Raw genomic sequence first — 61,686 nt, forward strand, 5'->3', positions numbered from 1 at the left:
CATACAAGCCAATGTAAAATTTGATATAAACTAAAGCAACCAGCAGACTGACCTGTTTGTTTGAGTCGCTGTAACTGTAGAGATCTACACTACACCCTACTGGTGACTTCTGTGTATCACAAGCGCTGGCAGGCTTGATTTGGGTTATAAACCCTGTTTAAATGGGTTGACTTGTATTTTTAGACTTTTTTGTTGTTGTTGTTGTTGTTAAGAATTCACTTGATTCATTCATGTGTGTTAACATTATACATTAACAAATGCATACGACTAAATCTAGATGGACAAATAATTATAGAGAATGTGCTGATGTTCTACTGTTGATGTCGAATGAGTGTATAGTAAAAAAGGAAAATGTAAGATTCTGCACTATTTCTAGGTCACTAATCAAATAAGCAATTTAATGATGCTGATTATATCACTTTTTCCATCAAAGCACAATATATGCCTACTCTTTGAAACATTATCAAATGTGACCCTGGCAGTGAAATCCCAGCTAAAGTCGTTTAAATGTTTTCTACATAAAATCGTCCTAAGGTAAAAAACATTCTGTGAAAATGTAGCCTTGATATCTTTAATATTGACTGAGTAAGGCCATGTCAAATATTTAAATCATAGTGGAATTAATGGTTGAAATCAAACTTTGATGCTTGTTATCTCATAATTAGATTTTGAGACTTTAGCCCGTATTTCACAGAGAGGGTCACAAATTTATTATTAGATATTATAAACCCTCTTTAAAAAAAAAAAAAGAAAAAAAAAAAAAAAGAGAATGAAATTGCATACCTTCATCGTCACTGTACATCAACAAAATGAAAAGGCTAAATCTTACTTAACAAATAACTTTTTATTTTTTACTGAATGTAGTAAAAAGAAAAAGTTAGGACGTAAAATTAGGAATATCCTAGATATTTAACACTCTCCGCTGTTGCACAAATGTATTTATTTATTTATTGCTATTATAATTATTTATTTTGACACAATTTTCACTTCTTTTTAATTTTAATTATTGATTCAAACTTTTCTTATCTGTTTTATCTTATTTTTATGCAATGACTTTCTTGATGTTTTGATGTACTCTTCCTGACATGTGAATCACTTTTAGCTCACAATTTAACACAATTTAAAAAAAAATAAAAAATCCACTATTATTATGAACAAAAACAGAAATAAAAGATGGAAACGAGTGTTACAGATGATCATTACAAATAATGTGCGCGCTTCAGAATGCGGCTGCATCGTCGGAAGGATGAATCATACGCGCGATTAGACAGTCTGAGATCGAGTAAACATCATCTTCTGTTGTTGCCGTTTTTATTAATCTCGCAAGCTTCCATTTCGAATTCTGCAAGCTGTCTAGCGCCTCCTGGCAACGGTTGCTATGGTGACTAACTACGTCACGCACGACTTTGGTTACCATGGTCCTTGTGACGTGAGGGAGCGTGTAAAACGGTGTAGGAAACCCCGGACAGCGGTTACCATGGATACTGGCAGGGGGGAGGGGTGGAGTTTAGAGGAAGCGGAAGTGTCAGCGCAAGCGGAAGTGGTACTGCCCTGAATACCCCGAGCAGCGAAACGGAGGACAGCTTGATACTCCCATCGTTAACAGACACAAATCAGGACTCGAAATATATTTAAATGTGAGTTAAGTTGCCCGTTAAGGCCGCTCGTTTGATATTATGATTATTACAGATGCATATTGCTGTATTGTTGCTCATGTAAGCCCCCCTCATCATTGTCAATGGCGGAAGGTGTCTATTGTGGTTTGGGGCTGGGTACAAGGACTTAGGCCGAGGCGGGCGATGAATAACGATTATTGCCGATTTATTTCCGATTACGTCCAATTTATATTAGAAGTGCACCGTTCCAGCACTTTCATTATGTAAGAGCGCAATCAAAGTAACGTCGCGCCGAACAACCCTCATCCGAACTGGAGCAATGGCCAGCGGCTCCCGCGTCTATTCAACGCCCGGCCGTCGTGAAAGCTAACCGGCTAACCAGTTAATAGCATTACAAACCAGAGGAGTAAAGCAAGTGCTTATGAACTGCAGTTAGTAACGGTTAAATTTAATTTGGCGCGAATAATCGGCGCGTCCGATTAAATTCCACAAGGGAATGTGAGTGAGAGGGCGTTGCATTGGTGGCTAACGCTGCTAGCTTGAGCGAAGAGCCTCGAATATGCTGCAGTGCAGTATTAGCGAGGTTAGGCGCTTTGAACGACTCAAATTGATAGTTTTAGTATTTCTAAATGCGTTCGAGTTAATTTATTGTTATAATATTGTGGGTGGGGATCGTTTCAATCGCGAAACAATCGCCTCGAAGGATGGCGGACTTGTCGTCAGGACGCGTTGTGAGGGCCTATGTAAATAAATCTAGTTCGACACCAGATTATGTCATCTACTAACCGTTCAAACTATGCCTTTTAAGTAGTACTCCAGCCTTCGTCGGTCACATTAGGCAACCGATTATCAAGCTCACACATGTGTGTTGGACTCCAGGAGCTGGAAGGGCCGTGTTTACTCGCCTGACACCGTTACCTGTGGTTCGGGTTCAGGCGGAGACATCAACGCCCTGGGCGTTGGCACTTACACACGTATTGATAGCTGACAGGGTTGAAATTCCCACTGTGGCCTGCTAGAATCCCGATTCCATGTCGGATTCCATGACCTTGCACAAAGGTAGACAGAACAATTGGATAAATGGAATATTAAGCAGCAGCCAGAGACCTGGGGTTATATGTGATTTAGAATAGGTGATCTGGTGAGTTTGGTTTAGACTTTGACCAGTTAGGTGGATAAGCAGTTGTGTGTTTCGGAAATAATGATTTTGACCTGCTTTTTAATTGGGTTATATATTTCAGAAATCCTGAAACCACTGCGTAAGTGCAGTGTGAGCTAAAAATACAACTTGATTATTTGTCATTTGGTCAGCAAAGAACAATTGTTAGACTCTAAATGTAAAATCAAAGTAAAACAAGTGTTATGGTGGTCATTTGTTATTGATCTAAAATAGTCTTTTAGGTTAACCACTGATTATGACAGTAGCTATGGGTAAACCTGGTTAATTATGCATAAAATGCATGGTAATTTTAGTAAATAAAAAAAAAAACAAGGCACTATAGAACTATTTCCCTATTTACAGTGTTTATGCATTTCTCAGAAATGGTTAATGGCAAGGTAAAACAAATGTTATGATGCTCGTATATTTCTTATTGGACAAAATAAAAAAAAGTCTTTTAGATTAAGCACTTCTTATATCATTATCTATACATAAACCTGGTTTATTATGCAGAAATGCATGGTAATATTTTATAAACGGTTATATGGCAAAATAAACCCCCTAAACCTCATTTTTTTTTAAAACGTTTATATATTTTTTCATAAGTTTTAAATTCTTACTTTTTTCTTTTTTTTTTTTTAGAGATGTGATCATGCGCTTTCTTATACTAGAACATTTATTTAACCGCATTATACCAAAGTTTAAGTTTGGTGAATTTTAGTTGTAGCAAAAAGATGGTTGATCAGCAGAGAATCTTAATTTAATTGAGTTCACACATGCTGCAATGTTTTGGAGTCTGAAGTAAATTTGCTTACTTGAAGACTAGTGTGAATGTTGTTTTAGTGTGCAAAACTGCCTATTTTCAAAGCCGACTAGTCAATTAATCAGTCTTAAGGAAGCTCTGTATAACTAGACTTGTTTCAGGTAATCCTCTTGTATTGTCATAACATCAGTCAGTGTTATAACATCAGATGGGACCTTAATTAATTTTTTGACTCTGATATGATGAATGCATTGAGATAAAGTCTTTGAATGTCTGCCGCTTCATAGCTGTGTCTTTGCATTGGTCATCTTACGTAATCATTCATGGGTAGCCTTCAGTTTGACTTAAATCTTCGTAAGTCCCAAATTTAATAATAGTATCTGGTGCAGGTCAAAATAAGCCCCAACTTGAAAGTTGACCTCTTTACAACAAAAGGAGGTCAGCCAAACTCACTAAGCAACTCTATAAACTTGACTTAATTTTATTATATGCGTACAGACTATAGTAAAAGGAAAATTAGCTCACCAACATGAATTTTGTACCTTTGTCTCATACTTTTGTAGTTGCATCATGGACAAGAGCGACCTAGTGCAGAAGGCAAAGCTCGCTGAGCAGGCCGAGCGCTATGATGACATGGCTGCTTCCATGAAGGCTGTCACGGAGGGCGGCGTTGAGCTCTCCAACGAAGAGCGCAACCTGCTCTCTGTGGCTTACAAGAACGTGGTGGGCGCCCGCCGCTCGTCCTGGCGCGTGATCTCCAGCATCGAGCAGAAAACGGAGGGCAACGAGAAGAAACAGCAGATGGCGCGTGAATACCGTGAGAAGATCGAGGCTGAGCTTCAGGACATCTGCAACGACGTGCTGGTGAGAGACGTGACGTGTGAAGAAAACATTTGACAGTTTTATTGACAGTTCTAGAAGTTCCACCTGATTTAATTTGCAATTAAGTTTAGAATTACAGCTGGATTAAAAACTTAAAAATATTATTCTGATGTCTATCATGCAATATTAGATGTTCCGTTTCAAAATCTGCAGCATTTTAAGGCATTATAGTGTTATTTTAAGGCATTATCAAGTATCACATGAATTAAAAGAAGGGCTCTTTTTAGCCAAAATTCTAAATTCCAAAAATGTGCAATATATATTTATCGTCTCTTTCATTGTCTCTGTTTTGTCAAAATCATTGTTTAAAGCTTTATATGAAATGATGCACAGCATTGCAATCAACCATTTAATGTTTTCACTTAGGATGCTGCCTATGTAGGCAGCAAGGCAGGCCACTATATGATTAGAGCCAAAGGAATCAATTTTATTTGTAACATGAATCTGCTCGTATGAAAAATGCAATTAGGATGGATCCAAAAATGCACACTTTACCTTTCAGAAAATTGTTTTTCCTCTTTCTGATGGTCAGTGCTTTTCATTTATTAATGTAGTATTAATGTTCGTAGCTTAATGTCAGTCTTTCCTCTGTTCTCTCAGGGTCTCCTGGAGAAGTACCTCATTCCCAACGCTAGCCAGGCGGAGAGCAAAGTCTTCTACCTGAAAATGAAAGGAGACTACTACAGATACCTGTCCGAGGTGGCATCCGGAGAATCAAAGAAAAGTGAGTTCATTTTCTTTATAAAGCAAGAAGGATGTTGCCTAAATATTAATTTATCTGTTAAATCTATTTATTAGGGTGAAGATGGATTAATAGAAAGTGATTAGAACTGATAATGCTGAAGTTTAAGGTCCAGTCCTAAGAATGATTAATTAGATGCTATGATGCTATGATAGAGGCTGTAATGTGATGGTCATGAATTTGATTTTGTTTCCTCTCAAATTACAGCCACAGTGGACAACTCTCAGAAGGCTTACCAGGATGCATTTGAGATCAGCAAAAGGGAAATGCAGCCAACACACCCCATCAGGCTGGGACTAGCACTGAACTTCTCCGTGTTTTACTATGAAATCCTCAACACCCCAGAGCAGGCCTGCAGTTTGGCAAAGACGGTTAGACAATTATCTGTTCATCTACAGCTTGTTTGACTTTTTCTGTTTTGGGTGCACGAAATGTACTCTCTTCTCTTTCATCCCATCTTATTTATGCAACATTCAGTGGATATCTTCAAAAAGCGATTTGGAATGTAGAACTGACCCTCATGTTTACCTTTACCTTAGGCTTTCGATGAGGCAATTGCTGAGCTGGACACCTTGAACGAGGACTCCTACAAAGACAGCACCCTGATCATGCAGTTACTAAGGGACAACCTCACTGTAAGTGCCAACTTTGGCTTTTCTAGGTGTAGACAGAGTCCAAAATTGAACACTCCTTTAAAATGAACAATGCAGAATTAATAGACTATATAGATTACTGATCATATATTAAATCAAAAACGATAATCTCAGCCATGCTAATCTTTTGATTAAAATCAAAAACATTTAGATGACAATTTTCGTGTATGATGATTTATCTTGTATAGTTCTTTTATTTTTTATAAAATTCAGTCTGGCGAAACATACGTACAATAATCCACCAGAATGAATATTTAACAAATTTAGCACAGTTTTTTAATGTACAAGTTGTTATTAGCATAAAATGTTTTAAATGAATTTCTTAGTGGGGTTACTGCAGATCTTAAAAAGTCTTAATGCGCCCTTCCACAAAGCAAGGTTTTAAGTCGTATGCACTGCAGAAAAATGAACATGTTTCTTAGTATAGTTTTGTCTATCAAGATACATTTAATATGCAAAGTGAAGATATAAAATTGACTGTTTATGCTTAAAATAACCGCATATTGGTCAGTGTGGAATTAAAACTTGTTTTCCCATTGAATTAAGTCGATTTTTTTTTTCTAAGCCCATCGGCAGATTTTCATCCTTGTTGACAGCTCGGTTCAAATTCTTATAAAATAATCATTTAGCTGTCATCTTGATTTAAGAATCAGAGATATTTTTTGCAGTGTGATCGGAAGGTACTGTAAAAGTTATTTCCATATTGGAAGCAGAAATATTCAAGCCATATGGTTTGTCGGAAGTTGAATTTAACTTTTGACATCTTAAATTTACCTCCAGAAACCTGTCTTAGAGTCAGTATAGTTTTAATATAAATGGCACAAAATTTTGCAGATAAAAAATACTTAATATTACACCATTGATCAGTCTGGTTAAAAAGTTCATTTTGGGGCCTGATCTTTTTTTCTTTCGTTCTGCAGCTGTGGACATCAGAAAACCAGGGTGATGAGGGGGATGCTGGCGAGGGCGAGAACTAAAGGCGTTGCACTTCACTGTTAAATCCACCTACACTCTTTATCTTACACATATACAGCCCATAATTCCCTGCTCCATCCAGTCCACCTCACCTTTATCCACCTTTCTGTATGACGAGCAGCATGAATTGTACCTGACCTACAAGTTTGTACCCCTGAAGCCACGAGCGGCAGGGTGAAGTTTGGTTTTTCCAAGGCTGACTTGTCTCTCAAACATGTCTGTTTGTGTGTTTTCCCCCAGACAAGGGAAAATGGTTGAATAGTGGAAACGATTTCCATCTTTTTTTTCCCTTCCCAAAATCCCTCCTAACATTTTTAAAAGGTATATGTCCTCTGGTCTAGCAGGATATAATGCATTATAGTGTCCCTCCCCACCCGTTTTTCCCTCCTCTGTCTTTTCTCTCCAATAGTGTACTGGCAATTGCTGGTTTTATTCAAAAGGTTATTAAACTGTCCATTAATTTAACAAACACTGTGACGTTTAGTTTTTCCTCCTGGATAACTTGTGCTTAATGGAAATCGGAACGGTTTCGTTACGAGTAGCAGTACAATTCTGTTGCGATCTCATACAGAAGGGATGAAAACAGGCTGTATTGTGACACTGACTAACATGCATTACTATTATTGCTGTCATGTGTGTGATTTTTGCATACATGGCTAACGATGACAAAAGGGACCCGAGGTTTGCCATTCCATGTCTATATTAAGTTTTAAGTTAAAGACATTCCATCAGTATGTGACCCTTCACGATTACAGACCTTATTGTGAACAAACTGGAGAGTTTCCTAATGTGCTGTCAAGGAGGCAGTCAACATAAAGGTGCTGTTTGACATCAGTAAACGATTTTCCTGGTTTGTTCTGTACATTTATTCCCCCCCCCCCTTTTTCGTAATATTGCCCACACTTCCATTTAATAAAGATGTAAAATTGTAAACATTTCAGAGGTAAATATAAATTTGTCTTAAAACTAAATGCTTGCATAAACACTTATATATATTTTTTTAAGTTATTCAACCCTCTTACAAACAGACGTCGATGCTTGACATTTCCCTCTTCATGTAAATCAGAAGGTGTTTTGGGGCCTTAGACTGACTTTGAGCTTCTCTACTCCTCATTCCTGCTAAGAGAAGAGTTTCTGTAAGCAGTTCAGAGAAATTCTGGATTTAACTTGAATTTTGTGCAGGAAAGTGCTGCAGACCAGTGGAGGCTTTGAAGTCCTGGCCCAAAGTCTGTGAAACACAAGCCGAGATCGAATAGTTGAAGGACCTGAAGCATTTTTCGAGGGGTAGCCACTCAAATCAGTGTCACAATACCTTGTCACATCACCATAACATTCCACTTAGGTGTAGAACTCATCCGTCTCGAGCTGAAGACAATGTTCATGCACTGAAGACGAAATCTCTCTCTCTCTCTCTCCCCTTAGCTGAACAAATGGCAGTTATTCTACGCTTGATTACAAAAAATACAGTAGTGAATGTGGAGCCGAGCCTGTCTGTATATCTGGTATCTCCAATTGCTTTGTTTTTACTGACCAGTATTCTGCCTAAAGTTAGCTTCTGTGACGGTTTCATTGCTTAGCGCGCACGTGGTTGTGAAAATTTAGACTAGCTTAAAGAAAAAAAAAATATACAAAATGACAAAAAAAAATACAACCTGGTTATTGACGTAATACTAGATTTGTGTATGTCTTTTAAAACAGTTCTAGTTTCACCTTACATGTTATAATCAGGAAAGTGTAAAAGACAATTTAAAGTGAAATAAAAGTTTTATCAGTTCCAAATTGCGCTGTATTGTTTTTCGTAGTGGTGTACGTTCAATTGAGCACGTTCTAGGTCTTCTCACTCTTCTGTAAAGAATTAAATGGCTTGTAAATGTTTATGCCTAATAAATAAGCATTTAAGGGAATGTTCCTGGTTCCATGCAAGTTAAAGGAATAGTTATAATCAAATTTGCTGAAAATGTACTCATCCTCAGGAATGTGTCTTCATCAGAACAGATTCTGAGAAAATTAGCATTACATCACTTGCTCAGCAATGAATCCTCTGCAGTGAATGGGTGCCGTCAGAATGAGAGTCCAAACAGCTGATGATAACACGGTAATCCACACCACTCCAGTCCATCAGTTTACGTCTTGTGAAGCGAAAAGCTGTGTGTTTGTAACAAGCAAATCCATCAAGGTGTTTTGAACCATTGCTTCTGGTCCCAATAGGAGTCTAAACCCAATGACATTGGTTTAGAACTCTTTTGGTCTGTTTTTGCTTGTAAACGGTGCTTGATCTGTAAATATTTCTCTCCTGATTCAGACGAGATAACGTTTTAACTGGAGAAAGCAATATTATGAATGGAAGACTCTAAACAGAACTAATGGTTTGAGCTTAAAATTGTCTTGATGGATTTATTACAAAGATGCAGCTTTTCACTTCACAAAATGTTAATTGATGGACTGTAATGGTGTGAATTACTTGTGGATTATTGTGATGTTTTTATCAGCTGTTTGGACTCTCATTCTGACGGCACCCATTCACTGCAGATGATTCATTGATGAGCATGCTACATTTCTCAGATTCTGTTCTGAAAAAGAAACAAACTCATCTACATCTTGGATGTTTCACCTCTTTCAGCATATTTTTATTTTTTGGTGAACTAAAAGCGGGTTTTTGAGTAAAGTTCAACCGTCTGTAGCATGCTGTTGATTACTTCAGAAAAGGATTGTTTGTTTTGTACAAACAAACAAAAACCGTTGACTACTGTGATAAAATTACTTGTTTGCAAAAGGTATATTCAATTTAAGGCATATTTACAGTTCAGATAACTAAACTTTTGAGGAACAATTTCCGTAACAAACTGAGGAACAATTTGAAATTGGTCATTGACAGCATCTGTCTTGATAGAGCTTTTTTTTTGTTTGTTTTTTGCTATCATTCAGTTATACTACCTGTTTACATAGCATTTACTGTTTTAGGTCATTTTAATATTGCTATTTCCTACAAAAAAAAAAAAAAAAGTCATCATAGATCATAGCATTACATCTGCCAGTTTACAGGATGAAAAAATACAATATTCCTGAACATTCTCCTTTATTACCACATACATACTGCACATTATTTAAATAAAATAAAGACCCGTTTATGTTGTCTTGATGCAAAATGCCACATGAAACATCAATAAAATACAGGTGTCAAGTCTTTACAAATGTATATAAACATTAATTGGTTGTGACAGTAAGTAACACAATATCTTCGCACAAAAAAAAGTAAGTAAAGTAAGCAAAAAAACAAAACAAAAACATTTTGTAGAAAATGCAGCCCTAATTCTATCTGCCTTTTTGAGTGAATCTAAAGTGAAGTAGGAATTAAAATTGTCTGAAAAAGAGCCAGTCAATTATATGTGCAATGAAAAAGACATTAAAATCACATGCTAAATCAACATAGCCTTCGATCAAAGACTAATTAAATGGATAAGTGTAATTACCAGAACAAGTTTGATCTCAGACACACAGGTGGAGTTTCAGAAAGAAACTTGATTGCCTTATTAATGACAACAATACACCCGGTCAAATGTGCTTATGTGAACATGAACACTCAAATTATTTCCTAGATTTAAAATAGCATTATGATGTGCATATCTAAAGTCTGTAGCAAACGTTGCAACTTTGAGAGGCAAATCAGCTCGAGGCACTTTGGGAAAGTTTCCTCACTGTACAATCATGGTTATTTCATCATCTGCACTTCCTGCATTAGTTTCTGCGCCACCGTGTTGTTTGGCTCGATTTTGAGCACACTGTTAAGATCTTCAATAGCAGATTTCTTGTTCTAGGGAAAAAATTGATGTTTTATGCAATTCATAAAACAATTCACCAAACTTAGCTAAGACAATGAACTGCAATTTATTCAGAATTAAACTTACTTTGAGTTCCTTGTTTGCCTGGGCACGTCGGTAAAAAGCTTTAATGTTGGCAGAATCCAATCGAAGAGCCTCCTCGCAGTCGCGAACAGCTTCTTTGTACATCTTCAATGACAGGTAGCAGAGAGCCCTACGAGCAATATTGATTTACATGCATTATTAAACCTAAAGTCCATGACTTTTCCAGTTTTGAAATGAATTTTCCATAACCATAGGAACCCTGACATTTGGCAGCATAATGACTGGTACCATTTCTTACCGGTTTGTGTAGGTTGTAACCTCTGTGGGGTCCTGACTGAGTGACTGCGTGTATTTGTCCATGGCTTTCTTGTGTTCGCCCTTCTTCACAAACGCATTGCCTTCTTCCTTCAGAGCCTTGGCCTTTTTAGCAGCTTCAGGTCCTGGTGTTTAGAATAATACAATTGAAAATCAAGTGCTGAAGCCAAGTATGTTGGCTCCGTTCAGTACGGTACAAGTAAATACCTTTTTTCTTGTTGTCAATCACGCTGTTTTGTTGTGGGTTGGGGGCCGAGCTGGCAGCTTGTGCCAGGCTTTCTTTCACAGACATCGGAACGGTGGGAATTGGAGGCAGTTTCTCTCTCCAAGATGGTCCGTCTATATCCGTCAAAGCCTTGGTCATTCTGGAGGGAAGGAGCGATGTGTTGCACGGTACATTTTTTGTATCCTTATGCTTATATGTTGTGTATTACCTCTTTATTATACGGTTGATCAGAGCATTCTCTATTAATACTTCTGAATCTTGATCATGCACAGTTACCTGTTGACGCCGTCGTGAGCAGCCGGTATGTTCCAGTCTATCTGTAAAACAGTTTTGTAGTCCACATACGCCTGTCTGTATCTCTCCAAGGCTTCATAAGCTGATGCCCGGCGAAGCAGAGCTTTAAATCCAAACGGAACCAGTTCAAGAGACCTAAAAGATAAAAAAATAAGATTATTAACACTGAACATATTCACTTTAACCATATTTGCACCTGCTGTTTGTTGCACGTACGTTGTGCAGTCTTTAATGCATTCACTGCAGTTTCCATCTTTCAGGTAACTGGCAGCCCTGTTGGAGTACAAAATACCCAGATCTTCCTTGTTCTTCTGACCTGCGAACAGAACATTGATGTGTCTTTATTTACGTTAGTACCACTGCTTTCCTTACATCTATTATAGTCTGAGGAACCATTTCTCTCATATCTTCCTGTTTGGTATGATGACTCTATTGTTACTGTCATTGTCACTCAAAAACATATGCTAAGAATACCATGAAGATTCCATATTAATATGACATTACCATGATGTTGCAATCAGATTCTAACATGATTCTGTGAGATGATAAAGGAGGAGATAATAAAGGATATGTAATCATAATTCATAACCATGCAAGGGACCCCCTAGGTAGTTATATATTTGTGTTTATAAACACCAAATTTATAATATGAAAATAAATAATATAAATGTGTGTAAACTCTGATTTGGAAAATATTTTCTATTATATGCCCTTTTTACTACTCGCTACAGTGCTGTACTATTAAATGTATAATTTCAATAAATGAATATATATATATATATATATATATATATATATATATATATATATATATATATATATATATATATATATATATATATATTTATTTATGTTTTATCTTTATTCATGTTAACCACTGTACATTTTTCATGTATTTTTCTAATTTTATTATTAGTATTACTATGAATTTAATATGTCATAGTTATATAGCTAAGCAGTCAGAATACATTTCAAATAATATTTGGGAAATATTCTCTATTTAATACAACTTTTTTTTCCTACTCACTACAGTGAGTACTATTATATATTTAAAGATATGCATGTATGTTTTTTAAATTTATTTTCAAATTTTTTAACGGTTTTTCTCTGAACTTTTCCACTGACCCCCTAGTACTCCTTTGGGGTCCTCTTTTGAAAAACCCTGAAAAAGTACACACGTTACGGAAATACTAATTGTATTTCTAACAATACAAGGAAAAAGAATACCATGGAGCATTTCGTGTAAGTGCAAGGATACCTTGGTACATGTACAAAAACATGGTAATTAGCTAAGTGGTAATACTGTTACTATGGTGTTTACCATGGTAATATTTGAAATATGACTATATTTGACTGCCCTTACCAGACTTCTCCAGCAGCTGGATGGACTGGCTGTACAGGTTCACGGCTTCTCCATACTGACCGGTTCGGAAACGCTCGTTACCGGCTTGTTTGAGCTCCGTCCACGACTGCGAGCGCCGCTTCTGAGGCATGTTGATACTGTAACGATCAAAGGCAGTGCTGTTAACTTAATTTAGCAAAATATTACATTAAGTACGAGATCAATATTACACACTGCCGGTGTTCTTACAAATAATGCTACCTATCAGATTATGCTACTAACTTTCAACGATTAATATCATGCTGGAAGCAACATCTGATAGGTAGCACTTTTTGCTATCGGATTATGCTACCATCTGTTTTAATGTGAGCTAGCAAAATCTGACAGGGTAGCACAAATCGTCAGAACACCGGTAACATTGTTGTGATACGTATAAACTGTGTAAAACAAAGTTACCGCGGTAGAATCACGTCTGAAGTTGAAAAACCGGAAAGTAAACGTTGAAGGAAGGGCTTTGGTGATAGCTCAGCTCCGCTTGTTTAAAGTTACCAGTTGTTGTATTTAAAAACCAGCCTGTGAACTACATGAGATAACTAGTCAATCCTCGTTCTAGAACAAGCTAGAAGACGCGCGAGTCGGGATGAGTAGCACGTTTTACCGGCTGAGGCTCTGCAGAAACGGGCGGTGTTGAATTTCAGTTTCAATTCTCCAGACTCGAGAGGCTGACTGTCGATCTCCGCTGCTGCTATTTGAAGATCAGGATGGGTGATTGTAACCCAATCCAGTGTTGCCAGATCCAACAAGAAAAGCAAGCAACCTGGTCTGACGAATAAACAAGTGAAAAGTCACGTATAATTATAGGGATATGGCAACACCGACCCAGTACCAAACGACTGTCCCTCTATGGCCCTGTGGCAAAGCCAAGCCGTTGGTTGCCAGATGTTCGTGAAACCCGAAACATTCATAATTTTAAAACGCATGAATCTTTAAATATTTTTCGCTTTTAAGTAATGTTTTAATACAGTCAGTAAAATAATTAGAAATAAAAAGTACAAGACAAAAAAGGCAATGGTATATAATCCACCTGATTATTTAAAAAATCTAATTTTTGTCTATTAATGTTTAAACCACGGTATTCTTTCTTTCTTTCTTTCTTTCTTAAAATAATAAAAGTACAATGTATGGCCGTTGTAAGCTAAGCAGTGTGAGATGTTTTATAGAAATCAAATTTAATTCATGATTATATTAAATAAATAAATAAATAAATACTCTGTTTGTATGAGACAATAAAATGTGTTTTTTCCTTTGTCATTACAATGCCATCCCTTGTTGGTCTGAATCGGCCCCACTGTGTTTGTCCTTCGTCAGTTTCCGTAGTTTGGCCGCTTCACATAAACGACTTCCTGTCTGAATAACCGGACGTGCGTGCTGAAGGTCGTGAATTCAACGGTAAATATCGAGCTTGCTATACGCTTATAACAAAACTTCTATGGTGAAATCTGTATAAATTTTAGTAATAGCAAGTTGTTATGTTTTTCATAACACTAAATAAGTATCTTCATTTAGCAAAACGTGCCTCGTTTTTGAACTACGTCTTGTCGCTGGTTGTCATTGCTAGCTAGTGTTAGCTATACAGATCGTTCCTTGTCTTAAAAGGCACCAACTCCCTGATATGGATCAGAATTGTCTTATTTAAAATAAAAGACAAATCGGCTTTGCGTCTGCATGCGCTTTATAACGTCTAGAGGAATAATATGCAACTTAGCTAAACCACTAAAATCTAGAAATGCACAGAAGAGCACATCTATATATAAAACGTGCATGTTAACAATATCTAAGAATGATTAGATAATGTAATAGTGGCTCTTTGTATGGTTGTCTTGAAAGTCGGTCAGACATCCATTTGTGATGGTCAGAAAAGCACGTAGCTGTGCTGAAGGGTTGCCATTTGACTATAAGTGTTGAGAAGTTTCTTTTATTAATGTCCATTATTGTCTTCTGTTTCCAGAAGTCAACCATGTCACTTCCAAAGCCAGTAATGAGAGGCCTCCTTGCCAAGCGTTTGAGGTTTCATTTGCCCATCGCTTTTGCTTTCTCCCTCCTCACAGCAGCCGCCTTCAAGGTCAGTGTTTTTGTATTAATTCATTTTTGCTATTTTTTTAATGATCATATACACTATATTAGACCTTTGTGGTCTTCGGCGCTGTTCAAAATTGTGATTCACACTTCCATCTCTTGCTTGGGTCAAAATGTTTCTTTAAAATTCCGACATCAACAACAATTTTTAAGAGCAACTTATTTTGTCATGATTTATCCTTAATAGTCATTCAATTTAAATTGAAATTAGATTAGATTATCCCTAATTTGTAGTCTTGTATATTTAGTTGTATCCTTTTAATTTTTTGGGTGTTGTACAGTTGAACCATGTACAGTTTTTCTTGAATCTGAGAAATAGTTTGTGTCTCTCTGCAGTTCGCAGTAACAGAGCCCAGGAAACAGGCTTATGCTGACTTCTACAAACATTACGATGCAACGAAGGAGTTCGAAGCCATGAGGGAAGCTGGTATTTTTGAAAGTGTCAGACCCATTGGAAAATAAACCACTGTCTTGTGAGTGGCCCTTCAAATGCATACATCATTATTATTTGTAATACTTTTTGTTCATCACTTTGGCCCTTTTAATGCAGCGCTGTTTCAGGTCACATAATAATAATAATAAATATCAACCAGTTCTGGCTAAAACTCAAGCTTTGAATGCTCCAAAAACAAGAGATGTGTTCATGGAACACTGATCCAAAAATACTAGAGTTTTGTCCCTGACTATAATTTAAAAAAATGCATTTAATACCATAATTGTCTTTCTGACTAGTGTATGTTTTTTTTTTTTTTTTTTTTTAAATACACGTTATTGATTTGCATTTGTAGATTTCAATTTAATCTGCAAAGGCCATTTTCTCAGTCTCATTTTCAGCCAAGTCTCCAATTCACCAGTACTTATTACTTCAAACTTAATAGTTTTATTTCTATTGTGAAGGTTTTTGCAGTCAGGTTTGTTCGTAGATTATTCACCAGATTTATAACATTTTATTCTTAAAACATGGTGAATTGCTTGTTTGATGATAGTATTTTTTGATTTATGGAGTGATAAACCTTATCACGCCGTTAAAAACCCTTAACTTCAATCTGTCAACAAATGAAACATTACCTTTGAACCTGGCTTTATCCAAAATTCAGATTTCTGTTCTGGAAATGTTTGCATATTAGTGCATACATAATTAGATAATGTGTTATTTGCTTGTTTAAAAATAACATTTCAGAAAATTTGCAATTACAAAATGGATATCTTAATGTACGGTGATTAATCAAGTGGTGAAAGCATGGTGATATTAAAACTTTTTGCTGTGTTTACCTGTGGTGTCACTTTGACTTACACTTTCTTCTTTCTTTACAGGCTATGTTCCCCCTGCATTCCTGCTCTACAACTGAATCTTTTATAAGATGATCAGATACGAACATTGATGTCTGATGTTCTTATTAATATACAAATAAACTATTGACAACCATCGTGCTGTACTGACTTATTGGTACACTGGTAAATAAATGTAGAAACCTGACATATCTTGTCAACATGTGTTTCCTATGTTGTGTTTTAACATGAAAATATAAACTTTGAGTTAAAAAGACCAACCGGTCAACAATGTGGGATGTTTAACTATCATTTATGTAATTAACATATCAATTATAAACTTAAATCCAAATTCTGAGTTTAACCCCAATATAGTGGTCATGTTTCCATAGTCATGTGTAGAATATTCTCAAAGGTGCAAGCAATTTTTTTTCAACTCTGTTTAAAAAAAAAAAGTGAAAATTTTTGTTCAACTTTAAAAAACAAAAAAACAAAACAAAGTCTGTGATGTTGCTTCACGTTTTGTTTGTCCTTTTGACCTTTTTAGAAAACGAAAATACACACGCTCACGTTTGGTGTTTAATGTAATTTATTAATGGAATAATACCACTATAATGGTGCATACAAAAAGTACAATATTTTTGAAACTACATCGGTGTACCATATGAATACCATGACATTGCGACATTATTTTTCTTGAGTAGAGGTCTTTTATTTTGACGTGCATTTTCCCAGTGTACAACCGCACAGGAAGTGCTTCGAACAAGAAAAGCGGAAGTTATTGAAGAAATAATTTGTGTTCTAATGTAAGCATTCTCACGGCCAATTTTTACTTAATGCGTATGATTAGTAATGTCGTATGACTACAGTTTCATTAATCTCGCCGATACGTCTGCTTGTGTACACTGGGTGAGTTGTTTATTAGTAGTGATGGTTTAGGTTGTTGTCTTTGCGTTCTGTACCTGCGCCTTATCCGGGCCTTTGTGCCTGAGAGTGGACAGCATGTTATGTGTGTTGTGGATTAAACATTGATTATTGGATATTTAGGCTAGATAATGTACAAACGAACCAGTCAATAATGTCCGTTTTCTTCTGTAACACTCAGTAGGTAACACATGCTGTAATGTGTTGGTAAAGTGTTTGGCGCCCCACAGATTTGACATGACAGCACTTTGCTATTATTAGAACAGAAATTATTACAGTTATTGCATATAACGTTAACTATAATCTTCTAAAATATAACATGCGAAGCTAAAAATTGCATTTGCATTGATGTGTTTTATTTACAAAAAAATAAAAAAATAAGTTTTAAGTTTTGCGTTGTTTACGATATTTCACGTTGTGTTCCATGTCAATTCCAATGTACATGCATTTAAGTCCCATGTTATTGCCATATAATGCTATCATTTTAATATGTTGCTATTACAGTACTTTTTATGTATTATTATGTACTCATATACCATGTGTTACTTAAATAGTACTTCATGGTATTTCAGAGAGAATACTGTTACTACAAACATGGTGTTTGACATAAAAACATAACAATATATCATCGTATTTTTAGTTAAATTGCTTTAACAAACTGCTTTTTGTTAAATGTTGAATCAAAATTTGCATTTGCAGGAAGAATTATAAATGCTTTGAAGAAATGGAAATATTAGCAAGTTTTATTTTTGGTGTTGAATGACATATAGTTATCATGATGGGTGATCATCATTTTCAAGCTTTATTTTTAAAATGTGTAAAGTTTCAAAAGCTAAATATGTATGGCATGCCTAAGTCTGAAATGTTAGACCTACTCAACAGAAGTTGTGTTCTTATGTGATGCAACTAGGGCTGAATTAAATGCAGAAAAGTTGAATAGACATAAAACTGCTTCTTTTTTTATGCAGGGTGGCATAAAAAAAGTCTTAAAAAGGTCCTTAAAAAGTCTTAAAATGTATTAAAGTTTTGTTTAAAAAAGGCCTTAAAATGTCTTAAATTCAGATTCAGTGGGTCTTAAATATCTTCGGTCTCATTACCGCAAAAGTTTCACCAGTCTGACGGACCCAGGGACTGTTTACAATCATTGGACAGACGGAAGATTCCCCGCGCGCTGTAGTTACTGCGAATACCACCAGCTCGCTGACAAGCCTCCGAGCTGCTTTAAATGGGTTAATACAAGTTTACTGAAAAATTGCTCGAGTTGCGCTGTTTTGGCTCATGCTGCCTGTCTCTGTGAGAGACTTATATGGAGAAAACAAATCAAATGAGCATAACGGCAAACATAAAGAAACTCACAGAACAAACATACTGAGGTAAAAATTCAAAATGTTTAGTTTATTTATAACATGATGATGATGATAACGTTCCATGACAAGGGGACAATTTTGCTAAATATGTTACATTGATTTTGGCTCAAGAAACAAGTAGTTAAGTAGTTACTTACATTTTAGACAGAATATTGACTGTTTTGTTCTTTTTCACCAACGAAAATAGTTTCAAACAAAGATCTAAGTATTGCACATTCTCCAAGCAGCACTCGCATTTTTGTTCCTGAATGATTCAGTGTTTTGAATGAATCGGTTGAATGAATAAGTGATTACCGCCACCTACTGGTGCTTTAGTTAGTTTAAAAGTATGCATTTTTCCACCAACATTTCTTATTTGTATATTCAAAAAAAATTATTTAAAACTATTAATCTCATAACATTATTTATTGCTGTTGTAAATTTGTAGTGCAAATTATTTAATTTGATTGTTAACAGCCCTGTTGTGTATATTAAATTTCTTCATCAGCTGTAAGAATTTGACATGAAAGATGACGCATACATTTAATAAGGTTAAAAAATATTGGACTTTATGGAGGTAAATAACAACCTGGGGTAAATATTAAAAACATGCAGATTTAAATATGTAAATGCTGAATAGAAAACTGATGAAAATATTGCTTCATTTACACCACCAAAAATATTGCTGATGTGGAGCTTTTGAGGGATATTTTGTATGGGATATTGTCTTCAGATATGAAAAGTTCTCTGTATATCGTAATAATAAATATCATTTTTGACAGCGATGATATTTTGTTTTCTTTTTAAATTTAAAAACACATTAAATATTACATTTACCTATGTAATATAATGTGTATTTCCTTCACAGGTTTGGTCTTAAATTTTACATATAGTGGTATTAAAAAGGTCTTAAAAAGTCTTAAATCTAACTTGTTCATATCTGTAGACACCCTGTTATGGTTTAGGGTTTCATAAGTTGATGAAAAGATAAAAATATATTAAATAACAAAATGTAAAAGTAAAATAAATATTTTTTAATAAAAAAAAAACACAAAAATTGGTGATATATTTTATTTCAAATATGTATTTAATTATCTGCATGTCTATTTAAATATATTATAAATGGAAATTTATAATAACATATATTTGTATTATATTCACAGGTGCCCGGGTGGATCTGTGATCTGCATCCGTCTACAGTCTGAGCTCTTCTTCTTCTTGCACTCTACCTCTGAACACTCATACGATCTCCATCTCTCTGTCTCCCACATGAGCGCAGCGTTTTATTCCCGCTGGGCCGAGCGCCATGCCTGACCGGGATAGCGCCTACCTAGCAGGTGGTGGTGGGGGTGGCAGTGGGACGGGGGTGGGCACTGGGGTTGGGGACGAGGGAGGGTCCGGGACGGGTGGAGAAGGTAGAGTGACAGGGGTTGGTGGCTCAGCGGGCTGTGCAGGGGGTAACGGAGGTCCCGGGGCAATGGGAGGCGGCGGGGCATTAGGAAACGGTGCTTTTGGATCCGGTCTGGGACTGGACGGCGTTTGCCGGGATTTTTTGCGGAACGTGTGCAAGCGTGGAAAGCGCTGCCGCTTCCGTCATCCGGACTTCAATGAGGTTCCCGATTTGGGCGTGCAAAAGAACGAGTTCATCTTCTGCCACGACCATCAGAACAAAGAGTGCGTGCGCACCAACTGCAGATTCGTGCATGGCTCGAAGGAGGACGAGGACTATTATAAGAAAACCGGAGAGCTTCCGCTTCGGCTCAGGGGGAAGGTAGCAGCCGGGTTGGGTTTGTCTCCGACTGACCTTCCGTTGAGCCGTGGCGAGGTGCCTATTTGCAGGGACTACCTGAAAGGAGAGTGCCAGCGGGGCAATAAGTGCAAGTTCCGGCACGTCAGGAAGGATTATGAGTATGAAGCCCCATCCCGGGGTGGAGTCGGTTGTATGATGGGCGTCACCGGTGGCGTCAGCGGGATGGTGAACACCGGCGGCGTTGGAGCAGGCGGTGTTGGCGGTGCCTGCGGCGGGATGTCTGGTCTCGTTGGTGGTGGTGTTGGTAACTACATGGGAATGGGATGTCCCAACATGGGCGGCTGCAGAGAGCAGGGCATGTCGGGTGGAGTTGGGGGCTCGTTGAGCGGCTGCATTTCGATGGGAACAGCAGGTCATCGGCGGTATGACAGGGGCCCTTGCTCCGTCTACGACCCTCTGTTTGAGAATGGCATGTTCGAAGCGGGGCCGGTGGAGGCTCCTGTCGACCACACGTCCTTCCAGCTGAAGAGACGGCGTTTGGAGGGGCTGCGGTTGACCGATGGGACCGTTGGTGGACATTATGACCTGGGGGTTCAGACCACCCTGTCGACCCGGCCGTTAGAGTACCGCTTATTAGAAGAGGAGAACTCCTTGCTGAGAAAAAGAGTGGAGGAGCTTAAGAAACAGGTGACCAGATGTTAAATGTACTCATTCACACACTCTCATGTTGTTCCAAACCTTCCTTTCTTCAGTGGAATACAAAGGAAGATACATCTCTGTCTCTGTTGAGTTTGGGGCTGCAAAAATTATATAGTCCTTAAAAAGTCTCTAAAAACTGCCTTACCTTTCCAATCTCATTCTGGTCAAATATGGTGCTTTAAGATGCATTGTGCCTGATTTGTTGTGAAAGACCAGACACACAAGAATCAATTGACAAACCTAGTGTGTAGTTTTCTAGTTTTGAAAACTACAGCAGAGGAGCTTTTTAGCAAAAGAACTCTTCCTTTTTAATGTGTTATTTTAGTGTTATTTATATATTATTAAAGTATTTAATATTTTGAATAAGCTTTTAATTCGACTTTCAGTTTTAATTTTAGTTTGTTTTAGTAATTTTAATTAATTTATTTTTATTTAATTTATTTCATTTATAAATGAAAATTAATTTTAATAGTTTGTTTTAGTTTTAATTCACAATAAAAACAGCTTTTTTTGTGGGGAGGCACCAATATTAAAATTCTGTTTATGTAAATGCTACGAGTGAATTAAGGGTTCATAACATTATAATGAGCAGTGTGAAAAAATAGTACTCAGTTTTGATTACAAAAGATTACATTTACATTAGCTAAAGATTTAAGTTGAATCTTTTTTGATGAGTGATTAGTAGGTACAGGTGGATGATGTATAATGCAGATGTACAATACAGATGTAGAACGCATCCCTACGTTTTTGTCATTTTTGGAGATTGACAGTCCCATCTTTGACTTTACTTTTTAAACTCTGTACATTCTGCAGTAGATAATCTTTTAAATTTCCACAGAAGACAGAAAATAATACAGATTTTGAATGATTTGAGCATGAATAAATGTGAAGTTTCAAGTTAAATGCTTAAAACTCACATCTCTCCTGTTTTTCTCCAGGTGTCCAATCTCATAGCCACCAACGAGGTGCTCCTGGAGCAGAACGCTCAGTTCCGAAGCCAGGCTAAAGTGATGACGCTGTCCTCCACCCCTGCTCCGTCTGAGCAGAGTCTGGCGCCCCCTGTTGGTTCTGTCAGCTCCTACAACCATGGCATCGCCCAGACGCACACCACTCTGAGCAGTGCTGGTCTGCAGCCCCGTCCCGTCACGCAGCAGGATCTGGTGGCCCCGTCCGGTGCGCCGACCGCCCCTCCAGCCAATGCGGCGCCCCCTACCGCACCCCCTCCACATCTGAACCCTGACCCCATCTCTGCCGCCCTCGCTCAGACTATCGCCCAGGGAATGGCTCCGCCTGTTTCCATGGCCCCTGTTGCGGTTTCTGTAGCACCGGTCGCTGTGTCGATGGCACAACCGCTGCCGGGCATCACGATGAGCCATGCGACCACACCGATGGTGTCGTATCCCATCGCCAGTCAGAGTATGAGGATCACAACCTTGCCTCATTAGTATGAACAGATGTTTTCAGCAATATATACACAAGTCAAGGAAATTCTCCTTACACCCTTTTGTTTAACTTACCAATAACATGGTAAGTTTCTCAGGTGAAGGGTCTGTTTTGACTGAAGGAACTTACAGATTTCTGTAGAGGCAAAATACAGATCTCCTCTTGTGAATATTTGAAACATATTTCGGTTTTCTTGCCACGCTTTTGCGGATGATTGCCTTTAAGAGAGCCGAAAGAAAGATTCCTTTGAGATTGTGGACATTTATTAACTCATTTTGAAAGATGTCACTATTCAGCTAATCACTACAGAAGGATTGTGAATTTACTTGTTAGCTGTCAGTTTTAGTTTGACTCCTTTTTTAATAGTTTTTTGAATTGCTTTCGTGTGAACTGATTATTGGTCTTTTGCACAAGATTAATGAATCTGACCCATTAAGTACCATTATTAATTCTTGTATTGTTTCTTCACACAACAAATCATATGAGGGCATACAAATGTTTTATTTATTTCTTTTGGAAACTAAATAACTGCATTTTTCTGTCTAAATATTGGCCATGTTTCGTTCATCTTTGGTGAGTATCTTTCTGAAATGTTGATGAAAAATTATATTTCTTATCAAACCAAACTTCTTTTATGAGTTTGATCACTTTCTCATGTTCTGTTGAGCATACCGTCCATTGTTTGCACTCTCAGACCTGTTCACTTACGATCAGATCACCACAGACTGTTATGGGTGTAACTGGATGTGTAAATATTATAGTCATTAATATTAAATCACTGATTCACTTCTTATGTTTAAAAATATTTTCCTCATGCCCAATTAACACAGAGTAAACAGTTTTATGTAAAAGTTAGATAGGAAATTCACAGCATTTTATAATGTCTTGTATCTGGAAACCCCCAGATTTTTGAAAAGCTATCACTTTATTGCTCGTAATCAGTTTTCAGAAGTGAACTGTCATCTTTTAGTGTTTGCTTGTGATGTTTTTAAGCTAATATATAAGGTTTGGAGTCTCTCTGATTAAGGTAGAGTGGTTAACTATTAGGGTTATCATGCAAAAAGTATGAGCATGAGATGTGTATTTAATTTGACCTGTTCTCAAGCTCCTTTCTTTCTTTAATCTGATAATCCACCAGCATTAGGCCTGCAGGACACAAGTACATCTGGATGCTCTGGAACAGACAAACTAGTGTCTATATTGGGAGCCATTATATGAAAACTAATGTGAATGACTTGCCCATGAATACAGATTTCGAGCAGAAGGCGGTCAGCTGGTATCAGAGCATCAATATTTCAGCTGTTGTGGCTAGAAGGGATACAGCTAAAACTGGAAGCTAACAATAAACTTAATTTTCTACCTATTAGATTGTGTTTTATAAACGTCAACACCTACCCCTTACAATAATGCAAAAACAGTAAATATTGTTGTACAGTGTGACAAAAATTACACTATATTGATGTGCGCATGCCCAGTAGACAAACCTGTGTATACCATCTAGCCTTAACCAGTTTCAGCCTTCTTTTACTGTCTTTAAATCAATACAAGCTAGTTTTGACTAGTAAAATTTCACTTTAAAGAGAAATAATTTAATAAATCTTTAGTTTAAACTGTAGATATCAGAAGAAAAGAAAAAAAACCATTTGCAATAATGACTAAAGCTAATGCATTCAGAATATGTTGCATATCATTTCTTGTCAAAAAAGTGGAATTTATCTCAAAATTTGGAGCCAATTGTAATTGGATGAACAAAGAGATAGTCCTTTTTTATTTAAACTAGCCAAAACTGCATTAGACATGTTTACCTGTAATTATGACTAGTCAAAATTGCACTGTATATATCTTAAAAGTAAACTATTACTAAGCAAATTAATATGCATAACAGATATCTTTTTTTTTTAGTTTTGGCTAGTCCCAACTGACTCATTAGGAAAGGTTTTACTATTATGATGAGTGATTAATTAGCATTCCTTTAGGATTTGTTTTTATGATTCTAACTAGTCAAAATGTAATCATAGATATATAAACCTTAAATGATATTAGATATCTTATATGCAAATTAATACATAATGTTTTTAAGTCAACGAGTCAAACATGAGTAAAACTGGCTATTATCGTCCCGTTGTCATGTATTTAGTAAGAACTTGTTAGAATTGCTTTACACGTACTTTAAATCAGATTGTGTCTAGTCAGAACTGACTCGGGAGATGTAAAGGAAGAAACTGCCTACTGCAGCTCCCAACAAAGTTTTCGCCCCTTTTTACACAACTGCGTCGTTTTCTGAGGGGCGTGGATCTGCCTAAATAACGGTGCAGGCCACACTTAAGGGTTTTCAGATCGAGATACTGCAAGAAGGAAAAACAGCGTCATGCCACAAGGGTAAAAGCGGCGAGGTGGTCTTTTTCGCTTTCTCGGTTTGACTTATTGATCCGCAGTGATCGGGCACATCCGATTCATCTGCAGTCTCTCCCTGTAGTCCATGCGCGAATAAAACGCACGACTTTAAGTCACGGCATATGCAGAATTTGAGTTGCAAATCGCTGCGCGCAATCGCTGTGTAATCGTATCTAGACTTTGGAAAATTTGCGTGCAAACCAACAGACCACAATGTCGCACGTTGATTCAGGGCTGAAGAATGACTCGGACTCGGAAAAGAAGACCGAACCAGCCCAGGACACTTCATCGCTAGAAATGGACGTCCCTAAAACTAAACTATTCGATCCCAAGGCAATCTTATGGACTTTTGGTAAATGTCTCACTGCCTTGTTGCCCGCTTACCTGGCTGGTTACTATCGGGTGAGCACTAGTTTAGTGGTGTTTGGGATGATGGTTTACGCAGGATGGAAACACACTCGTGAGGCGAAGGAGGCGAGACTGAAGTCCGCTATACAGTTAGTCAACGACGAACAAGGATACATATCCTCCAAATCATTTAGAAGTAGAAGAGACCTGCCTTCTTGGGTAAGAATGCACAAAATTACGTCTTTTCTTATTCTTGAGTAAAACACTCCATTGTTATTGACGTACAACATCCGAATAAATCTACACGTATTCATGCTACAAGTGAAACACACAACGTGTTAATGTAAAAGATTTGCATAGCCACAAACAACTAAAAATAGTGTGCCGAATCGCGAACGATTTGTTCTTTTGAATCTGTTCATTTGAATGATTCAGATTCGTACGACGTTTGAAATCACTTTGCTGCAAAGGATAAGCATTGAAGTAATGACATGAACAGCTCTGCCATTTGACGCAACCTGCTCGAGAACATGGTGAAAAACGGTCGTATTTAACAGAACGACCTCTTTTACTGTTAAAAAAAATAAACAAATTGCTTTGCGTGAGTTCTCTTTTGAGTAGCGCTTCAAAAGAATCGGTCACGGTGAATCAGTTTTTGAACCACTTCATTGAAACAAGCCGTTCGAACGAATCGATTCGTGCTGCTAAAGATTAGGAGTGATCTGCAGGTTTAGAGGACGTTTTTCGAGCTGATGGTGGCGCTGTGTTGGTGGTGTACTGCATACTAGGTGCTGCATACTTGGCAAAATTCCCATTTCCCAAACCATGCTGAATAGGCTACTACTGTTGCTTTGTCATCTCCATCACATGTGCACAGTAGATGCTTCCATAAAAGAGTTTATTCTATATATGGTCATATCTCATGGCTGTCATGTGTTGAAATTAGCTATGCATGTTATTCATTGGAAAAAAAGTGTTAAATATATAGATAAATCAAAATTCATTTAAATAAAACAAAAACAAAACATTCACTCATTTTTTTTTATCTAGGAGAAATCTAATTATACACTGCAAATAGTATATGTTATTGTTATTTAAGAAAGAAATGATGAAATTAAAGGAAGGATGTTCGTGATAGACTGAGGTGGTTGTATGTGCTGTTTTTTCTTCTTTATAACCACATCCTCTGTTGAAGATTGTTGTAGTGACACTTTGAAACTCATATGCATTTACAGTCTTTGCGCGTAGAAATCTGTTATTATTTTTTTCTTTATATTTTTTAGGTCAATTTTCCAGATGTGGAGAAGGTCGAATGGCTAAACAAGGTAATTCAGCAAACATTTCGGTTGACATTTGTTCATTGAGATCCCACATGTAAAATTAAGCCTGTAATCCCATGTATTCCTGAGCTGTGCCTTTAAACCCCACCCAACCCATCCGTATGACCCTCCCTTATGTCACAACAGCTGCCTGTGAGACACACACACACACACGTCTTGTGAACAAAAGCTGCACATGCTATTATTAAACATCCATTCTTAACTAAACACTAATTCAACCAACATATGTTCATGCCTTTGAATTAGTAGATCAGTCGCAATGCACGTTTTTCCAGGAAATTCAATTTTTAATGTCCTTTTGCATCTCCAAATCTGTAAAAATAATAATAACAATTATAATTATAATAAAATTGATTTGCGTAGTTTATTTTCTGTATGCAACTCCAAGTGCAACTCCATAATTAATATAGCATACAATTAAAGATAAAACCCTCCTCATAATGATATTAAAAGATTCAAAGTTTAGTGATTTATGTAAAATAACAATTGGTTTTGGGGTTGAAGTGACGTTTCCTTCTTGAGATTTACTCACTGAGAGACAGAAAAATGAGGAGCATATAGAGATATATCCCTTCCTAAATTCTTTATAGCATTTGTCCTTCTTTGCGATGAAGCTCAGCCCGTTTCAGTAGTAGTCTGATTGTAAAAATGCTACAGCGCACAAATATTTAGGCTTGGCGTTCTTTATCAGTGATTCACGAGGCAGACATTTTACGCTGGCATTCATCCCAACCGAGACTCTACCCTCATCGTACCCCGTGGTCACGTGGTTTGTGCATGAGTCACAATGCTATTTCTAAAATCTGTGGTTTGCTCATGCAATGAACAATCTGAAAAACGCTCTGGCAACTGGTGTTTTAGCTTCTGTTATCAACTTAACATCCGCAAACAACAAAAGGTCGCTATAGTAACAAGGCAAACACAAGCAGAGCAGAGAACAAACATCAGTTATACGAGCGTTAAGGGAACATTCCATTTGATCATTTTTCGAACATAATGAGAATGTTGCTTTTGAATGTTCTCTAAACATTCCGAAACAGATAGTAACATTTAAAAAATGTTAAATGAACATCCAACTAAAACATTTCAGAAAAAAACATTCCATAAATAATCTAAAATTAAAAAAAAAAAAAAAAACTGACATGCTCTGACATAAAATATGATGCCCTCTTTCTCTTCCTGTCTGTTTTTCAAGGTTATCCAGCAGGCCTGGCCATTTATTGGTCAGTATTTGGAGAAGCTGCTGACGGAAACCATCGCTCCATCCATCCGTGGCTCCAGCACTCATCTGCAGACGCTCAGCTTCACGAAGGTCGACTTCGGCGGCAAGGTCATACATGCACACTCACTCACTGCTACACAAGTAATCATATTCCAGTGTAACATTCTCACACATCTCAGTCCACCGCAGTGCAAGAGATTAAAAGCCACTGAAACGTGCCAGAACAAGCATTCCATTTAAATAAATGCTCTTGAGAATGTTATCAACCTCTGATGCCTCATGGCAAACTTCCTGTTAGGACAAGAGTGAAATTTTGATGTTAAAAGGATTAAAAAATAAATGATAAAACTATGAAATTGTATATTTTGCTGCACTATATTTTGTTTATTAATATAGTTAACAAAATTATGACATTGTAGCTGATGAAAAGTTATTAATTCATTAAACCATCAATATTTAAAATAAATGATGTACATAATGTTAAAATAAAACGGTTCACGAAGTTAACCAAGATCGGAGAACCTTATAGATGGAAATGTGTTGTTGAATTATTAAAGCATTAACTTTAATTCTCAGGTGCTAATGTTTGGCAATCCCGGTAGTTAAAAGTTCAAATCTTAGGTGGCAGGAAAATATTTTAGGGTTTTGGAATACCAGAACTATTCCATTACAAAATTATAGAATAATATTCATAAAGAAACAACTGATTTACCAATTTTGTTTGATATAATGGTATTGTCTGCACATTTTACGTTGTTAATTTCTTTCATTTTACAGCCGATGAAGGTGGTTGGAGTGAAGGCCCATACAGAAAATGAGAAAGGTCAAATTCTGCTTGACGTTTACATCAGGTGACGCATACAGCTTTACATCTACATTTGAGATGCTCTGCATAAATGAGGTCCTGTAATGAGGGAATTGTCTATTGTCTCTCAGAGAGTGATTCAAAAGCCTTGCGTACTTGATATTGTGTCAAAAACAGACAAAACAAGACTGTCAAACTTCAGCCAACTCAGATTTGTTCAGCCTGACTGAGTTTATTCAGAGAAAAAAATGAGAGTACATCCTATTGAAAGCCTCAACTTCAGTTAGAGTTTAGTTGGCTGGGATCAATTCAGCAGAATTGTCAAGGTCATTAAAGTCTTTAAGATTTCTAATTTATTTGTGAAGAGTTAAAAGCAATCTAAAGTTTCCTCTCCGTCGTCTTTTTCCCAGTTACGTGGGGGATGTTGAGATAAACGTGGAGGTGAAGAGGTATTTCTGCAAGGCTGGGGTGAAGGGAATACAGGTCAGATTCTGCATTTGTGACGGTAGATTTGATGAATGAATTTCATTTTATTAAGAGAGTTTATTTCATTTTCGTTTGTTCCCTCAGCTTCATGGAATGATGCGCGTGATTTTGGAGCCGCTGATCGGTGACGTCCCAATCGTGGGCGCTGTGACCATGTTCTTCATTCAAAGACCTGTAAGTTCTGTATATAATAAAGGTTCTTCAGTGGTTCTATGGCTGCATATGTTTCTTGAGTTGACCAGATGGTTCTTTGGATATTAAAATGTTGTTGCATGACATTATGGATTTTTCAAATATAGTAGTACAGGGTTTCCCAAACTTGGAAACAAATAATTCATTTTTAAAATAAACACGATTAAAACAATCACTAAAACATTTTTTTTTGTTTACCTACTTGTCATGTGACCATTTACCAACATCAGAGTACCATAAATATGCAAATATGTTGTGAAATATTAGCTTTAAATCTCATGTGGTACTTCAAGTAAATATTTTATGTTTGGGAATCACTGCACCTGTATGTTGTATATTGATATCATCCATTAATTAAAGACAATTTAAGCTCTCCTAGGTTCTTTGAAACACCAATACACATTTTTCGGTTGCACTTTATTTTACAGTATGTTCATTTAAGTGTACTTAAGAAAGTACTGGGTAATATAAGGTAACCACATGGGTTAAGGTTAGGTTTAGAGGCTGGTTCCGGTTTAGTTATTACCCAGTTATTGTAATTGCTAAAATAAGTACATAGTATGTACATGCAGAACAGGATTGTAAAAAGTGCTACCCAATTTTATATGTATATATATTTAAAAAAAAACATTTAGCTTTACAAGGTTCATCTGGGTTCTTCTTCCTTTAAGTCTTTCTTGAATCTTTTAAGTGTTTATTATTTCATTAGTACTCAACTCAGAATGTTAGTTTTGTTAGAATCATGTAATCTTTTCCTTAGCCATTTTTTTTTTTTTTTTGGTTAGAAACTGACCGTTAACTGGACAGGTTTGACCAACCTGCTGGACATTCCAGGGCTCAAGTGAGTTTCAGTCATTAGAGATACACAATAAGATGTTCTTCTGTTCGGTACACTCACTGTCCTGAGCTGCCTCCTTTTTGGTGTGTTTCTCTCTGAATCTATTTCACACTTTCTATCTCTGGTTCTTTCTCTCAGTGTGATGTCAGATACTATGATCATGGATGCGATTGCTTCATTCCTGGTTCTGCCCAATCGTCTCACTGTTCCTCTAGTGGCAGATCTGCATGTAGCGCAGCTGCGGTGCCCTTTACCCAGGGTAAAACACACACACACACACACACAGACCTTTACAAATGCCCATACACAAATTAGAATCAACATACAATGCAACATTTTGACTTAAATACATAATACTTTGGTTTTTGCAATTGAAATGTAAACTACTGTTCAATAGTTTGGGCCCACCAAGGCTGCTTTGTTTATTTTTTCTTCAAATATTGTAAAAACTGTAATATTGTGAAATATTATTACAATTTAAAGTAACTTTTTTTAATATATATTTAATTTAGTGATGGTAAAGCATCATTACTCCAGTCTTCAGTGTCACTTGATTCTTCAGAAATCATTCTGATATGCTGATTTGATGTTAAAAAACATTGCTCTGCACTGCAGTCTCATTCTGTGCATCTTTCTTTCATGAAGGGGGTTGTGCGTATTCACCTGGTGGAGGCTGATGGTCTGGCTTCGAAGGATAACTATGTGAAGGGTGTGATGGCGGGCATGTCTGACCCGTACGCCCTGCTCAGGGTCGGCCCGCAAACCTTCAAATCCCGCCATCTGGACAACACGCTCAATCCCAAATGGGATGAAATGTATGAGGTGGGTGTTAAAATGACACCACATTATAATAAGAACAAAAAAGCAGTAAGCCATTTATTATCATGATATCAGTGTATGATGTAAATGTGATAAACGTCTTAATCTCATGTGTGTCTGTGTCTTTCAGCTCAAATGTAGAACCATTCACGCCACATTTTGTCTTTGATTACTCACGCTGTTACTGTAGGTGTGTGTTTGGTGTTTCATGCATGCGTGTGTGTGTCTGTCAGGTCATCGTTCATGAGGTGCCTGGTCAGGAGCTAGAGGTGGAAGTGTTTGATAAAGATCCCGATCATGATGATTTCCTGGGCAGGTACCATATCACTGCTTTCTTCTGTCTATCCGTCTCTCATTTATTCTTTAAAAGGGGTCATATCTTACTTTTTGTAACTTTTTTGTTTTCCTTGAAGTTCACCTGTAATGTTAGTCAAGGTTTGTTTCAGCTAAAAACCTTTTCATTCCAAAAGTTTCAGAAAAATGTACTTGTTCTGCATCATGATATGACCTCTTTTGTATAGATGTGTTCCAGATTTTAATTTTCAAAACATTAATTCATTATGGTCTATAACCATAAAACATCATTATCAATAAACTCACCTTTGTGTTTTTTTTTTTTTGCTGATCTCATCTTTGCATTGATTCTCTGTATTTCACTTGTGCTCAGGACAAAATTAGACTTGGGGATTGTGAAGAAGTCTAAAATAGTGGATGAGGTGAGAAGGTTTATTAATATTCCAGTGCACTTTTTCCTTTGTGTTTGTGGTTAACTTGGCTTGGTTTGCAAGTCCATGCATAACTTTCACCACATGATGTGAATTCTATATTGATGAACAAATTTGTTACAAACCACTAAAATCATAACCCATGTTTTGTATATGGCAGTTATTATTGTTTATGAATATGATTATCACAAGGATAAATGCTTGATTCTGATTGGTCCATCATGGCATTCTCCAGTCAAATATTTTAATGATGAGGAACTTTTATTTACTGATTTTCATATCTCTTGCAGTGTTATCAGTAACTAAAACTAAAACTTTTCGGCTTTAAAATCACAAAAACTAAAACTGAAAAAAAAAGAAATATTAAAAAAAACTAATAAAAATGACAAAAGCACATAACACAATTACAAAAAGCTGAAAGTAAAAAAATAAAAGCTAATTAAAAATTATTAATGAATACTCTATAATAGTACATAAATAATGCTAAAATAACAACACTGATCACTCTGTGTTTACTTTGCGATAACGACCAGCTTATTCATTGAACATTGGTGTCTTTTTTCATAATATCAGTCATAAGTTTGTTGTAGGCTCTCTGGTTGGTAATTATTTCTGTATTAATGTCTCTTTCTTAGTGGTTCACCTTGAAGGACACTCCTACAGGACGGGTTCATCTCAGACTGGAGTGGCTGACGCTTGAGGCCGACACAGAAAGACTGGAAGAGGTCTTGCAAGACTACACATACACACAGAACACAGGGGTTTTGTTGGAAATGGGTGTGCTCTGTTCAACACACATGCAAACAGTGTTTTCATATACTCCACCCGTTAACCAATCCCAGGAAACTTCAAACGTGTTTAGAGATTGAAAGCTTACTTTGCACACTTTGCAAACAGAGTGAATACAAACAGAATTTCTTGCAGTTGGTTTGCTCCTCCCTCCATTGCCCTCAATTTTTTGTCTCTCTCTCTCTCTCTCTCTCGCTTTCAGGTTCTGAAGATAAATGAAAGTGTGGTGAGTAAAACAGCAAAGCCACCCTCAGCAGCCATCTTGGCAGTGTATCTGGACAAGGCTGAGGCACTTCCTGTGAGTAATACCCTCACATCCTCTTCCTGCTGCACTCTCTGTTCTAACGCACACACCACACACACTATAGTTTGGGCACAATATTGTCCCCACAGACAGGTGTGTTAAATCTGGCTAAAACATGCTTTTGTGGACATCTGGGCATGTCATTGATTGGAAAAGTTATTCAGAAATAAAATAAATTGCGCTTTTTAACATTTTAAAAGAGTAAAAGTAAAAATTTGCTTTAAAAAAATAAATAATAATAATAATGATTTTATATTTAGCTTCATATGACAACATCGGAAGTTTAAGGCTGCATTTATTTGATCAAAAATGCAGTAAAATCTGTAACATTATGAAATATTTGTATAATTTCAAATAAAAATGTTCTATTTTAGTATACTTTAATATGTAATTTATGATGCAAAGCTGAATTTTTAGCATCATTTCTCCAGTTTTCAGTGTCACGTGATTCTTCAGAAATCATATGAATATGTTGATTTAATGGTCAAGAAACATTTCTGATTATTATCAATGTCGAAAACAGTTGTGCTGCTTCATATTTTTGTGGAAACCATGATGAATAGAAAGTTCAAAAGAACAGAAATACAATTGTAGCATAATAAATGTCACTTTTGATCTATTTATTTTGTCTGTGCCAAATAACAGTATTAATTTCTTACATAAAAATAAAATAAAATCAAGCCCCAAATCTTTGAATGGTTGTGTATGTGGGTCTGATTTTCTCGCCTTTGTACCTGAAAAGGAAGTGGAATCTTAACTTACCCTACTTTGGACAAGCCAACAGTCTCTTTAAAGAAAATTGCTTAATAAACATACTTAATAATGTCTCAATGAATGTTTGAAAATGTTTCTGTGAGGGTTACATGTAAAGTTAGCGGCTAGAAAACATTATTATCGCAGTATAACAAACAATAGAGGTCAAAGGAAAGCCCCACCATGATCGTAAAAACAAACGTGTGTGTGTGTGTGTGTGTGTGTGTGTGTGTGTGTGTGTGTGTGAATGCCTCTGGTTACCCACAACCTGCCATTTCCCTTTGACTTTTGGCAGCAGACCGGCAGACGCCCAACTCTGAAACAGAGTAAAAGGAGGACTGCAGCCATGTCTACAGAAACTATTAAGTGTAACTCTAGATGATATAACTTCACTTATTCGGCTCATAGCCTGATAGAGCACTTTGTGAAAGCACTTGCACCGTTTCCGCATCCAGAATATTTTACCAGAAGTGCAAGGGCAAAAGAGTTTACTTGGAGGAACACACTGATACTTAAAACACTTGAAACAAGTACACACTTGCATCGAGTGAACATCCCAGAAGGCTCAAGCTTACAGTGCTGCGGTCTGGAGGATTCAAATGAATGCTCTCGCTTCATTGCAAATTAGGCTTTGTTGTTGTATGCTGTCATTGATCACATTATTTAGCCTCGTTCTTCGCCTCTCAAGCAAAAATTGTGTTTGCAGTAATGCACTTACTGTACAATGAAAGTCAATGGGGATTTACTAAGTGAAAAAATAAAAAAGCTGCACTTGAAGTCATGCTCCTTGAGGGGACCCCGCGGCGAACGGACGGAGGGGGACCACCACCCCCACCTGTTTTCAACATTGATGAACATTGATAATAATAGAAATGTTTCTTGAGCAGCAAATTAGCATAGTATGATGATTTCTGAAGGATCATGTGACACTGAAGACTGGAGTAATGATGCTGAAAATTCAGCTTTGCATGACAGGAATAAATTACATTTTAAAATGTATTACAATTGAAAACAGTTATTTGAAATTGTAATAATATTCTGCAGTATTACTGTATTTACTGTATTTTTGATTAGATATATGCAGCCTTGGTGAGCATACGAGATTTCTTTCAAAAACATTAAAAAATATTGCCGTCACCAAACTTGGTGTATAGAATCGTTTACTAGCTGTATTTGTGTAAAGTTATATGAATGAGTTAAACCGTTAAAACAGGAAATATAATTATAAAAGATGATGACAAAATGATAAAAGTACCCATTTCTTCTGATTTTCAGATGAAGAAAGGCAATAAGGATCCCAATCCGATCGTTCAAATCGCAGTGCAAGATGTTACTCGTGACAGCCGGGTAAGACGCACACCTACCATCCGTCCCAAATAAACCTTCCCATGTGACCCGCTCTTCTCGCTCACTTATTTCCCTTCCTCCAGATTTGCTGGAATACCGTGAACCCCCAGTGGGAGGACGCTTTCACGTTCTTCATCAGAGATCCGAGCAAACAGGACATTAACATCCAGGTATCCTATCATCACCTGCCTGGTCTTCTCTAAATACTGGTGTAAACAGGGCTCAGATGTGAATACTGCCAGCGTTTGTTTCCAAATGTGAATTTTGCTAGTTCACATTCATGTTACTTACTACTTTTTCCATCTGTTTCAGGTGAAGGATAATGACCGTGTTCAGGTTTTGGGAAGTCTGTCTATTCCTGTTTCCCGTCTTCTCTCTTGTCAAGATCTGAATTTGGATGAGTGGTTTAATCTGGAGAATTCTGGTCCAGAAAGCCGCATCCACATCAACACAGTGCTCAGGGTAAATTCATCTGACACTCGATATGCAAGCTTGAGTACACAATATATTACATACAGGCTACCGTAAAAACAGTACTAATGTGAAATATTATTATAATTTAAAATACTCGTTTTCTATTTGAATATATTATAAAATGTAATTTATTCCTGCGATGCAAAGCTGAATTTTCAGCATCGTTACTCATTAGTCTTCAGTGTGACATGATCCTTCATAAATCAGTCTAATATGCTGCTAAAGACACATTTCACATTATTATTGATGTTGTGTTGCTTCATATTTATGTGGAAACCATGATACTTTTTTTCAGGATTTTTTTTGATGAATAGAAAATTTAAAAGAACAGCAGTTGAAATTGAAATCCTTTTTAACATTATAAAAGTCTATTCTGTCAGTCTTTTCTGTCACAGTAGTGTATGATGTTGTACAGATTTCAGAAAAAGACCAAATGCCATTGATGCCATTTCCTGCAGGTGCTCTGGTTGGATGAAGCCGCTGCAGCTGCCTCTCTCCTCTCCAGTGACCCTTTTTCAAAGAGTTCTGCCTCGCGTCCACAGAAGACAATGCCCCATTCCAGCTTCGCCACTGAGGTGTGCAGATCTGATCCATTAGTCTGCACTATCAATATCTCTGTGCTATTAATGTATCGCATTAGCCATACGAGTACTGAAGTCAACATCCTTCGATGGTCCAATCGATCATAACCAACCCTAAAATCATCTGTCCTCTCTTCCTGTAGGGGATGCTGCGTATCCACCTCGTGGAGGGTCAAAATCTGGTCGCGAAGGACAATCTGATGGGTGGGATGGTGAAGGGCAAGAGTGACCCGTATGTCAAGATCCAAATCGGTGGTGAAACCTTTAAAAGTCAAGTGATCAAGGAGAACCTCAACCCCGTTTGGAACGAGATGTATGAGGTGGGGATGCTGGGAAATACATTTAGAAATCAACTCTAGACACTATGGCTTTGTCTGGAATGGCATGCTACCATATTACTCATGCAATTTGTGCAGTTTTTTGTATGTACATATATTTTATATTTTATATACCCATGCAGTCATTTGCTAAAAATCTGCTGTATACGATCAAAGTCATTTTCATAAAAACTTGAATTACAAATCTAAAATAACCATATTTATTTCCAAATGATAACTGGATATGACATGTTGAATTAAATATGCATAATATATTTAATATATCTATGTTTATTTGTTTTAAGAACCTAATATGGTCATGCAACAACCTTTGAAATGTATATTTTTGCATGTTGCATACTGTTCACAATGCAATTCAAGGGCTTTACAAGCATAAAGAAGTGATTGACATGAAAACCAAGCATTAATAATGATATTAAAATAGTTTATAATTTACTCTAAAAATAACTTGCATGCCAGTGGATATATATACTGTTTACATGCTATTTAAAAATAATTCAAACCTTTATTTAAAAATAAATAAATAGTCTGTATACAGTATATTCTGCAAATGATGTCCTATGCAAATGTTCAAAATCTTTATTTGTGGAACTTTTTTCCTTAAATACAAATAATGATATAGATATATAGATAACAGATAACTCCGTTCAGATAACAATTCTCAAAAATCATGTTTTTTCATTGTGCATTCCAGTTAATCTCAATGAAACTGTAGTTGTTGTTTTTTTGACTAGGTTAAAAAATAACTAAAAAAACAGCTAACTAACACAATAAAAACATAACATAATGAATAATGATAACATAATAAAAAACATGACTTTTGAAAATGTTAAAAAACGGAGTTATCTGTTTTTGCAAATAAACTCTTCATATATATATATATATATATATATACTATAAATATATAAAAAAAATAACTGTTAATGTCTACAATTACATATGGTTTATGTGCTATTTTTTTATAAAAATATTAGCCTGTATACAAATTACGTGCTATGCAAGTGTTCAAAACATTTGTCTGTGGGACTTTTTACTTATTTAAGCTGCAGAATCTTTACCAAATTTGACAGCATGGCAAAGTAATTTGACCTTTTTTATTCCCCAATTGGTATTTTTAAGGTGGTTTTGACGCAGCTTCCTGGTCAGGAGTTGACCTTGGAAGTTTTTGATAGGGACATGGACATGAAAGATGACTTTATGGGCAGGTATGAGTTCTGCTGTCAATATAATCCATATAGTTCTAAACATTGTTTTGTTTTAGCATTATTTAGGGATGTATTGTTTTTCTTTTAGGCTGAAGATGAATCTGAGTGATATAATTAGCTCCGAATACATTAACGAGGTGAGAATATGTGCATTAGTAGTAATACGTCTAAAAATAAGCTGTATTAATATACTGATACATATTGTGACTGTGTTCATTTGTCAGTGGTTTACTCTGAGTGACGTTAAGCGTGGCCGTGTTCATCTCGCTCTGGAATGGCTGCCCAATGTAACACAACCAGAGAAACTACAGCAGGTGAGCAGAGCTGTCTCTCCGTCTGTGTTGACAATGCTTTGATAAAACTAACTGGTTAACTTGGTGATTATTCGGCAGGTGTTGCAGTACCAGTCCAAGAGCTCATACCTGAATAAGACAGTGCCGACTGCCGCTCTCCTGTTTGTGTATGTGGAGCGTGCACATGAGCTTCCTGTGAGTATGATATCTCTGTAACATCTCAGTTGTTGAGAGCAAACGGAGACTGGGACCTTCCTGTCTCTCAGACTTTTCTTGTAATCTTCCAGTAATCTTGCATGGTTCTCCTCTATAGTATAACTGTGCTCAGATTTGCCAAGAAACGGTGTGCAATCAGAAGACAGAGATCGCAATATGAAGTCAAACATTTCTCAAATGATCTTACAGCTGCTATTTTTGAAATTAAATGATTGTTTATTTAGCAAAGATGCCTTCAGTTGATTAAAAGTGGCAGTAAAGACATACATAATGTTGCAAAAGATTTCTAATTAAAATAAATCCTGTTCCTTTAAACTTTATATGAACCGAAGATCACGGATTCCACAAAAATATTAAGCTGTTTTCAACACTGGTAATAGTAAAGAATGTTTCTTAAGCAGTAAAATCAGTATATTAATCAGAATGATTTCTGAAGGATCGTGTGGCACTGAAGATTGGAGTAATGATGCTGAAAATTCAGCTTTGCATCGCATGAATAAATTACATTTTAAAATATATTAAAATACAATTTAAAATGGTAATAATATTTCACAATATTATTGTTTATATTGAATTTTTGTTTAAAAAAAGACTTGGTGAGCATAAGACACATATTCCAAAATATAAAAAAATCTTACAAACCCCAAACCATTGAACTGTAGTGCATTTCAGCAACTGGTTTTATCTATTTTTCCTGAGGAATTTTAGGGGAAAAATCTGAAACAAAGTTGATGTTTACCCGCATTTGCTGTCCGAGTTGTTCTCTTAAATCTTAATGTCTCTGTGTGTTTAGTTGAAGAAGAGTGGAAAGGAGCCTAAAGTTGGAGCTGAGCTGATTTTGAGAGGAACTTCTCATAGAACCACAGTGAGAAACTGTTTTCGCTGTTGAATTGATTGATTAATGTTGTGTGGATACAGTTGACTTTCTTTTTCTTTACTGACCTTGTGTGATGTAGGTCTCTGACCGCACCAGCTCTCCCCAATGGGACGAGGCATTTCACTTCCTGGTTCGAGATCCATTGAACGAAGACCTTGTTGTGAAGGTAAGAGAATGCTAGCAGCACATTTTTATGTTATACAACTGTAGTGTTTGGTTTGCAACACACCTTACCCCCACCTGACTTTAACCTTTCTACCTCACTTTTTCTCTTCAGCTGTCCCACAATTGGGACTTCTCTCTGGGATCTGTGGTGATTCCCATCAAAGAGCTATTCTCTGAACCAGATCTGATGTTGGATCAGTGGCTCGATCTGGATGGAGCGTCACCCCAGAGTCAGATTCTACTCAGAGCTCAGCTGAAGGTAAAACACACACGCATACATATTCTGTTATTTTAAAAAAAGTCTCTTCTGCTTACTAAGGCTGCATTTATCTGATCAAAAATACAGTGAAAGCAGTAATATTGTGAAATATTATTACAATTTAAAATAATGGTTTTCTATTTTAATATATTCGAAAATGTAATTTATTACTGTGATACAAAGCTTCATTTTCAGCTGTGATTATTGTTACTCATTACACCCCATTGATGCTTATTTGTTTTTTTTTGTGGATACCATGATGCATTTATTTTCTTTCTTTTTTTGATGAATAGAAAGTTCAAAAGAACAGCATTTATTTGAAATGGAAAACTTTTATAACATTATACTTTTGATCAATTTAATGCATGAATTCCTGAATAAACGTATTCATTTCTTTTACAAGGTTTCTCCAGGTCTTAATAAGGCCTTAAATTCATACAGTCATGGCATTAAATCTCGCATGCACTACAAAAACTGAATAATGTGAACTGAAACTGAAATCTTCTATGTTTTTGTATTCTAATACAAATATCTAAACATCCTTAAATCAAGACACATGCAAAAAAAAAGGTCATTGTTTTCTGAGAAACTGAACTAAATTAAGTGAGTTTCTGCTTAAAACAAGAACGAATGTCTGTTTCAGTTAGATTTTTCTGAGCACTTGGGCAGATATTCTTGTTTTAATCATAACCATTTTGTTCAGTTTCACAAAAAACAAGACGACTTATGTCGTGTTGCTTCTCATATAAATGCATCTTGAAGAATTATTCATTAAAATTACTTCAAAATATTCATTGCATTTTCTTTACTTGATCTGAAAAAAAGTTTGTTTAGGTCTGTTTTCAAAACAAAAATCTAACTGAGACTTGTAGATTCAAAAGAGCAGCCTGTACATTCTGCAAAATATCATTTAAAAATTGGTTTTCAAATAGAAAACAATAGAGTTTGATCAGTTGTGCATGATGTTTGGTTGAACTGTGCCTTTGAAGTAGTGTGTACTTGATGTGGTGTTATCTTATGTTGTAGATTCTTTGCCCTAAAGAGACCGAGAGCTCTGAAGACCATGAAGAGCCGAAACGTCCTGAAACGTCCAGCATTAGAAGAAAACAGGAGGAGGAATTAGTGCAGAAGTGAGAGGAGGAGAATTTCAAATCATAGAGCCCTCAAACATTTCTTCATTAATAATATTTAACAAACAGTGCCTTAAACTGAAGTTACTAATTCAAGTAAATAGATCTGCAGAACTGACAACTGATATTTTATTTGATGATGAAATCCATCAACTGTTAATAATAATAGTAATAATTAATAATAATTGTTATCATAAACAGTTGGTTTTTTATTGATTATAGTTGACTGTTAAGTGTATTTATGGATATTTATTGATTGATGTTTAAGAGGAACCATGTTTCCTGTTCATATTGTTGCATGTCATGTTACTGAAAAGACAATAAACTTACTTTGACTTTGACGTGTGCGTGTGTCTGTTTGTTTGGGGGGTTTCAGGTCTAGTATTGAGGAGGTCCCACCATCTCCTGTCAGCAGGACTTCCTCTGTGTCAGTCCCAGAAGAGGAGGAAGTCCCAGAGGTCACAGAGGTCCCAGAAGTTTCCAGTTCAGATGACCTTCGACCCTTGCACACCAGCCCTGACCCCAGCTTTGGTGCCGAGGTGAGGAATGTTCAGATGACTGTTAATATGGCTTATAAATGCAAACATGCAAACACAGTTGGGTGATTTGATGGTTTTTAGGCGTGCTCCGCCTCCACCTGCTGGAAGCTGAAGATCTGGTTGCTAAAGACAAGATGATGGGAGGGATGGTGAAGGGGAAGAGCGACCCGTATGTCAAGATTCATATCGGAGACAAAATCTTTAAGAGTCATGTGATAAAGGAGAACCTCAACCCCACCTGGAATGAGATGTATGAGGTGGGTTTAGGTCCTCAGAGGTTTTTTTTAGCTGATGTTAAACATGGTTTTAAAAATAATATCATGTAATCAATGCTTTTTCCAGCTGGTTCTGACCTCCAGGTCGACCTCAGATGTCCTTGTGGAGGTTTTCGACAAGGATATGGACAAAGATGACGTTTTAGGGAGGTATGTGGCAGTGTTGTTATTGCTAACTAAAACCATAAAAAAAACTTTGTTTTCATTGAAATAAAGTTGAGAAATAGAATGTAAACATTAGATGAGAAGTTTAAACAAAAATTTTAAATGTTGCCTTTAAAAAAAAAAAATATATATATATATATATATATATATAAATAACAAATAATATATGACATATATTTAATATAATGAAATAAATATTAAATATAAACACACATTTATGTGTCTGTGTTTTATATAATAAGTATATACAGTATAAGTTATGAAAATGCAAACTAAAATTTAAAGATAAAATTAACATAAAAAAATGAAAATATAAATATAAAAGCTAATTTATTACCATTTATTACTACTGTGTTGTATGATTGATGTGATGCAGGTCCGTGTATTGTAATGCATGTTTGCATATGAATTTTGCTTGGCCACAGGGTGAAGATCAGCTTACAGGAGATCATTCAGTCTCAGCTGACTGACGAAGTGAGTGAATTATCACCAATATCTTTCCTCATTTAGAGCAATTTAGACATATTGAATTTTTAGTTTTGCAAATTTCATTGTGTTTTCTTTCTCTGTGTCAGTGGTTTTCTCTGAATGACGTCAAACATGGCCGGGTTCACATGATTCTGGAGTGGCTGCCCACAGCCACACGACCTGACAGACTACAAAAGGTCATTATTAAATCTGATAAATTATATTATATTATATTATGCAGACTTATGCATGACATGTTTTTGAGTTTTAAAAGTAGTTTGGTCTGTATGCAATCCATCTAGATGATCAGAGTAAAGTGTTTTATTTGGTGATTTAATTATTATGTAATTTAAAAATATCAATTTTATATGCATATATTTTAATTAGCTATTTTTGTAGTTTGCTTTTTAATTTTACTTGTCAAGTGAAAAATATCATTTTAATGCATTTATTATTTATTTCTTAGTATGTTTAATTTGGTGTTAGAATTTCTTTTCTTGGTTTCTTCCCATCAGGCTCTGCAGTTACAGTCAGAGCATTTGTACCAGAACAAATCTGTGCCGTCAGCAGCTCTGTTCTTCGTTCTCTTGGAGAGAGCTCACAACCTGCCGGTGCGTCTCTTATAAGCATTATCCCACACAAATACAGTTATGCTATATTGGATGGAACTGTCATAATTCTGTCATGTGTGCAGCTGAAGAAGAGTGGAAAGGAGCCTAAAGCTGCTGCAGAGCTGATGTTAGGTGACATTTCCCATAAAACCAAGGTGGGAATTTGTGCCTTTTGTAAAGAATCAGCTTAGTGTCAATTTCTGACCCTTAATAAAAGCAACTTCTTTGCTGGACTCTTTAAAGGTGTGTGACCGCTCCATGTCTCCTGAGTGGAGTGAAGCTTTTCACTTCCTGGTTCATAACCCTACAGAGGAGATTCTTATTATAAAGGTAAAATAGACAGAGTTTTGATATTTAGATATTTAGGTAGTCGACATGATATAATCCATCCAAAACTGTTTTAAATATCATTTTAATTATCCTTTTAGAATTATGATGGTTGATGCTTGTATTATACATTACACTGATTATTTATAATATGTATAATATAATAATTAATTGTCTCATTATTAGTATTATTTTATGTAATAAAATCTAAATTTTAATTTGTATACCACATATTGAGAGATTATATTAAATATTTGTACTTTTGATATATTATTATCTAATTATTTGTATTATTTATAATGATATCATTAAACATTTATAAGTCAATCATATTGTTATATATTACTTGCCACACTGCTGGGCCATTTAGTAAATGGCGACTAAGTACAGGACCTAAAATTGACACTTTCTCTCGTTTCCTCGTAGCTTTCAAGTGCCTTCGAGCAGCCCTTAGGCTCTGTGGTTCTACCAATCAGAGAGCTGCTTTCAAAACCAGATCTACTGATGGACCAGTGGTTGAGTCTGGATGGAGCAGGTCCTGACAGTCAAATTCTGCTGAGGGCTCAACTTAAGGTCAAACAATGATTCTTATTGCTTTTTCTAAACTGTAATAGGAATAACTTACTAATTGCCTTTTTCAAATTGCATTTCAGTTCTTAAAATAAAAAAAAGATATATTGTATATGGATCTCTCGTAATTAGTTTCATGTTGGTGTGTCAAATTTGTGACCAGAATACATTTGTAAATGTCTAAATTAAACTTGTTTAATATCAGATTTTGGACTCAAGTTTGGATACAAGTGTCCTTCATCGTAAAAAGCCTGTTGTTGAAGAAGAGCGTTCAGTGGGTGGACAGCACGAAGAAAAAGCTCCAGTCACTGTTGAACACTCACAAGCTGCAGTCAGTAAGGAGTCTGAGAAGAAAACGCTGCCAACAAAAGGGTTTGATTGTTTTGTTAAGATTACTGATTTCTTTAAAGTCATATTGTTTTATTTTGAGAACTAAACCAGACTGCTTGTTTGTGATGAACAGGGTCAGTCAACTGGCAGCCTCTACTTTACTGCTACCTGTGTCACTGCCTCAAGAACATCAGAAACAAACAGATGCCCATAATATAGATGACCATCACACGCCATCTGTCCCGAAAACACAGCCTGTCACTGAGGTTAGTGTGTGTGTGTGTGTGTGTGTGTGTGTGTGTGTAAGCATAATTCACTTCAAGATTTTATTTTAATTAATTAATTTTTATTTTATATAATATTTTATTTTAAATGAATTAAAATCAATAATTATTTTAATCATAATGTCATTTTCAATTTTAATTTATTAAATGATATTATAAATTATTAAATTATATTATAAATTATTAGACTTTAATTAAAATTATTTAATTTTATTTAAACATTATTTAATTTTATTTAAACATTATTTCAGATCCATTATATATTACATTAAACATTAAACTACTTTTTTATTTTTACTTAAATGATTAAATATGGTACAATAAGCATTGTTTTGTTGAAAATGAATGGTGACCATATTTTTTTATTTTATTTTCTTTATTGATTTTACTTGTGTTAATTCAGTGTAATTGAGGCACTATTATAGTTTTTTTAATCACTAATTTCAATTATTTTAAATTTTTGTTTTTATTTGAATTTTAGTTTTTTAGTAATTTTGTAGTCTGTTTTTGTCATTGTTCTTAGTTATCTTTTTAAATATCTGTATAGTTTTTATTCATTTTTATTTCAGTTTTAGTTATTTCAGCACATCAAGTACTAAATGAAAACAAAAAATGTTTTTGGCAACTACTGGAAATAAAATAAGTTTTTTTATATTTTCTTTTATTTCAGTTAACATGTTTTATTTTGAGTAACAGAAAGGATTTTTATTGTCTATTTAATTGTTTTCGTTTTAGTTCACTTTAATAACTATAAAACCTCTGATGATTTCTTATCATTTACAGGATCTCAGCAAAGTTCCTGATTCCACTACCAATGAGGGTGGATACATGGAACCAGTCAAAACATTTGGATCAGCCCATGAAGAGCAAAAACCAGAAGAGCAGTGAGTTAAAGATTTGATATAACCCTGATTTAGCTTTAATTAACAAAGTAATATATTATTAATACTCATAATAATGATGGGCCATCATATAAAGATTGATTTGTTCATGTTAAACAGGTCTCACAAGAAGGTTTCTCCCAGTGCTCCTGCAGAAGAGTCAAAAGTCAGTAGTTCTGTAGACGTTCGACCCCAAAAGACCAGCCATGACCCCAGCTTTGGCACCAAGGCGAGTGGTATTTTCTTGAACTTTTAGGTTCCTAGATCAGCATACCGTTTTTTAGGTGTAGATCTAAGGATGTTGGAACATGTCCTAATTCTTCTAATGTTATGATTGTTTAATGTCTGTCCCATAGGGGGTGCTGCGTATCCATCTTTTGGAAGCTCAGGATCTGGTAGCGAAGGACAACATGATGGGAGGCATGGTGAAGGGGAAGAGCGACCCGTATGTCAAGATCCATATCGGAGACACGACCTTTAAGAGTCACGTGATCAAGGAGAACCTCAACCCCACCTGGAACGAGATGTATGAGGTGGGAATGCTGAGAAATGTAGTTCGGAAAAATCAAGGTGTCGCAGAAATGTCTGTAATGGCTATTATTTATGTGTATTTGTTCTCATTTCTTAAACATTTGAAATTATTATCTGTAAAAAACAAACAAACAAACAAAAAAAAAACCCTTACTTTAAAAGAGATTAAGTTATGTTTCCCGTTTTTATTTGCTAGATGATTCTGAGTCCTGATCATAATCAAGACGTGAAGTTTGAGGTCTATGATAAGGATTTTGAATCTGATGATTTCCTTGGAAGGTTAGTACATTTACAGCCTTTTTTTACTCATTATAGCACAGAAACCAGATTTATTTTTGTATTATTACACAATTTTGTCATGGTAGTATTTGTTTTCAACTTATGTTGATTAAAAAAATAATAATAATTTTTGCTGTTGATTTTGGGGTGAAATATGCCCCAGATAAATCTTCATGAAATTTACTCTAAAGATTAAAAAAACACTTAATTTTTAGATGCTATATTCATAAAATAAATGATCTTTTACTTTGTCTTCATCATGTGTGTTCAGGTTCAAGCTCAAACTCGGACATATCATCAGTTCCCAGTACAATGATGAAGTGAGTATCAGAGTATTTGGCTCTGGTTTGTAATCAGATCATAACACAATCAGCACATGAACCTGTTCCTGCTGCCTTTTCTTTTCCAGTGGTTTACTCTGAATGATATAAAACACGGTCGAGTCCATTTGGTCCTGGAATGGCTTCCCACCTCAACACAGCGGGATAGATTGGATCAAGTCAGTTTTTCACGAAAGCACAGAGAGTCTGTTGGTTGTTATATATGTATAAAATTGACTTAATACTAAAATTGGTCTTTTTTTACTAGGTCATACAGATGCAAAGCTCTCAGACCTACCAGAACAAGTCTGTACCATCAGCAACGTTGTTGTTTATTTACTTAGAAAGAGCTCATGATCTGCCTGTGAGTCTATATACTTCTGCACACGATTGCATTAACAAAGACAGTCAATACTAAATAAAGTAGTTTATGTTTTAATTTATTTCCATAATGTTTAAATATTTTAAGCTATTTAAAAATATGTATTTATGTATGTATAATATGATATATTAATATGTATATATAATATCTATTATTATATAATACATACATAAAATACAATACATATGCTATATGTATATATATCACTATATGTAAATTTATTTTATTAAGTATTTCACTGACTATAAATTATCTTTATTAATGAAATCTTTACAGTATAAATTATTTTAATGATTGGAAAAGTTTTTTTTTTTTAATAATAATAACCTGTCATTAATTCTTGATGGTTATATGTCTAGTTGAAGAAAAGTGGAAAGGAACCCAAAGCTGCTGCTGAACTCATACTTGGAGGAACGACTTATAAATCCAAGGCAGGAGACTTTTATCTATAATAGCAATCATGCAGTCTTATAAAAAGTTAAATGGTATATCATTTATTTGTAATATTTTAATATATTTAAATGATTTTTTTCTGTGCTCTCACATGTAAAGGTGTGTGATCGCTCATCTTCTCCTTACTGGAATGAAGCATTTGACTTTCTGGTTCATGACCCCAAAAAGGACATATTTGTCATTAAGGTGAGGATATTTTAGCCTGAAATGCAGTTAATACCATCATCAACTAATATTCAGCAGCTGCAATATATGATAATATATATTTAAACTTGTCATTATTGTATACACCTACTGTAAGTGTCCTTCAGGTTAAGTACACACTTAACATGCATCAACAAAAGTAAACTAACTTGCTCAGCACGACAGTAGTTGACCTGAAAGAGAAACTGACAGTAGAAGAAGAGTTTAAGCCCCTTGTGGCAACTGTATTTGTCTTTAAACTAGAAGGGTTTCTGCATTATGCTTCACATCTTAAATTAGGATTATTTCAGACTCTCATTTGATTTATTGTCATTCTGAGCAGCTCTCAAGTGCCTGGGACCAACCCATGGGCTCTTTGGTTCTACCAATCAGAGAGCTGCTTTCAAAACCAGATCTACTGATTGACCAATGGCTCGATCTGGATGGAGCTTTACAAAAGAGCCAGATCCTACTCAGGGCACAGCTGAAGGTTAGACAACTTGAGCTATCTGCGCTCATTTTGATGGTTGTTTTAGTCACTCAGCCAAGAAATAGTATTACAATGCTGTAAATGCAATCAACATTTTCTCTTTCATCCAGATCTTGGATTCAAAAATGGCCGCCTTAGTGGCCATGGGTTCAGGTCCTGTGTTGAGTAATAAGCAGATGGCCACCACTGGTCAGATCAAGATCTCCCTTTCCTTCCAGAAGAAGCTGACAGTGATCATCCAAGCATGCAGGTCTGGTGTGATTATAAACCCTTTTGAGTTGTTTCAAGATTAGAAGTCGCCTCTGTAAGTCTGAAGTTTGAGGTGAAGTAAGGATGTTCTGTGTTTGTGTGTTTTCAGGGGTCTGGTTACATCATCTAAGGACAGCTTAGACACCTACGTCTCCCTCATACTGCTGCCGGATAAAAGCAAGGCCACGAAAAGAAAGACGACTGTGAAGAAGAAAAATCTGAACCCTGAGTTCAATGAAAGGTTTGGAGACCTGTGTGTGTGTGTGTGTGTCTTTCGTTCATGAATAAGAGAGATTTAAGTGAGTTGTAATCAGTTCTGTGAACTATGTACCATGGTAATACCTCACTTTTGCTTTAGAGCACCATCTAAACACAATGGTGTGTTAATGTAATTATTTAGTAACATACAGTGGTGGCCAAAATGATTAGAACACTAGTATTTTCACCAACTAAAAAATGATCTGATCTGATCATCATCCAGTCTGCCTGGAATAACATAAACAAACTGAGACAGACTAAATCCAGAAGAACTGTGGAGAACAACGTCTCCAAGATGCTTCAAGAAACCTACCTGCAAAGCTACAGTACTGTTAAAAGTTTTAGACACTTGTGTAAAAATGCTGTAAAATGAGGATACTGTCAATAATGTCATAAATAGATTTTCTTTATCAATTAACTAAATTGAATCAACATTTGGTGTGAGCATCCTTTGCGTTTAAAGCAGCTTTTGCCCTCGATGCACTTGAGTGTAGTTTCTCAGGGAGCTTTGCAGGTAGGTCTCTTGAAGCGTCTTGGAGACGTTGCCACAGTTCTTCTGGATTTAGTCTGCTGTTGTCAGACTCCTTGTGCAAACAAAAATCTCACTGGATTGTTACAATTAATGGCAAAATCAATGTTTGGAAATGTAAACTGATATTTCCTACTGACACACTACAGCAAACGATAGAAATAACTGACTTCAAACCATTTTTTGATGGTGGAAATACTAGTCTTCTGATACTTTTGGCCACCACTGTATTTTGGAATACCATAAGGATGTGTTTAATTCATCTTCAAACATCTGTCTTTTGATTTTATGCTCTGAAATGTGTTTGCATTTTCTGTCTTAGATGTGAAGTGGTTTTAGATGGGTTTTTATCAGACCTTGACCCAGTGAGTGTGTCATAATCTGCTGTTGTTCTGTAGGTTTGAGTTTGACATGAGTGTGGAGGACGCTCAGAGACGAGAGCTCAGCGTTTGTGTGAAAAACGCATCCTCGTCCTTCATGAATCGAGACAAAGACGTGATCGGCCAGGTCAGTCTGCCTGGGCTCACTTCAGCCATACGGGAATATGTTGCCAAAAAAAAATTACATATGTCCGTTTAAAATATCTAGACTTCCTAACACTGAAATATATGTGCACAAAATTGTGCAAGATAATAAGACTTGTTTTCAGAGGATTTATCTTGAGTTGCTTTTTTGTATTCTTTTTGTATTCAATTTTATAAATATTTGAATGTTTATATGTTATTGTAGTCTGTTCAAATTCAATATTTGAATATTATATTTAGAATTTTATATGTTTATTTAAATTTTACAATGATTTATTTTACTAATATTTATTTCATTTAATAATCACATTTAATTGTCATTTTAAAAATGTTAGTGTTTAATTTATTCTTGTAGGTGCAGATAGACCTGGGACATGTTGACTTAGTCTCTGGAGTCACAGAATGGTGAGTTTCTGTACTATTAATACACAAACATACAAATATTTTCTCTAAGCAACACTTTGCAATGGAATTATTATGTATTGTTTATTTTGTTCTGATATCTGTTTAACTTTGTCAAAGACAAAATGTTCATTTTTTTTTATTTAATTGTTCCTTAAATAGTTTTTCTTTCTCGGTCAGGTTTGATCTGAAAGAAGAGCAGAACTAGCTCTAACTAGAACACAGTGTTCTTGACCTGAGCACTTCACAGCCAACCTTAAACCTCTTCCTGAAGTTCATCAGGTTAACGTTGCTGTCGTGTATCGCTGCCGGTGCTTCCCTTCCACCTTTTTTTTATAATTTCACAAACAGACATATATTTCTTTCCTCCATCTGTTTATTTATCAACAGATGATTTTTGAGTGAGCGGATTATGTGATATGATTGAACTTAGTGATTTGAACATATTGCTACATTGACAAATCAAGTTTAGAGTATAACATCAGAAAGTAATTTTGGTCATATCTGTATGAATCTGTATGTATTTACAGAGATGAATGTTGAGCAGGTGTCTGGAAAGAGTCTGGTCTTCCTGTGCAGGTTGCAGGACGTTGCATTTGTGTGTATATTCAGAAGGAAAAGGATGTTTTAAAATGGATTTCATGTTTTTTTTTAAAGGAAAGAAATATTTGTTTTTCTTTACTGAAAATGAAAGGATACAATACTAGGTCTAAATGTACAAATTTATGAAGTATTATAATTGACAGAAATTTGTGCACCAAAAATATAAAGTGGTGTTATTTAGACATCACCACCTAAAAACTATTTAAGATATTTTATGTGCTGTCACCACAATCATAGTGTTGCATTTGGATAAATAGCTGCTGTTTACACATCCATGTGGCTTACATAGCTTCTGTAGTCCATTGTGATGCCAAATATCTAGAAAGTCAATTTTTTGGCCAAAAATATGACTTTAACGCTTGCATGTTACATTGTGTTCGATTTTAGGCCTTAAAAAGAGTTATTTTGTGGTCATTTTTATTTGCAGTCATTTATGTTATCATTTATCAAGGTCTATAACATAGGGTTCCCATACTTGTGAAAACCTTGAAACAACAGGGAATTTAAATTGATTTCCAGGTCTGCAAAAATCATGGAACATAATAAAATGTTAAAGTCCTGGACATTTCTAAAGTGAGCGTAAATTTCTGCTTATGCTTGGACATTGAGTTTCAGAGTCATGTGTATTGAATCAAATGCACTGAGCTGCATTCAGATCTCAGGCTCTATTTTTGTCTTTTTGGAGACTTTTGTACTCCGTGTATGGTTGTTTAAATCACTTCATTCCAAGGATTGGTACCTTAGTTACAAATGAAACTCCAGCAATGTCTAAAATGATTTGAATGATACTTAACCACTAATAGCTGGATATCATGATAATGCACAACTGTAAAAGTCATGGAAATTCATTAGTTAAAAGGGTGGGAACCCTGTACAAGAGCTAGACCAAAAGCAAATGCTTTTGCTGAGCTTTGTTCACGTTTTCATGTTTATGACATGTTACTTTATAACTACCATTCAAAAGTTTGGGGTCAGCAAGATTTCTTAAATTAATACTTTTATTCAGCAAAGACTAATTAAATTGATCAAAGGTGACATGTAAAGACATTTATAATGTTACAAAATATTTATATTTCAAATAAATGCTGTTCTTTTGAAATTTCTTTTCATCAAAGAATCATAAAATAAACATTTTACTGTATTTTTGATTAAATGCAACCGTTAAGAATAAGATGTTTTTATGAAAAAAAAAAAATCAGTCCCCAAACTTTTGAACAGTAGTGTACAGTATGTTTTACTTTAGTAGTATTTTGCTGCATTCCATTTGTTTTCTATCACTGAGTGCATGTTACTTTTATTTCCACAAGTTTTATATTCTACATTAAAACATGCTGTAATGTGTTGACATTTATGTGCAAATTGGTAAATACCAAAGAACCAAACCATGCTAAAGATTCAGCTGAACTGCACTGTTCATACTGCCACATTTCTGAATGTACCGGTATTATCTCATATTTACAGCTGTCAATTAAACAGTTATGGCATCAGAATGTTTTCAAAAGCCTTTTATTGATATTCAAACAGCATAAGCAATACTACATAACTCAAAAATCACAAAAAAATACCTTGTGTGGAAGTTTATAATTTTTTATTTACCAAACCAGTCTGTATTGATCATGCACAGCTTTATTGATGCTGCATTGTGCAAGCAAACAAACTCTACATCTGCCACCATTTAAAGGTCATGTGATCTTTTTTTATGTAGTATGTTAAGTGATATATAGATAGAACCATCACATCAATGCTTTTGTCTTAGTATTTTACAAAAAGACAGCGTGACAAGCAGTTCATACATGAATATTATAATGACAACATGTTTTCTCATGGTTTAAAGACAAGAGTGTGTTTCTCCCTAAAGGGAGATATAATCAGCCTTCAAACCATTTAATAACGACTTCCAGGTCCATTTAGGCATCTTCCCACAAATAAAAGACTTCAAAACCATTTCAGTTTTATGTGAGACTGGAAAAGAAGAAATAATGAAGTTTAGTTGGATTTGAAATAATCATCGGTGCTGGATAAACTATATGTATTTCTCCAGACTGAGTTACCTGTCGATGAGCGAGTCTCTCATGGTAGTTGCGATGGCGCTGGGCTGTGCTTCACTCAATCTGAAGACGCTCTCGATGACAGACAGCTCAGTGCTCGTGGTGTCCAGCCCACAGAAGGCACACCAGTCGTTCACCACCATACCAGCAGCGATCACCTCACTACCGCGATTCACTGTTCCAGCCTGCAGAGAGAAAACACCGTTATCATACGTTTGCCCCTATTAGTCATTTCACATAAATATTTAGAAAATACTCAGATATAAATATACAAAAAGGCTGAAAATTTTGGATTGGTAGAATCAACCATCACTGACATTAAAATGACAAAGATTAACAACAAAAGAAACGGTAACTATGATTAGTGATCATGATTTTTCGTGGCCGATTCTGATAACGATTTCTGATTTTTTTTTTTTCTTTAAGCAACAAACAAGGAAGGATGAAAGTATACATAAGATGTTTATTTGGTATTTAACAGGCCAAACTGGCTTTTGGCTATTGAAAACAATAACTGTAACCATCTGAAATTAAAGGCAATAATTTGATTGGTGTAAAGAAAAAGGTCTTTACCAAAAAAAAAAAAAAAAAAATATATATATATATATATATATATATATATATTTTTTTCTTTTCTTTTGGTAAAGACCTTTTCTTTACACCAATCAAATTATTGCCTTTAATTTCAGATGGTTACAGTTATATATATATATATATATTGTTTTAGATGCACCAGTACACAGAGGATGTGTTTGAAAAATTGTATGGAAGTCTATCATAGTTAGGGATGCACCGCACGTATTTAGCATAAACCCCAAGTAAGAGAAATGATAATAGCGTTTCTTATCTTAGTAAACACCACTATTTATACTATTCAAAAGTTTGGGTCGGTAAGATTTTTAAAACCTTTAAAAGAAATCTCATGCTCATCAGGGCAGCCTTTATTTGATTAAAATTACTGTCTTTACTGTGTTTTTATGAAATATTACTACAAATTAAAATAACTGTTTTCTATTCGAATATATTTTAAAATGTAATTTATTCCTGTGATCAAAGCTGAATTTCCAGCATCATGACTCCAGTCATGTCACATGTGTCACATGATCCTTCAGAAATCATTCTAATATGCTGATTTGCTGCTCAATGAACATTTCTGATTATTATCAATATGAAAGACATTTGTGTTGCTTAATATCTTTGAAGACCATGATACATTTTTTCAGGATACTTCAATGAATATAAAAAGTTTAAAAGAAGAGCATTTATTTGAAATAGAAATCTTTTATAAATTCTAAATGTCTTCGCTGACACTTTTGTTCAATTTACTGCATCTTTGATAAATAAAAGTATTAAGTATTTCTTTCAACAACAAAAAAATCATACCAACCCCCATACATTTGAACTGTATGTATACGTTTTGAATATAATATATCATAATTGTTCAGTAGAATGTCATCAAGTCCAGATGAAGTGATTGTCAGATATTAGAGAGCGGTAACTCACCACTAAAGGAACTTGCAGGAGTGACGAGAGTTCATCTTGATCTTCTATGGAGGTTTTGGGGTGGACGAGGCCTCCCTGGTTACTGAAGGCACAGTAACTACCCACAAGCACCTGCTCCGCAACCGTCTGTCTGAACACCTCCACCTTAAGAGTGTCTGCAAGAATCTCTTCTGTTTCCTGTGGACAATAATTCCCTGAATTTAATACAAAAAACATCAGCTTTGGGAAATAAACTTTCAACTTTCTAAAGGTTTCATTAATCTTAGAGGCTTTTTAAAGAAATATAAAGCATTGAGAAATAATTTAGAGCCATTAAGGTTCAGAGAAAGTGCTGATTTCAGAGAGTCTTCCATTAGGGATGTTCTTACTCTGTCAAGATCAGGATGAACTAGAGCAACGTAGTCGTTACAAGCGATGACGTTCCCCAGTGCAGAAAGGCGCTCTTCTACTCTCTGAATACGCACTGAATCTGGCAGGCAGTTCCTAATGTGCTGTAACTCTTGATCTGTCGTGTTGTTGGGCACCAAGAGACCGTGACGATTTCCTGCAGAAGAGCATCCCAAGATGGAAACAACATCTATTATATATCACGTATGAGGACATAAAAACATAAGACCTAATCTGATCTAGCTTGTTATTTTAAAAGGTTAGTTTCATCACATTATTTACTGAAACAACATCTGTATTTTGATCAACATACAATAAATACAAAAATTGTTAATCAGTCACAAATTTGCAAAATAATCTGGATTGGATACGTTTTCTTACCCACACACATTCTACCAATGATTCGACATCCTGCTATAGAGGCATGAACAACAGGCATCGTTTCTGACAGTTCACCTTCAAAGACACTGTGGGGAAAAACAGCCATTCATCACAATCAGAACTGTATATATATATATATATATATATATATATATATATATGGGTAGTTAACGTATCAATGTGTCCTATAGTGACGGAAAAATACAAAAAAATAAATAAATAAAAATAACCTCTAACATTGAAGATACATTTTTCTCATGTTATTTGTATGTTAAATTTTTTTTTTTCCCTACATTTTTGCAATGTCACCATAGGACACAGTCCAGTTTTTATTTGTCAACTACCCATATATATATATATATATATATATTTTTTTAGTAATCTCATTTATGACTCACCTGTAAAAGTTTTCTGAACCGCCAATCGCCACCAAGCAATATGTGTTTGTGAGCTTGGCAAAGCACCCTATTTCATTATTCTTTTCAAAAGATGCACGGACTGCCATTCTTCTGCTATTGAACTGATCAAAGTTGTCTGAAACTGATGAGAAACAACATTCACAGTGAGATAATGATAATAAGAAGAAAAAAATTAAAACAAACATTAGTAACAGAATACAGCATATGATCTGGTAAATTGGGAGTTTCTGCTCCACAATTAGGTTTTGATCCAAACAGACACATAAACATTCATATTTCTATAGAAAATTATTATAAAGAATAATAATCATATTTCTAAACAGTACACATAGTGCTATTTTAGGATTAAATCTTATCTTTGTACCTGGTTTTGATTAGGTTAGAGAAACAATTTTTATATGTACTTCTGAAACTATAATTTTTAAACATATGGGACTCTAGGGCACCATGATTAAATAAAATAATTCTCAACAAAACCTCAGGGTAAAACTCGTTCCAAGTAACTTTCGTTTAAATAGTAACTTACTAACGTTAGTCAAGGTAAGGTTAGTTAGCAGTCGGCTAAATGAAGTTATTTCAACTTCTCTATTCATTAAACGCTATCAATTCTGTGTCCTTTAATAACAACGCAGGTTAATAATACACATTGCATCCTAAATGTAATAACTTTTCTATAAAATTCATGACAATTACAACAGTAATCTTATATTTACCGATCGTCCCTCTATGGAGAAGCGTGGACAGCCGTAAACCACGTGTTCACTTCACTTCCTCGACGTGCTGACGTCAACACGTTACGGTACGTGATACGTTGGCCCATGTTGTCATGAGAAATACACTGCTGCCTTTGTTTTGATTATTAAATATCAACTTCTCAGATCCTTATTCTTTGAACAATGAAGAATCGGTTAATAAAGGCTTTTTGTATTTAAAATTGATTTAAGTTAGACACGACATTTATGTCCCTCTGTTGGGCATATACTAGTATGTATTTCTACAAAATCTCTCAAAAACCTTTAAAAAGTTGCTAGATGTTATTTTTATTGATTTTTTAATAATAAATAATATAAATTAATAATTAAATATAAGAAAGAAAACAATTAAACAGCAAACAAAAATATATAAACACATAAAACGACTTTTATTTGCTTTTTTTGACTAAACGGATATATGTCTGTGCACGTTTATTATAATAATTTTATAATAACACTGTATAGCATAAGATCAAAAGAAAATACTTAACCCCTTCAGTGAGTCACTTTTGCTGCAATTTATTCCTTTTAATATCATAATAAATATATATTCTGTCATTTCTATAACCTGTTGTTTTCTAAATGGCTGAGACTGGCGAGCCATGTTCCCGCATGTTTTTGTCATCCGCTACAAACCTGCGTAGCAACAGGACACACCTCTCCTTGCACTATGGATTTGTGAGCCAATCACGATCGAGTTTCGGCGTGACGTCGTTTTTGTTGACACTTCGATTAGCTGGCCACCTGTGAAACGTCACTGCAGCAGCGCGCGCCCGTGACCCTCGACGTCCACTCCGCGTTTTCTGCCTGGAAACATCGCGAGCTAATCGGTGCTGTGAAAACGCAGGATTCCGGGGGCTGGAGACGGCGTGGGGTAAAGTCTTGCCGTGCCTCGGCTCGTTAACGCACTATTGATCTGTTTTTGTCCCAATCACGGTGTCGAATGCTCCCAGAGTGCTTGCTGCGTATGTAGGTTTTTTGCAGTGTCCTCAATACATTGCTGTGCTGTTAGAGATGATGATGATGATGATGATGATGATGTCGATGTCGATGATGTCTCTGTTGTGAGTCACGGTCTCAAACCGAATCATCTGCGAACGGTTTTGTGAGAAAGTTGCTGAACGTTAACATAACATAAACAACTTTTAAATTCGGTAAGGTTTCTTGAGACATGTACCATGTTTTTTTCACCTGCATTGGTATTAAGTACGCTGAAGTACCATGGTACATGAATATGCTAATTATTCAGTACCATGGTAGGCTACTTTTTTGTAGAAGGTTGATACTGTACAATCAAAAGCAGTATTAGTTTATCCTGACTTGAGTGAATTTGCAATTGGATATATCATAATGTCTAAAATATTTGTGAATGAAAACATAAGCAAATCTAAATCTATTTTTTTTTTTTATTATTATTATTATTAATAAAGAGATGGGGTCTGATCAGAGCACCAGTTCGGCTGTTGACCAGCAGCAGAGGGATCCAGGCAATCTGCCATTGCAAGGTGAAGTATCTTCATCCAGTGTCCAAACTGATACCGGTCCTGAGCCCCGGGACAGTCTGGATCCAGACACTGACCTGCCACAATGTCGTATGGGCACCAGAAAGGTAGACGACATGAGCTTCATGATAGCCTGCACTAACTGGTATTAAAAACCAGAGACGTTGCACTGTGAAAGAACTGATTAGACTGGACATTTTGTCCACGATTGAGTGCCAAATTTAGTGCGGGACAACAGAAGACACGGAGGCGCTGGAATTGCAATTCTTTTTAAATGGGTTTGATGCAAGTTATGCCATTAATAAGTTGTGCAGTGTATTTTAAGACATGGAGAATAAAGCTATGGCTCATGTTTGTATTCACAAACACAGTCTGTTCTGCTGAACAGCTGTGCACTTATGTAGTGATTGCATGATATCAAAAGCATGTATTATGTAGCTGATATCAACCTGCACTAATGAAGTATGTATAAATATATCATTATAATATTGTAAAACATTCATCCAGAAAGCATCAAACACTTGGCATTTCTGTAGTTTTATTTTATTGACATTTCTTTGAACATGGTGATATTAGATACACAGTGTAAAACTATACTGAAACCGAAATAAAATCGACTCGTTTTTTATAGAATTAAAAACAGGATTTAAGAAATAAAACTTAAATCATATCTATTAGTAAATCAATCCGTTTAAGATCACTCTCATTCTTAATAATCAACATTATGCATGACAATGTGAAATCATAGGCTACCGTTAGAGTGAAAGAAAAATACAAAAGGTCTGAAAAGTTTCAGTAAATCTTTGTATTTACATGACCATTAAAACCTGGACGAGGCTGAGCAGACAGCGACATTTGAACTGTAAATCAGAAAATATCAAAATTGCAAGGACAGAATCTGAATTTATTTAAACCGCAGAGTGAGACGTTCACTCTTAAATTCTGGTCAAAGGGGAAAAGAACCAGTTATGTACAGGAATATAGTTGACATTTCCCCATGGTCAGTCAAGAAAAATAATAATAATAAAAAACAAACCAAAAATCTTTAAAGCTATCTCAGATAAAATCTCCATTAAAATTAACCCTCTGTAATCAAAAAGCGTAAATACAGTTGGTTCCTTGACTACCTCTGATATGTTTGTCCTATTGTTAGTCTCATAAAAGGACCATAAAAAATAAAAGGCAACAGCAGCTCGGGTTAAAAGTGACTGTTGTCCAAAGCCACGATCATACCCATTAAAAAGAGGCAAATTACCAGAGAATTCCTATTTGCGTATCTCCCTGTACAGTTCTGTTTTTTTTGTTTGTTTTTTTTTCTGTGCAACTAATGTGGTTATAGGCATGGCTTCACCTTGATTTCAAATTAAACTGTGTAGAATACCCTTATGTCTCCATTAATGATAAATAAATAGCTTTTCATATGATAAGCCTCTATTGTTACAAATCTTTCACTTGACCCTACGACAAACATTTCTAAAGATATCCACCTTTGATAAATACACTTTAGTTCTGTTAACATTTCACCTCAGACACCGCTGAATGTTCAGTGTGTTAATATATATACACATAATACTGGCTTAGCTTCAGAATTCCTCAAGAGAATATCATGGTCTGGAACTTAAATGTCCTGTTTTTTCAAAAATCTATATGTGATTTGTTTAGATTGAAAGAAAAAATAATGGTCACATCATGCATTTTTAATAATGCGTGAAAAGTGTAAATGCCCTCCAAGAGGCATTCTGGAGATGGTCTGAATCACATACAAGTGTAAAGGTCATATATGTAAATGTTGGTCGTCCCAGATGGAATTACACCAGCATACAGATGTTTGGGATTGCATATGCAATCCACATAATGTTAATTTGCCAAACCGGGCAAATATATTGTACAGAAACGTATGGAAGTAAACTATTTTGTGTTTGCATATAGTTCGGGATTAGGTTTATAGTCGGATTTTTATGCATTTTGCAGAAACACCTTTATGTGGATAGCAATATGACTGATCATGATGCATGACGTGACCATGTGTAAATACCCCTTGTGTTTATCCACTATTCTGCAAATAAATTTTAATCTCAATCTAGTTAAGAGTAACTTCTGTAGCATTGCCACGAGTTTTCTTTCGTCACAAGCCATCCTCCTATAGATAAAGAATATACTTTAACACTCTGAGCATTTGCTATATAAGATGTCAGACATAGATAATAAACACATAAAGCCTCTTAAGTATGGAACACACTATTGTGCCACATTGTCAAATTCAGTCCATGGCTTATTAGAGCAAGTGGTTTGCCGTCTTTTGTACCAACAGCTCATCGGACAGATTCAAAGTTGAGGAAGACAATTGGTGATGCACAGTGTGTTCCATTAAAAATACTCCCACCCAGTACTTCCTGTACCCGAGACATTAGATCACTTCACAGCCACATTGCTTGTTGTTGCAAGCAGGTGCTCTAGATTCGGAGCTGACTAATAAAAATGCTTATCTGAGACAATAACATCAAGTCTTTCCCAAGTGGGCACAAACATGTAAAATCTGCTCTAGTTTCATGCCACTTCTCTACCCACGACCAAGCTGCTCGCATAACAGATCCAAAAAATGATATATGAGAAGGAGGGCAACAAAAATAAAAGGTAACGCATTGTTTTCACTTATTAAAGGCATTGAATAGTATATCAAGGGATGTATTCATGTAGCCACTGTTGAAATAACAATGAGGTGGAAATCAATGTAAATGAGCAGTGTTCAGTGTGCCATAGCGGACTTAAAGACAAGGCACAATGTCTTAAAGGGGTAGAGTCACATAACCCCTCCACAGTACTACTGCATTGAGCTAATCCGACCAAAACACAATGCTAAGTATACATTTTTCCACCACGTTATAAAACATTCTATAGTCAATGCAAAGCAATGTCAAAAAGCATCGTCACACCAAGCATTCTTCTAACCAAAAAGTACAGTGGTCTTCTGGGCATGAAGTGCCATGCAAATATGGATAATCATTTTGTAGCATGGCACGTATCAAAGTAATATGACAAATAGATTTGATACTATCACTGTTTCATGGTACCTCAGTACTTTTTTGTGATGGAATTTGTTGCCATCAGACCATGGAAGCCTGTTTCTGCCTTAGAGTCGAAAATAAAGTAATTGTGAGATTTAATTCCAACATCACATTTTGAGAGATAAAGAAATATAAAGGTGCAATTGCAAAATAAAAATTTGCAATTGTGAGATATAAAGTCACTTTGAAGCCAATTATGAAACCACAAATAGGAGCTACAAAGGAAATACAGTGACAAATGTGAGATTTAAGTTTTTTTACTCTGAGGCAAAACCAGCCTTCCATGTAAGTCATTAAGGGAGGCCGTAAAGTGTGTGGATGACTTGTCCAGTCTTGCATGTGAAAAAATAATTGAGAGTTCATGCTGTCTTGAATCATTAATTTCTCAAAATTTGTTTTTGCTTCGTGCATTAAAGTTCATAGTTGCATGAGTGCACTGAAAGTTTGCTCTATTTTGTCATTCGAATCAGTGGTTACGTGATGGATCCTCTTTAAAGAAGGCCCACAAACACACAAAGAGGGTGAAATGTTACTTTGGAAGACGAGGGTTTAGAGAAAAAAAAAATCTCATGCCCACAAAACCTTCAACTGACTATTCAGAAAACAATTGTGTTGGTTGAATGTATTAACAAAATTATTATCTTCAAGTGGTCGATCTTTTGGGCAGATGTACATATGGCAACTACAGAAGTGACGTCATGTCACAAACAACATGCCAATGAAGCCAGCTCAGTGTAAAAATATGGTGAAGCTTGAATAGATGCTCAAACCATTGGTGGAGACACATTAGAAACATAAAAGTATATGCCAGGTAGTTTCTGCTGCAGATCCATGCTCCTTTGAACTGTGAATACAATATGTACACAATTCTCTGCGGAATAAACAAAAAATGGCTTTTTTGTAGTTAAAAATGCTTGTTCCACAGAGAAAAACAAAATGGATTTTATAACATGCAACCTAAATGTGTTAAGGCAAAAGTATCAGTGAAACCCCAATATTAAATGATAAACTGTGTTAAGTGAAGCCTTATAGGGAGTCTCGCCAAATCTACCATCTTAATATTGTGATTAAGATGCTATAAACCTTTTCTAATATACATATACGCCTGAAGCTTGTCAGGTTAATCCAAAAAGTTCCATTCGAAATTCTGAAAACATCAATTACATCTCGGCTCCTTCCAATGTGCAATGTATCAGATCCATTCCCACAGCAGATGAGCACAAAGAGATGTGTTAATATGGTACAGTCAGACACACTTCACCGTTAAATAGCACAGTCGAACCAATAAAAGCACCCGACAGACATTTTAGAGCTAAGTGTTAGACAATCCACACCGAACACATGAAATTGAAGTCACTTCAACGTAAGACATACAGCATATTACGTTCATTCGAAGAGGATGGATGAGCCGTTGAGAGATCATCTCTGGTAGGCAACGGTAACAAAGCTATTTCATATTCAGATGTGTTCATTGTTCATGTTCCTGCCTGGCACCAGTGTTTCAAATATTACACTTGGTGAAAAGGTAAGGTCGTAGCAGGAGACCGTACAAGATGGTTGGAAACATGACCTAATAAAAGCAAAATATAATATAGAGATTGCAAGAAATCAGGCCCATTGTGACACAAAATTACTCTCCTATAAAGACCTAATGCCATCAAAAAGAGATCCTCTTTTGT

General features: G+C 35.7%; 6 protein-coding genes across 9 annotated transcripts; 4 read left to right on the plus strand and 2 right to left on the minus strand.

Moving 5' to 3' along the window:
* Nucleotides 1-1,478: 1,478 nt before the first annotated feature.
* ywhaba (tyrosine 3-monooxygenase/tryptophan 5-monooxygenase activation protein, beta polypeptide a) lies at nucleotides 1,479-8,569 on the plus strand. Its single transcript, XM_058779362.1, has 6 exons — nucleotides 1,479-1,637; nucleotides 4,102-4,402; nucleotides 5,021-5,144; nucleotides 5,370-5,533; nucleotides 5,702-5,797; nucleotides 6,736-8,569. Exons 2-6 carry the CDS (start codon nucleotides 4,109-4,111, stop codon nucleotides 6,790-6,792), a joined length of 735 nt encoding a protein of 244 aa, XP_058635345.1. The 5' UTR covers nucleotides 1,479-1,637; nucleotides 4,102-4,108; the 3' UTR covers nucleotides 6,793-8,569.
* A 1,280-nt stretch (nucleotides 8,570-9,849) lies between these two features.
* On the minus strand, nucleotides 9,850-13,734 carry tomm34 (translocase of outer mitochondrial membrane 34). 3 transcript variants are annotated; one of them, XM_058779187.1, is made up of 9 exons: nucleotides 13,489-13,733; nucleotides 13,287-13,410; nucleotides 12,852-12,988; nucleotides 11,705-11,804; nucleotides 11,471-11,623; nucleotides 11,176-11,333; nucleotides 10,952-11,093; nucleotides 10,696-10,822; nucleotides 9,850-10,601 (listed from the first exon to the last, which is right to left on the minus strand). In XM_058779187.1, exons 3-9 carry the CDS (start codon nucleotides 12,979-12,981, stop codon nucleotides 10,500-10,502), a joined length of 912 nt encoding a protein of 303 aa, XP_058635170.1. In that variant the 5' UTR covers nucleotides 12,982-12,988; nucleotides 13,287-13,410; nucleotides 13,489-13,733; the 3' UTR covers nucleotides 9,850-10,499. The 3 variants fall into 3 exon arrangements, with proteins under 3 accessions (XP_058635170.1, XP_058635171.1, XP_058635169.1); XM_058779188.1 differs by lacking the exon at nucleotides 13,287-13,410 and having other exon boundaries at nucleotides 13,489-13,734; XM_058779186.1 differs by having other exon boundaries at nucleotides 13,287-13,733.
* Nucleotides 13,735-14,164: 430 nt separating this feature from the next.
* On the plus strand, nucleotides 14,165-16,392 carry LOC131542468 (cytochrome c oxidase subunit 6C-1). Its single transcript, XM_058779190.1, has 4 exons — nucleotides 14,165-14,279; nucleotides 14,839-14,952; nucleotides 15,303-15,439; nucleotides 16,281-16,392. The coding sequence occupies exons 2-3, from the start codon at nucleotides 14,848-14,850 to the stop codon at nucleotides 15,426-15,428; spliced, it is 231 nt and encodes a 76-aa protein (XP_058635173.1). The 5' UTR covers nucleotides 14,165-14,279; nucleotides 14,839-14,847; the 3' UTR covers nucleotides 15,429-15,439; nucleotides 16,281-16,392.
* A 140-nt stretch (nucleotides 16,393-16,532) lies between these two features.
* Nucleotides 16,533-24,206, plus strand: zc3h10 (zinc finger CCCH-type containing 10). 2 transcript variants are annotated; one of them, XM_058779184.1, is made up of 3 exons: nucleotides 16,533-17,144; nucleotides 19,669-20,942; nucleotides 21,893-24,206. In XM_058779184.1, the coding sequence occupies exons 2-3, from the start codon at nucleotides 19,812-19,814 to the stop codon at nucleotides 22,397-22,399; spliced, it is 1,638 nt and encodes a 545-aa protein (XP_058635167.1). In that variant the 5' UTR covers nucleotides 16,533-17,144; nucleotides 19,669-19,811; the 3' UTR covers nucleotides 22,400-24,206. The 2 variants fall into 2 exon arrangements, with proteins under 2 accessions (XP_058635167.1, XP_058635168.1); XM_058779185.1 differs by having other exon boundaries at nucleotides 16,533-17,041.
* A 381-nt stretch (nucleotides 24,207-24,587) lies between these two features.
* On the plus strand, nucleotides 24,588-51,440 carry esyt1b (extended synaptotagmin-like protein 1b). The gene is made up of 52 exons (XM_058779181.1): nucleotides 24,588-25,358; nucleotides 26,423-26,464; nucleotides 27,675-27,809; nucleotides 28,479-28,552; nucleotides 28,917-28,989; nucleotides 29,077-29,166; nucleotides 29,970-30,025; nucleotides 30,161-30,281; nucleotides 30,668-30,844; nucleotides 31,075-31,157; nucleotides 31,509-31,557; nucleotides 32,202-32,291; nucleotides 32,558-32,653; nucleotides 34,688-34,759; nucleotides 34,843-34,929; nucleotides 35,072-35,221; nucleotides 35,692-35,808; nucleotides 35,958-36,134; nucleotides 37,272-37,357; nucleotides 37,446-37,494; nucleotides 37,582-37,671; nucleotides 37,750-37,845; nucleotides 38,660-38,731; nucleotides 38,823-38,909; nucleotides 39,021-39,167; nucleotides 40,194-40,297; nucleotides 40,674-40,836; nucleotides 40,917-41,093; nucleotides 41,179-41,261; nucleotides 41,702-41,750; nucleotides 41,852-41,941; nucleotides 42,260-42,355; nucleotides 42,439-42,510; nucleotides 42,599-42,685; nucleotides 43,109-43,255; nucleotides 43,458-43,624; nucleotides 43,716-43,848; nucleotides 44,650-44,750; nucleotides 44,868-44,976; nucleotides 45,104-45,280; nucleotides 45,475-45,557; nucleotides 45,829-45,877; nucleotides 45,967-46,056; nucleotides 46,146-46,241; nucleotides 46,619-46,690; nucleotides 46,812-46,898; nucleotides 47,239-47,385; nucleotides 47,496-47,635; nucleotides 47,744-47,875; nucleotides 48,820-48,928; nucleotides 49,301-49,350; nucleotides 49,528-51,440. The coding sequence occupies exons 1-52, from the start codon at nucleotides 25,005-25,007 to the stop codon at nucleotides 49,553-49,555; spliced, it is 5,508 nt and encodes a 1,835-aa protein (XP_058635164.1). The 5' UTR covers nucleotides 24,588-25,004; the 3' UTR covers nucleotides 49,556-51,440.
* eif6 (eukaryotic translation initiation factor 6) lies at nucleotides 51,439-55,541 on the minus strand. The gene is made up of 7 exons (XM_058779189.1): nucleotides 55,402-55,541; nucleotides 54,668-54,809; nucleotides 54,270-54,355; nucleotides 53,870-54,045; nucleotides 53,502-53,678; nucleotides 52,002-52,183; nucleotides 51,439-51,912 (listed from the first exon to the last, which is right to left on the minus strand). The coding sequence occupies exons 2-7, from the start codon at nucleotides 54,772-54,774 to the stop codon at nucleotides 51,903-51,905; spliced, it is 738 nt and encodes a 245-aa protein (XP_058635172.1). The 5' UTR covers nucleotides 54,775-54,809; nucleotides 55,402-55,541; the 3' UTR covers nucleotides 51,439-51,902.
* Nucleotides 55,542-61,686: the final 6,145 nt, after the last annotated feature.

Source organism: Onychostoma macrolepis, chromosome 06, assembly GCF_012432095.1.
Source record: "Onychostoma macrolepis isolate SWU-2019 chromosome 06, ASM1243209v1, whole genome shotgun sequence".
Lineage (NCBI taxonomy): Eukaryota > Metazoa > Chordata > Actinopteri > Cypriniformes > Cyprinidae > Onychostoma > Onychostoma macrolepis.

What these genes read in the sequence shown, in the direction of transcription:
- zc3h10 (XM_058779184.1), top strand. Translation starts at nt 19,812, where the DNA reads ATGCCTGACCGGGATAGCGCCTACCTAGCAGGTGGTGGTGGGGGTGGC. An exon ending in TGGAGGAGCTTAAGAAACAG is followed by an intron (nt 20,943 to 21,892) that starts GTGACCAGATGT and finishes GTTTTTCTCCAG; the next exon opens with GTGTCCAATCTCATAGCCAC.
- esyt1b (XM_058779181.1), top strand. Translation starts at nt 25,005, where the DNA reads ATGTCGCACGTTGATTCAGGGCTGAAGAATGACTCGGACTCGGAAAAG. An exon ending in ACGAAGACCTTGTTGTGAAG is followed by an intron (nt 38,910 to 39,020) that starts GTAAGAGAATGC and finishes TTTTCTCTTCAG; the next exon opens with CTGTCCCACAATTGGGACTT. An exon ending in AGGAGATTCTTATTATAAAG is followed by an intron (nt 42,686 to 43,108) that starts GTAAAATAGACA and finishes GTTTCCTCGTAG; the next exon opens with CTTTCAAGTGCCTTCGAGCA.
- eif6 (XM_058779189.1), bottom strand. Translation starts at nt 54,774, where the DNA reads ATGGCAGTCCGTGCATCTTTTGAAAAGAATAATGAAATAGGGTGCTTT. An exon ending in TTCATCCTGATCTTGACAGA is followed by an intron (nt 53,679 to 53,869) that starts GTAAGAACATCC and finishes TATTGTCCACAG; the next exon opens with GAAACAGAAGAGATTCTTGC. An exon ending in TCCTGCAAGTTCCTTTAGTG is followed by an intron (nt 52,184 to 53,501) that starts GTGAGTTACCGC and finishes TTCTCTCTGCAG; the next exon opens with GCTGGAACAGTGAATCGCGG.
- LOC131542468 (XM_058779190.1), top strand. Translation starts at nt 14,848, where the DNA reads ATGTCACTTCCAAAGCCAGTAATGAGAGGCCTCCTTGCCAAGCGTTTG. An exon ending in TCACAGCAGCCGCCTTCAAG is followed by an intron (nt 14,953 to 15,302) that starts GTCAGTGTTTTT and finishes GTCTCTCTGCAG; the next exon opens with TTCGCAGTAACAGAGCCCAG.
- tomm34 (XM_058779188.1), bottom strand. Translation starts at nt 12,981, where the DNA reads ATGCCTCAGAAGCGGCGCTCGCAGTCGTGGACGGAGCTCAAACAAGCC. An exon ending in GCTCACGACGGCGTCAACAG is followed by an intron (nt 11,334 to 11,470) that starts GTAACTGTGCAT and finishes CCTTCCCTCCAG; the next exon opens with AATGACCAAGGCTTTGACGG. An exon ending in AGGCAAACAAGGAACTCAAA is followed by an intron (nt 10,602 to 10,695) that starts GTAAGTTTAATT and finishes TTTTTTCCCTAG; the next exon opens with AACAAGAAATCTGCTATTGA.
- ywhaba (XM_058779362.1), top strand. Translation starts at nt 4,109, where the DNA reads ATGGACAAGAGCGACCTAGTGCAGAAGGCAAAGCTCGCTGAGCAGGCC. An exon ending in ACATCTGCAACGACGTGCTG is followed by an intron (nt 4,403 to 5,020) that starts GTGAGAGACGTG and finishes CTGTTCTCTCAG; the next exon opens with GGTCTCCTGGAGAAGTACCT. An exon ending in ATCCGGAGAATCAAAGAAAA is followed by an intron (nt 5,145 to 5,369) that starts GTGAGTTCATTT and finishes CTCAAATTACAG; the next exon opens with CCACAGTGGACAACTCTCAG.